Genomic DNA, 69,737 nt, shown 5'->3' with positions numbered 1-69,737 from the left:
AATCATGTTTAAAAGATAAAATGCCTGTGTTCGTTTGGTGCGTTCTCGTGAGGGGACAGGCTGACGGTCTGTAAGATCCAGCAACTGACCGAATGAGGATGGCTGCTGATTTAGCACTGACTTGACCACAGGACCTCACCCCAGTTAAGGGGAAAGCTGAAAAGCTGAGTATCACACTGAAGGGGAAGCTGTGGGATAGCAGGCTGAACGATACACATGTTCTTTTGGAGGGTCAGAAACCTCGTACAGCGCTATGTCTGGACTTGAAATACTAGGGTTGACGTAGTAGTGCAGGGGGATTTGCTGCATGCTTACACATCACACTTGATAATGGTTAGAAGGATATTCTCTGGGCCAAGGGAAGTCAAAACAGACTGTCCTCAACTAGATGTTAGAATCAGTAATATTAAAATGATCAAGGCTAGGCAGGGAGGTGTTTTTGCGTCTGTCTTTCTGATTCCAGAAAAAACAGGAGCAGATATGAGGTGAGGTCGGACTGAATGGAGAGGATTCGAATGGAGATATCAGGATGGGTTCCGGAAGAAGACAGACATAATAAGACATAATAATTTGTTATTATCGCAGTATAAAAACTGTACAGCCTGATAAGGGTCATCCTTGGTGTGAGGCAGACTGTTGTGTTCACACTGCCAAAGCAAATAAATTCTTTTTAAACAACAGATATTTCTCCTAATTTTTCCTAATTTCTGAAAAAATTTGAACACGATAGTTGCCATGTTCTTTTTAGAGAGAAGAGGCTTTTACTGACAACCGTTCTAAGCATGCCATACTTTTGAGTCTTTTTTTTTTTAATTTTACTGTCATGAACTTTAGTATCTAAAATGCTAACTAAGGCCTGTAGAGTTTGAGGTCTAACTCTGGTGTATTTTGACGTTTCTCTGAGCATTGCACAGCCTAACCTTGAATTTGCTGGGATATCCACTCGTGGGAAGTTTGTGACATTGTGGTAAGAAACCCCTGAATTCTCCAGACCAACAAACTGCCAAAACATTTGCCTTGATACATTCATTCACTCTTGATCATGATTAAATTGGTAATTAATCATGATCTGTTAATCGGATGCATAAAGTGCGCATGCGCCAACCAGCGTGCAGCCTGTTACAGTCGCTCCTGCTTTTCTCTTAGTTTAGCTCTTTTTTCTTACGTATTCTTTTTTTTTCTGACTTGTATTTTCCTCCGTTTTCTATCTCTTACTCAATCATGTGGATTGAGAGAGTTTTTGTTCTTCTGGTGGCCGTGGAACTGTTACTTTTATCATGGAACGGGACCGCGGCACATCTCCTACACGCACGGACTGTTTACTCCAGAGATCAGCTGATCGCCCTGATGCCGGCCGGCTCGCTGGCCAGGCCCGCAGAAGTGCCCGCAGAAGTACCAGCTGAAATTTGGAGGAAAACACATCGGGGATGCAGAGGTCAAGGACAGAAGAGAAGAAAAAAGATGACGGTGAGACAGCGGAGGCTCGAAGCGAGGAGGAGGTTTAAACCGTGTCTGCCGTCTATCGTGATGGGAAATGTGCGATCGTTGGCAAGTAAAATCGACGAGCTCTCAGCACTGGTACGGAGTCAGAGGGAATACCGAGAGTGTAGCCTGATGTGTTTCACCGAATCATGGCTGCACCAGGTCATTCCCGATGAGAATGCTTCCGTGGAAGGCTTCCACACTGTTCGGGCGGACAGGGACAGCATCGCTAGCGGTAAGCGTAAAGGAGGTGGGCTTGCTGTTTTAGTTAACAACCGGTGGTGTAACCCTGCCAACATAACAATCAAAGAAAGGATTTGTTGCCCGGACACTGAACTGTGTGCTGTTGGACTCAGGCCGTATTATTTACCCAGGGAATTCTCTCACGTCATCTTGGTGGCTGTCTATGTTCCCCCCTCTGCTAACCCCACAGCTGCATGTGACACTATCCACTCTGCCATAGCTCGGCTACAGACTCAGCACCCGAGTGCCTTTATTGTGATCTCGGGTGACTTCAACCATGTATCACTGGACAATACACTACCAACATTCAAACAATATGTGGACTGTCCCACCAGGGGAGAGAAAACTTTAGACTTACTGTATGCTAACGTCAAGGATGCATACAGCTCCTCCTCCCTCCCCCCACTTGGTAGGTCAGATCATAACCTGATTCACCTCACCCCCCGCTATGTGCCAATTGTGAGGAGGGAACCTGTGACCACCAGGACTGTTAGGAGGTGGTCAGAGGAGGCAATAGCAGAACTACAGGGCTGTTTCGAGGTGACCGACTGGGAAACACTCTGTGAGCCTCACGCCGAGGACATCAATGGGCTTACTGAGTGTATCACAGACTACATAACTTTCTGCACCGACTCCATTGTTCCAGCTCAGACTGTTCATTGTTACCCAAATAACAAGCCGTGGGTGACTAAGGACATCAAAGCCCTCCTCAACAACAAGAAGAGGGCTTTCAGAGGGGGCAACAAAGAGGAGGTGAGGAAGGTCCAGGTGTTACTAAAGGACAAGATCAGAGAGGCTAAGGACAATTACAGGAGGAAGCTGGAGTGGAAACTCCAGCAGAACAGCATGAGAGAGGTGTGGAGGGGCATGAAGACCATCACTGGATTCAGGCCAACCAACAGCAGGGGAGCTGAGGGAGGTGAGAATAGAGCCGACGAGTTGAATCTGTTTTTCAATAGATTCGACACCACAGTGTCTGCTCCCACCCCCACAACCTCACCTGCAGTCAGCCTGGAATCCAGAGCCACACCACTGTGCCAGCCTCTCTCTTCACATGTTGCCTCCTGTGAGATTCCTGACACCCCTCCCCCACCCATCACCTTCACTCAATACCAGGTTGAGATGCAAATGAGGAGACTTCACTCAGGCAAGTCTGCTGGACCAGACGGAGTGAGTCCCCTTGTCCTCAAGACCTGTGCCCCCCAGCTGTGTGGAGTCTTTCATAAACTGTTTATGCTGAGTCTGAGTCTGCAGAGGGTCCCGGTGATGTGGAAGACATCATGCCTCGTCCCTGTACCAAAGACGCCTCGTCCCAGTGGCCCCCAGGATTACAGGCCCGTGGCACTGACCTCCCACATCATGAAGACCCTGGAAAGGCTCATCCTGGACCAGCTGCGACCCATAGTAAGACCACATCTGGATCCCCTTCAGTTCGCTTATCAGCCTCGTCTCGGAACAGAGGACGCCATCATCTACCTGCTCAATCGTGTCTACACCCATCTGGACCAGCCGGCGAGCACTGTGAGGGTCATGTTTTTTGACTTTTCCAGTGCTTTCAACACCATCAGGCCGACCCTCCTGGGTGATAAGTTAGCAGCGATGCAGGTGGATGCTTCTCTGGTGTCCTGGATTGTTGATTACCTGACAGGAAGACCACAATATGTACGTCTCCCACAGTGTGTGTCTGACAAGGTGATTAGCAACACAGGGGCACCACAGGGGACTGTCCTCTCCCCCTTCCTCTTCACCCTCTACACCACAGACTTCAGCCACTGCACAGAGACCTGCCATCTTCAGAAGTTTTCTGATGACTCTGCGGTGGTTGGATGCATCAGCAGGGATGATGAGACAGAGTACCGGGCTGTGGTCGACTCCTTTGTCACGTGGTGTGAGCAGAATCATCTGCAGCTCAACGTGGCAAAGACCAAGGAACTGATCGTGGACTTCAGGAAGACCAGGAAACACTTGACCCCTGTTTCAATCCAGGGGGTCAGTGTTGACATTGTGGAGGACTATAAATACCTTGGAGTACACATTGACAATAAACTGGACTGGGCTAAAAACACCACAGCACTTTACAGGAAGGGCCAGAGTCGTCTCTATTTTTTGAGGCGACTGAGGTCCTTCAACATCTGCCAGAAAATGCTGAGGATTTTCTATGAGTCTGTTGTGGCCAGTGCGATCCTCTATGCTGTTGCATGCTGGGGGAGCAGGCTGAGGGTCGCAGATGCCAACAGACTCAATAAACTGATCCGTAAGGCCAGCAATGTTGTGGGGATGGAGCTGGACTCCCTCAAGGTGGTGTCGGAGAGGCGGATGCTGTCCAAGATAAAGACAATGTTGGATAACACCTCCCACCCACTCCATGACATGTTGGTCAGTCACAGGAGCTCGTTCAGTGAGAGACTGAGATTACCGAAAAGCACCACTGAACGACACAGGAAATCATTCCTGCCTGTGGCCATCTCCCTGTACAACGCATCCACTTAACACACTGTTTGCTGCAACAACTACACATGTTTCTTTTCCAAATATTTATTTATAAGTGACTTATGTATGTATGTATGTATATATATGTATATATTGTACTATTCTTAGTTAGTGTATTGTCTGTCTTGTCTTAATGTTGGTTTAAAATGGAGCACTGTAACAAAAAATAATTTCCCCCAGGGATCAATAAAGTATTCTGATTCTGATTCTGATTCTGATTGATTAGCAGCACCAAACTGCTACTTATCGTATTTTCCACGCCATAAGGCACATTTAAAATCCTTTAATTTTCTCAAAAATTGGCAGTGCACCTTATAATCCGGTGCACCTTATGTATGGATTCTGGTTGTGCTTACTGACCTTGAACCGATTTTATGTGGTACACGGCGCTCAAAAGTCTGTCAAAAATGTGTTTTAGTATGACTTTGGTAAGCTACCAAACCACACCGCTTGCTGGCTTGTCAGAGCATTACAACTACCGTAGTCAGTAGCCTCGCAGACTCGGAGTAATCTGGGCCTAAAACTCCGTCCGCTTCAGGTCCCAAAGTCAAACGAATACTGCGGCACACTAAAAGTTGGAAGGATTTAGACAGTTTTTATCTTTAATAAAATGATCAGCGTTGCTGCTTTACCAGATGTAACAATTAAGTTTAACATCCAGGTATCCATGAAAACAGAATTTATGAAATTTAACTTAGTTAGAAGTTAACAGGAAGTTAGCTCGCTAGTTTCCACTTAAACATGATATACCATGTTCTGACTGAGAGATTTCTGAAAAAATGTAAATTTACAGCACTGCTATCACTTCCAACTTGCGAAAGTATTCGGCCCCCTTGAACTTTCCCACATTTTGTCACATTACAGCCACAAACATGAATCAATTTTACTGGAATTCCACATGAAAGACCAATACAAAGTGGTGCACACTTGAGAAGTCGAACGAAAATCATACATGATACCAAACATTTTTTACATATAAATAACTGCAAAGTGGGGCGTGCGTAATTATTCAGCCCCCTTTGGTCTAAGTGCAGTCAGTTGCCCATAGACATTGCCTGATGAGTGCTAATGACTAAACAGAGTGCACCTGTGTGTAATCTAATGTCAGTACAAATACAGCTGCTCTGTGACGGCCTCAGAGGTTTTCTAAGAGAATATTGGGAGCAACAACACCATGAAGTCCAAAGAACACACCAGACCGGTTAGGGATAAAGTTATTGAGAAATTTAAAGCAGGCTTAGGCTACAAAAAGATTTCCCAAGCCTTGAACATCCCACGGAGCACTGTTCAAGCGATCATTCAGAAATGGAAGGAGTATGGCACAACTGTAAACCTACCAAGACAAGGCCAGGGGGGTGCTTCTCTTCAGCAGGGACAGGGAAGCTGGTCAGAGTTGATGGGAAGATGGATGGAGCCAAATACAGGGCAATCTTGGAAGAAAACCTCTTGGAGTCTGCAAAAGACTTGAGACTGGGGTGGAGGTTCACCTTCCAGCAGGACAATGACCTTAAACATAAAGCCAGGGCAAAAATGGAATTGGTTAAAACAAAACATATCCATGTGTTAGAATGTCCCAGTCAAAGTCCAGATCTAAATCCAATCGAGAATCTGTGGCAAGATCTGGAAACTGCTGTTCATAAAATTGATTCATGTTTGTGGCTGTAATGTGACAAAATGCGGAAAAGTTCAAGGGGACTGAATACTTTTGCAAGCCACTGTATATGAATATATGTCAAGCTCATTTCAGTTGGCTACACAACCCCTGGAGTTGAAGCGTGAAATACCTACCTGTCTCACTTAAGATGGTCCACCTTGGCTGTAGGTCCTCTCTGGAGCACTCACCTTATTTACCCACACACTTACTTGGAGAGTAAAAAACCACAATACTACAACATTTTTAGAAGCTTCTGCAAAGGAAACTCATCTGCTGTTGTGTTTGATCCATGAAAAACTGAAGTTTTCCATTGTTGAGGCTGTTTGTAACAAGACTGCCATTGATCTCGCTGGAAAGATGAAGTGCAGCTACCCAGCATTCAGTGAGAACAGATTGAACTTAGGCTACGTTAGTAAAAGTAGTAAGTAAGTAAGTAAAATTTATTTATATAGCACTTTTTTAAGACAAAACGCTGTTACAAAGTGCTTCACAAGAAAACATGTCAAACAAACAATATAGCAACATAAAGAAAGTATAAAAGCATATCAAACAAGCAATAGTACAATATAAATATAAAATAAAACAACATGTTACGCATTAACATTTCCCAAATGCCTGTCTAAACAGATGAGTTTTAAGCTGTTTTTTGAAAGAAGCCACCGTGTCGATGGTGCGTAGTGGGGGGGGTAAACCGTTCCACAGTATAGGAGCCAGGGTTTGAAATGCGTGATCCCCCTTTGTTTTCAGACGAGTCCGTGGGATAGATAGACGACCGCTATCAGTGGATCTAAGAGTTCGCTTTGGAGAATAGGGCTGGAGAAGCTCCGAGATATAGATGGGGGCCCCACCTTGTAGAGACATAAACGTAAAGGTGAGGATTTTAAACTTATATCTATACTCAACCGGAAGCCAATGCAGGGATTTTAGTATAGGAGTGATATGGGAAAATTTATTGCTATGGGTCAAAAGCCTTGCTGCAGCATTCTGAACCGCTTGGAGCCGATTTAGTGAGGCCTTAGAAACGCAGGAAAAGAGTGCATTACAATAATCCAGCCGGGAGGAGATAAAGGCGTGGACAAGCATCTCCAGTTCGGTTGTGGAGACAATAGTCCTGAGTTTGGCAATATTTCTTAAGTGAAAAAAGCAAGAGCGGGTCACGGATTTAACATGGACATCAAAGGACAAAGATTGGTCGAAAATTATCCCAAGATTCCGGGCAGTGGCTTTTATCGACGATGAAAAAGCACCCAGATGTTGACTAATCTGTGGCTTGATATTCTCCGGGGCTAGGATTAAGCACTCGGTCTTGTCTGCGTTCAACTGCAGAAAATTGTTTGTCATCCAAAGATTGATTTCCTTAAGACAGTCCATAAGAGTGGATAGCTTGTCTAATTCCCAAGATTTAAAAGAAATGTATAATTGGATGTCGTCCGCATATAAATGATAGGAAATATTTTTGAAACCGCTAATGATCCGGCCTAAGGGAAGAATATATAGTGAAAATAATAGGGGGCTTAGAACCGAACCTTGTGGAACTCCACATAGAAGCTTAGCCACGTCTGATTGGAAGTTTCCCACTGAAACTAAAAGCGTCCTATCTTCCAGAAATGAGGTGAACCACTTTAGAACAGATCCTGATATCCCTACCGTGCAGTTTAAGCGATCGATTAAGATCTGATGGTCAACGGTATCAAAAGCTGAGCTAAGGTCCAGAAGAACCAGGACTGAGCAATCACCCCTGTCTGCAGCCATCAAGAGGTCATTTGTGACTTTCAGCAGAGCTGTTTCTGTAGAGTGTAATTTTCTGAAACCCGATTGAAATTTATCAAGAATGTTATGCTTCTCCAGCGCTTTCTTTACTTGTAGCCAAACAACTTTTTCTAGGATTTTTGAGATAAAAGGAAGTTTTGAGATGGGCCTGTAGCTTGACTGAAGTGTTGGATCCAGGTTAGGCTTTTTCAGCAGAGGTTGAATAACCCCCTGTTTAAAGCACCTGGGGACAGAGCCAGATAGCAATGAATGGTTTATCAGCGTTGGAATACAATGTTGGAATACGTTCACACTGCAGGCAAAAGCGCATCAAATCCGATTTTTTTGACCCTATGCGACCCATATCCGATCATGCTATGACAGTGTGAACGGCACAAATCCGATATTTTCAAATCCGATCTGGGTCACTTTCGTATGTGGTACTGAATCCGATACATATCCGATGTTTCAGAAAGCGACTGCTGTGTGAATGGTCAAGTCGCATTAAATCCGTCTTTTACGTCACCGACACAAGACAGACGCCAATTATCAGCGCCGGAGAAGACATCGCGAACACTTCCTGGCCATCCGGTGAAACTGCTGGGAAGACAATGTTGGAGAAACGTGAACATTTTATTTGTACTGTATAATCTGCAGATTCTGACAGAAATCTGCAACTATCCTTTAAAGCACCGCTCCTCTAAAACAGCAATAAGGATCATTATTAGGTTATCTATATTATTATGTAAATAATAAAAATAACTTACAGCAAAAATTGGGAAACGTAAAGTCCGAAGTCTTTATATTAAGGGCCATCAGTCAAACAATACTGTTGGTCTGGGTCTAAACCCATATGGAAAAGAAATAGTAAAAACTTATATGTGATTACTCATGAAAGTGGCCACTTTCTCATTACTTTCATACATTGTTTTAGTAAGTATCCAAAACATACAAGTTTCATTATATAATTTTTCAAGGGATCTTATATCTGTTTTCACTCTTATATGCTTTTCATACAAGTTTCACACAAGACAGATACAAACTTTATAAGAGTTATATATATATATCTTTTCCATATGGGAACAGAGCGCGTTGTGTGTGACGTCTTCTTTTGCGCATGCAGGCCACTTTGCGCGTTCACACTGGAGCGCATTTGCTGTCGCATTTTATTTGTAGTGTGAACAAGCAGACAAAAAAATCGGAATTGAGCATTAAGACCTGCAGTGTGAACGTAGCCTTAGAGAAACATTTGTTGAAGTCATTTGCAGAGAAAGAGGACTTTGATGCTTTCATCACCTACATCAGAAATCCAAGGAAGCAAGTAGCAGCTTTTATCAAAGAGAGAGTAAACACATGTCCAGAGAATCAAAAAATGCAGCATTGGATATACTCAGGAAAAATGTGGATGACATCAACAAACTTGTCAGTCAAGCTTTATTTGATGCAACAAATCAAGTCACAACACAGAACAGAGACATTTACATGTGGGTTAAGGAGTTTTCCAGGTTCCTTAAAGATAAACTGACTCTTGGTGCCATCTCTTGTCAAAATTTTGGGGACATAAACAATTTTGACTTTCTTAAAGAAGAGATTGAGAAAGGTCTTGTATCCATCACAGAGGAGATGAATCAGCTTTCCCTGGATAAGATAAAGGAATTCAGACTGAGTGTTGCTGGGAAACCTGCCCGTTCTGTGCAGCTGTTTGTACCAACACTATGAAAGAGCATGTGATTAAGGACAAAATTGATCACAGCTGCCCCTTTCATCGATCTTCAGCAGTCAATGGTGCGTATTACAGCAACACTAAGGAAATCAGTGTTAATTTCTGCACAACAGAAGTTGCAAGTGATAGAAGCTTTTACCCAGATGTAGTTTCAGAAGAGCTTTTTCTTTATAAAGAGTACAAGAAAAGCTGGGCCGAGGTTTGCTAACTGGAGCATTACTCCTGATGAGTATACATCGAAGTACTGGATATGGTTTGTTTGCAAATTTAAGAAGAGGCTAGAAGAGCACTATGGTTTAAGTTTCACAGGATGTGGTGAGATTCCCCCTAAATGGACAGAATTCACTAAAGAAGAGGTAAGAAGTGATTAAACTGGTAAAAAGAAAACTGCTTCTTAGACATGAACACACAGGCGAGAATATTGGAACAATAATCATTTTAAGAATGCAGTGAGAAATATGTCAATGTTAATATTAAATCACTGTGTAATCAACAAAGTTTGTGATTAGGAAATTTTTCTCATGTGGGGAAAAGCAGAAGAATTTTTTTTTTATTATTATTTTTGAAGAAAAACACAAAGAGCACCAATGAAATTATTTTATGTAAGGATGGTTTAAAATTGTATTTAATCATATCTGAAAATTTTTAACTTTAGCTCATGCAGAATACATGAATAGTGTTCTTCATACCCTATTTTTTTGATATTGTATGGAAGTTATATTAGTTTGCTAACCGGCTTATGTAATTTGAAACCACACCAATATTTTCTTGAGTGTTTCAGTACTGAAAATCCTATATTGTCTATATCCTTGAAAGTTTTATTATTTGCATTTTAAATGGGTATGATTTTTTTTTTTTTAAATTAACACGAACAGAGAGATATTATATGCTTCTGATACATTAAAGCTATTTTTCTGCTGCTCCTGTCTCACAAGGGTTCACTGCACCAAATAGCTCCTCATGCTTGATTTTGGTTGAGGTTTAAGCCAGATGCCTTTCCTTGTGCAACCCTGAAAGGGTCTGTAGCTGTAACTGAACCAACAACACTTTTGCTTGTCAAACAAATGTGTAGATCACTACACAGTGGAAATATTTTCTCTCAATTTAACATAGCTGAACATTACACTCAAATTGAGATTATTTACCTGGTGGTACATCCATAATAAATGTGCACTGAGAAAAACTGAAGTGCCTCAGCATCTGCCAGACCCCACAGCCAGTGATCTATCTGTGCAGCATCTATCCATTTTCTTAGCTGCTGGTCTGATTCAAGGTTGTGTGTTGCACCATACATACAGAATATTAGAATATTTGTTGGAAAGCATACCATTAATGACATGTTTTGGCAAAACGTTTGGAGATTTTTCTTTGGTTATAACTGCAGTGTAATTATCAGACTGATAATAAACAGATTATGTTCTATTCCTCGAGTCACTGATCATCTGTGTCTTTTATCTATTATGTACAAAGCTATCACAGTTTACCTATAACTATAAATACATGATCTTAGTCACAGATGATAACTGTGGTGGAAGATTTATTTTCTGATGTCTTGATCACATATTTTAACCATCTCACTTTAGTAATTGTAGAATCACTATGCCACCAGTTGTTTGCATGTGGACCACAAATAGGCCTTCTGCTCTATCAAACATACACAATGGGGCCATTGTAAGTTCATGGGAGACATTAAGCAGATAGTGGGGCTCCTTCTGCTTATCAGGGATGTAGATCTCTAGGTGACGGCAGCAGAAAACAAGGTTGTAATTCTCTCTCTCTAAAGAGAAGGGTTTCAAGGATCAGCTGAGCTGAAGGTATAGACTCACCTGATGTGTTGAGGAATTTTCTTTGTCTCTGAGTTTGGTCAAAGCACATAAGACATGGTCAAAGGAGCTTGCAAAGAAAAGCGTCTGGACTTCTTTAAGTTGCTTGAAGACGTTTCACCTCTCATCCGAGAAGCTTCTTCAGTTCTAAGGTCAAATGGTGGAGAGTCCCAGATATAAACCTAGTGGGAGTATCCCCCCACAGAGGGACAAAAGGACCCCCTGATGATCCTCTAATTGCCTGAGCCAAGGTGTGAAACTGGGTGTGGGACCCAATCAGCCAGGGTTTCGGGTGTGTTCATTGTGAAACCTGGCCCCACCTTATCATGCGAATTCCTGAGATCAGATGGCCCAGGATGTGAGTGGGCGTTAAGGCGTCTGGGAAGGGATCTCAAAACTGGATTATAGATGGCAGAGAGTTGGTGTCGTAAACCCCCGCCTCTGTTCAAAGATGGTCGCTCACAGTGGACATAGATGGCTTCTTTCACTCCTCTTTCAAACCATCTGTCCTCTCTGTCCAAAATGTGAACATTGGCATCCTCGAAAGAGTGTCCTTTATCCTTAAGATGCAGATGGACTGCTGAGTCTTGTCCTGTGGAGGTGGCTCTTCTGTGTTGTGCCATGCGCTTGTGAAGTGGCTGTTTGGTCTCTCCAATGTAGAGGTCTGAGCATTCCTCGCTGCACTGTACAGCATACACCACGTTGTTAAGTTTGTGTTTTGGCGTTTTGTCTTTCGGGTGAACCAGTTTCTGTCTGAGCGTGTTGCTGGGTCTGAAATACACTGGGATGTCATGCTTGGAGAAAACTCTCCTGAGTTTTTCTGATACACCGGCTACATAGGGGATGACAATGTTGTTGTCATCCCCTATGTAGCCTATGTGCCATTTCTCCACAACAGTTGCCCATAGTGCACCTCATCACAGCCACGGAATCTGCCATACGGATTAATAAATTATCACAGACAGAAGCAGAGCAAATCAGGATGAAAGTCTCAGCCACGCTCTCCAGTGCCAAAGTCCCTCCATCCAACCTCACAATACAGGAAAAGAAGGCTGTCGCTTCCCTGAGCAAAGACCACAACATCACTGTTTTACCAGCTGATAAGGGAAGATGCACCGTGGTCCTAAACACTACAGATTACCATACAAAGATCACTACTCTCCTCAGTGACAACAATACCTACGAAGCCCTAAAGCGAGACCCCACAAGCAGCTACAAAAAGAAAGTTATAGCTTGCCTTCGCAACAACATTGTCATCCCCTATGTAGCCGGTGTATCAGAAAAACTCAGGAGAGTTTTCTCCAAGCATGACATCCCAGTGTATTTCAGACCCAGCAACACACTCAGACAGAAACTGGTTCACCCGAAAGACAAAACGCCAAAACACAAACTTAACAACGTGGTGTATGCTGTACAGTGCAGCGAGGAATGCTCAGACCTCTACATTGGAGAGACCAAACAGCCACTTCACAAGCGCATGGCACAACACAGAAGAGCCACCTCCACAGGACAAGACTCAGCAGTCCATCTGCATCTTAAGGATAAAGGACACTCTTTCGAGGATGCCAATGTTCACATTTTGGACAGAGAGGACAGATGGTTTGAAAGAGGAGTGAAAGAAGCCATCTATGTCCACTGTGAGCGACCATCTTTGAACAGAGGCGGGGGTTTACGACACCAACTCTCTGCCATCTATAATCCAGTTTTGAGATCCCTTCCCAGACGCCTTAACGCCCACTCACATCCTGGGCCATCTGATCTCAGGAATTTCGCATGATAAGGTGGGGCCAGGTTTCACAATGAACTCACCCGAAACCCTGGCTGATTGGGACCCACACCCAGTTTCACACCTTGGCTCAGGCGATTAGAGGATCATCAGGGGGTCCTTTTGTCCCTCTGTGGGGGGATACTCCCACTAGGTTTATATCTGGGACTCTCCACCATTTGACCTTAGAACTGAAGAAGCTTCTCGGATGAGAGGTGAAACGTCTTCAAGCAACTTAAAGAAGTCCAGACGCTTTTCTTTGCAAGCTCCTTTGACTACGATGACCTGGATGACTGAGAACCTTCACAAACACATAAGACATGAGCAACCGCGCCCATTTTCAGAGACTGCTTAGATGATTGACCAGAGTCTCTCCATATTGCAATATGTTATTAAACTCACTTCAAATCATGCTCACTGAGGTGTTCGCGGGTTTTATTTAAAATTTCCACAACATAATTCAGCAGGATTCCAATGCTAGATGGCTTTATTGATTTGACTGATATATGATATATTTCAGGGGTGGCCAACTCCAGGACTACTTTTTTGTTTGGAACTTAAAAGGCCCACCAGTTAACCTAACATGCATTTCAAAAGAAGTTGGAAACCTATGGAGGCACAAGTAACATACAAACTCCACATAGAAAAGTGTTAACTAGGAACCCTCGTGCCCCACATGCATTTTGTATCATTTGGAGCCATTTTTCTCTGCATGTTTTATCTACATGTTTACATGACTATAAATAATCAGTTACCGGATTTAGCAAAGAACTAATATATTTGCATTTTCTTCTATTGTTCCGTGTCATCATACTTTTACTCTTTCATGCCTCGACATATACTGTGTTTGTAAGAGGCTGCAAAACCTTAAAGATGACAAAACATGATTATTTGACTGTAAACATTTTATATCATTTTGCACAACAGGACATTTTAATTCACTTAAATGTATTAATTTCTCTTTATCTCTTAATTATTCTTCAGTCAATAACTGACTGTTATTGTAAGAATAACATTCAGGCAGTCAAACCTCATCTGTAACTAAAGTGTTAAACACAGCATTTGTTTACAGTTGTATCTCTTAGCAGATCTTGAAGGATTTCAGTTTAAAGTCTCCTGTGACTCTGATGTAGCTGATGGTACCCATACCAACACGATTTGGAAACTGGACTTCCTGTCCATCGGGAAGTTCCACCTCAAATGTGTCTTCAGCCAGCTTCAACACAATCTGAAACAGAAGAAAAATTAATTCATAAGTAAACATTTTTTCCAAGACACAATCACTTCCAACCCAACTTGCATCCCCCAGCTTAATATCTGCAAGAGTATTGGTGTGTTTTTTGTGTTTTATGTGGGTAAATCAAATATCCATTTGATCTAATCAAAACAAAAACCTTCTTGTGATATTTTTAATACTCAGACACTCAGTACATCATCAATTACTTTGATCACATTCCCTCACCTTCACATCAGCACCCCTCTGTAGGGGGTTGTGAATTTCCCGTTTTTCATCGCCCCAGCAACCAGCAATCTTTGAGTTGCACACCAGCACAGCACCATCAGTGTCATCATGGAACCGAGGATTGAAGTGCAGTGCCAGGTCATCTGCATCACAGCCAAGATCAATCTGGAATCTGTTGATCAGAGGTTGTACAAACTATGTTTTAATATCAATGGCTTGCAGAGCTTTGAACACATGATCACACAGTGGAGTACAAGATATAATATAATTTGTAAAAGTCCACTTTGTGCTAGATTAGATTTTGCTACTGCAGGATTGACAGCATATGTAGCTTTCATTCAATTTATATGGTTACTGTACTGAAAAAATAAATGTTATGAATTTTGTTAGCTTACCTCTCTGCATCACGCAGAATTACCCCTTTTATTTTCAGCTCATCTCCGGCTCTCAAATCCACATTCTTCAGTTCGAGTTCCTGAACACATGGTTAGAATATAATCTGAAGAAGTCTTGAGAATGAAATAACTTTGCATTTTCAGTTTTGCAAATAATTTATTAAAGGGTAAAATGTAGTTAATTTGCTGACATGTAGTGGCATACACAAACCTAAGCTTACCATACTCATACTGGTTGCTGGTGAACAGTCCTGGATGATGGAGTGTCAACAGAAGTACAGTCTACCGTGCCGGGAGAAAAAAAGTTAAATGGGGTAACTGTGAATTCTAGTTTATTTATGATGCAAGACATGAGTTTTAGTAAGATTCTCTTTTGACACTGACTCATTCAACATCATACTATATTCAGTACAAGCACCACTCTGTTTTTAATCACCTGCAACAGCAAATTAGTATATGAACAAATTAGTGTGATTTTTGTATTTTTCATTGGTATTAATTTTGCATATTAATGAGGGCCTTCAATATACTGCAGATGACTCTAGAACAAAATAATCTATACTAGTGTACCATACACATGCAATAAGTCTATTTTGCAACAATTGTGTTTGTATGCTTGACATTTAATTAGTGTTAATTATCTTTAAACAAGATCATTAGTGAAATGTACATCACTTTTTCCATCAAAACAAATCTGTAATAATATTATATCTGACATAATTTCATAAAGGTGCAGGTTGACACTCTAACCACAGGATGGCAGTAAAACGCGTAGTCTAAATTAGAAACAAGCGAATCATGGAAGGACTTTGATTAAATCTGCTAAAATACAATTACAGTGTTTTCATATGAGCTGATGAGAAGTTTAAAATAAATAATCTGTATCATTTACACTGAGGAATATAGAATTATAGACTGTAAGAAAAAACTAGAAAATGATTATCCAGTCCTTCCTTTTGTAATACGTTTTAACAACAACTTATTTTGTCATCCTGCCGGAAGTGACAAAATAAAGTAAATAGAAGCTGTCTTTAGATCGAAAAGTTGAGATAATTGCGAATAGAAAGGGCGATTCAACAAAAGATATTTTGATTTTATGCACACTAAAGAATATCTTTATGACGACTCTGTGCGACGCCTAAGAAAGGTAAATTGTTTATGGGCTGCTGACGTTTCAGGGGACAACATTAGCTAAATGCAGCTGCTATTAGCCTACAGGTTAGCAGCTAATAATCCAAGTTCCTTACTGACCTCGGTCACTGTAATGAAATCTAACAGTGACTGGTTTGTGTGTGCATGCAGATATATTAAGTGCAAGAGCTACATTAATTAAAACGTATTTAAATGGTTGTTGTTAGGATGTTAGCATGCACTGCGGGTTACCAGCTGTTTGCTCTGCTCCAGCGTTTCCTCACTGACTCTACAGCGATTAGATTTGCCGCATCAGGAAAGCAAAGCTGCCAATTTTGGTGATTTTCCGATAGTCCATCTGACTATAAACTACTTTTAAATTCACCGGTAGCTCAAACTCTTAAACGTGTTCTGATTCTCACTCTTTTAATGAGCGTTTCTTTGGTTTCTAATCACTAGATCCAGTTAAAACCTTTGATTTCTGTTTTATTGTACTCTCTCGCAGGTTTCACAGGGACAGGAGTGACGCTGTCCTGCAATGTTCACAGATATGGACTATGAATTGGAGGAGGACAAACTGTGAGTCATTAATGAGCTTTCTCTACCCATCCCGCCGAATCACATATGATTGCCATACATTATAAACATAAATCATTATTAAACATCTAAAACAGTAACTGATAGGGTAAATGCCTTGATATAAACTGTGATATAGTTCCCTCATTACAGAATGTCCCAGAATAAGCTGAACAAAATGCTTCAAAGCTCAATTAGTGTGTTTTTTGGGGGGTTTTTTTCCCCTCTGTCTTAACAGGGGGATACCAACAGTGCCTGGGACTGTGACTCTGAAGAAAGATGCTAATAATCTTATAGGCATCAGCATTGGTGGTGGGGCTCAGTACTGCCCTTGCCTCTACATTGTTCAGGTGCACACAGAATAATTTATTATGACTTTATTTATTAACATGTCATCGATCACCAGAAGTTTCCATCATGCTTTAAATGTTATAAGACTGTATCTGTCTCAGTTTGCTGCTGTTTAGCATACGGGTCATTAAATGCAGCTTATCGCCTCTTATTCAGGAAAAATAACTGTACTTTGTCACGGTACTTTTTAAATGCAGTTGCTGTTGCTTTGCAGGTGTTTGATAACACACCAGCAGCTTTGGATGGGACGCTGGCAGCAGGTGATGAAATCACAGGTGTGAACGGGAAAGCAGTCAAGGGCAAAACTAAGGTGGAGGTGGCCAAGATGATTCAAGCTGTGCAGGTACACCGACTCTGAAAGTGTTTATTAAAAACTCAGCATTACACTATTGACCATAACTGCTATTTATCATTACAGTGTGACAAAAATGCACACAGTTTAGAATAATAGTACAGTCATTTTTGCATCTGTAGCTACAAAAACTCTCACCATCTCCATACACACTAAAGAAAAAGATGCATTTGACTGATAGCTTTATTAGCCTTTTCAGATTTTTGGTAGTTGTTGTGATGTGATGATTATTTCCATGGATTATTTTGAATACAATAATAGTGTCATTGCTGTGAAAATCTTATGACAGCCTTGTTGAAATAATGATGTTAACATGAGCCCTATTATTAAACTCTTGTTTTTAATCTTTTAAACCTAAAGACAGCGACTCTTCATACTCACCCTCACCTCTGATGACCAGTGCCCCATAATGAAGAAAAAAAAAGAACCAAACCACAGCTTTACTTGCATGTTGAAACACTGTGTGTCATTTAAAAGAAATTTTGAAAATAGTTAAAAGATGACTCACTTTTTTATGTCCAGCACAGTCCAACAGTTAGTGATATATGAGCCCACCTTCCCACTGTAGACAGGACACTGTAGGAGTGACTTCACTGGTTTGCTAAGCTGTGCTGAAGAGGTCGGGACAATAGCCCGTAGCATGTGGCGTACCGTCACCGGTGAATAGTGGCGCTGTTGTTTTTGGCATCTTTTGTTCACAACCCAAAAAATTCCATGACTTCCTGCGTGGTGGGATAAAGATGGGGTTCAGTGTGGGATTAAAAGGATTAGGTGGTGTTGCTGCTGCCCGTCACTGAAAATACATTTCACACTTAGCACCATGAATGTTGCACATTATTAATTTTAACTTATCTACTAAGGTGAAATGTAACTTTCTTTGAAGCATGCATAGCAGTGCTTTGTACTGCATTCTTGCATAATCTCAACAAAAGCTAAAACAGTTCTATTTCTTATATTTAGCACTGCTACAATAGATGCTCTTCCTCTCACCATCCTATATTTATTTATTTATTTGGTTCATTTAACTGTTGATCCTATTTTCACAGGGAGAGGCAGTGATCCACTACAATAAGCTGCAGGCTGACCCAAAACAGGGGAAGTCTCTGGACATAGGTATTTATATTTATGTTACTTTCTTTTGAAGCGTGCACTGCAGTGCTGTGTACTGCATTCTTGCAGAATCTCAACAAATCGTTTTCACTGCTGCGTTAGTTTGTGTTAAACATTGATATTTTCTATGTTTCAGTGCTGAAAAAAGTCAAACATCGACTCGTAGAGAATTTGAGCTCAGGAACAGCGGATGCTCTTGGACTCAGTCGAGCTATTCTATGCAATGGTAAGACTGCTAAGATGGTAACTGCAGGTTTGTTCATATCTACTTAGATTTAACTTATTCTTCTTTACAGATGGACTTGTCAAAAGACTGGAAGAGCTGGAGAAAACGGCAGAGCTGTACAAAGGTAAAGAATGATAAGATTCTTTACCTAAACATGTTAATCATGTAATGTGAAAACTCCATAATCACAGATATGAGAGAGCTTTTAATCCACAGAGACGCTGTTGTTCTCTGTTTGCGTTGCAGGGCTTATGGAGCACACGAAAAGACTACTGAGGGCGTTTTTTGAGCTTTCTCAAACCCACAGAGGTCAGTCACTATATCCAAAATCACAAACGAGAAAAACAGTATTACACCAGTGGAATAATCCACTCTCACCCCCAAGCGAAAGTTTGCTGTTGTTTTTTTTTGTTTTGTTTTTTTTCCCCAATGAAGGCTAAAACCTGGTGGAGCTTTTAGTTGAAACGTGACCATAAAATGAAGAAAAATGTCATGTTTTCATACAATGTCTGCTTGCTGGTGGAGTTGTATTTATTACTTTTTGTTTTCTAACTTTAGCAGATCTTTGCTCGTAGCTATATCTGAGCGGTTTCTGGTTTTGTCCCTTTGCAGCATTTGGAGATGTGTTTTCTGTCATCGGGGTACGAGAGCCCCAGGCTGCTGCCAGCGAGGCTTTTGTGAAGTTTGCTGATGCTCACCGCAACATTGAGAAATACGGCATTCAGCTTCTAAAGACCATCAAACCTGTAAGCACAGATTTAATTTATGCTTTGAGTCATTCATTGTACTAAAAGTGCACACATCAGTTAAAAACATTCATTTTAAAGAAAGCTTTGGAAAATTCTGTCTGTGTATACTTTATATTGTGTTCCTTAAATCTGTCAGAGTGAAATTTATTATGTAAGATGTCAGTTTTCCAGTGGATGTTAGATTTTAAAGTGTCTCTCGTTGTGCAGATGCTCCATGATCTGAACACGTACCTTAATAAGGCCATACCAGACACCAAGCTCACCATCCGCAAGTACCTGGATGTGAAGTTTGAATATCTGGTGAGACCTGCGGTGCTGTCACTCTGTTTACTGAAGTTCACTGTCAGCCTGTAGGTTGAATAACAGGACGGGTTTTTGTGTCTTTCAGTCGTACTGCTTGAAGGTGAAGGAAATGGATGATGAAGAATACAGCAGCATCGTGAGTCACAATTTTTACTGATTTAATTATATCAGTATGATATTGACAGTTGATGTAAAAGTGACATTTTGATTGCAACATTTTCTTCCTGTTCAGTGTGTCAGATTATTCTTCTATGAGGAAAAATTTGACCCCAGGAAAAATGTAACCAAAACCTGCTACTTTTTGAACGTTCTAAAGCAGAAAGATGAAAACATTAGAAAAACTGACTGTAAGAAGATGGAACATCACATTTGTATCTGCAGACTAACTATAGATGCCCATCTTTAATTATCATGAGATCATTATGTTCCTCTCTCTAGTTATAGGGATGGTGCCTTGAAGTATGAAGCTGCTTGAGATGACTGCGTTTAATCATGTTCTGTTTTATACACAGGTGTTAGATTAGAGTCAGACTCGGTGATAACAGGTGTTCTTTTTAAAAGGTGTAGATATTTACCATCTCAGCATGACCGCCTCTATATCCTTCATGCTCACAGTCAAACTTTAGTTCACCACACTGATGCAGACTTAGCAAGTGCAAGTTTTTTTTTTCTCTCATTTTCCCATAAGCACTCTGGGGAAGAACTGGCTATAAGCTTTCCTTGGATTTCCGCAGCTGAAAACATGTTTGATATGAACCAGTAAATCCTATTTTCCTTCTCACAGGCCATGGGGGAGCCTCTGTACCGCGTCAGCACTGGTAACTATGAGTACCGTTTGGTGCTTCGGTGTCGGCAGGAAGCCCGCGCCCGCTTTGCCAAAATGAGGAAAGACGTCCTGGAGAAGATAGAGCTGCTGGATCAGAAACACGGTCTGTTCTTGCTGTTTTTCACCTTTAGCTATTCCCTCCTCTGTCCTCCGTGGCCTGTAAACAGATGCTGAGGATTTAGTAGCTTCAACATGTTGCTTTTGTTTTCTTTCTTCCCCGTCTCCAGTTCAGGACATCGTGTTCCAGCTGCAACGCTTCGTGTCGGGAATGTCACATTACTACAATGACTGCTACGCCGTCCTGAAGGAGGCAGATGTGTTCCCCATCGAGGTGGACCTCTCCCGCACAATGATCAACTACAGCAGCCAGCCGTTCTCCTACACAGACGAAGACGAGGAGGAAGAGGGAGGCGGAGAGGGAGGAGGAAGCAGTGCTGGCAGACAAGCAGAAAACGGAGCGGAGAAGCTGATCGATGACGAATGAGAAAGCCCGCATGCGTTTGTGTTTACCATCAGTTACATTTAATGTCTACACACTCAGCAGGCAGTGATCCTTGCAGCAGAAAGCAGCTGCAGGAGCGGTTAACACTGTTCACACAGAGAGGAATACTGATTAGAAATGCTGCTATGATACTGTATGTGGGCGTTTTTACAGTTGTTTCTGTGGATTGTTAAAAATTCTATAGCTTTACAGTTACTTTATGATATTATTTACATTTGCAAATTTTCACTTAAAGAAAATCATTTATGGTGTCTCATAAGGTCATCACTGAAGGAGTGTGAGAGACACAATCAATTGAATGAAGCTTTATTTTGTTGTGAGTGATGTGTTTGGGTTTTAATGTTTCAGACTGGGATCTGTAAGCATATGAGGTGTGCCTTTGCTCTCTGTACAGTGAAGTGTACTGGGTCTGAGCTGTTTCAGTGTGGATAATATTTATTTTCTTTGCTGCAGAACCTGCTGCATCTTTGACGTTTATTTGTTTACCTGCTTGAAATGATATCACACTCTAAATGTTTGTCACTGCAGAGAGAAATTCTCAGTGCAACAAACCACTGGATAGTTTTACAAAATGTCAGGGTGTTTGTTACATTCAGCCTTTTTCCTCCATCTTTGCACATTTTAAGTTGTCTGACCGAGGTTCTTTTTTTTTCTTTGTCTAAGGTGTCTGTTTTATCTTCTCGGGCAGCATGCTTCAGGTGGAGTGTTCACATTCCCCTCACTACATTTGCATTCCAGCTGTGCCCTCACAGTATGATGAAGAAACTAAATGGATGCACAGCTTCACCGTGTTGTAAAAAGGAATTTAAGAAAAAACACTAGAACTGTGTAGAAAAAAAGGTGTAAAAGCTCTTTTACTTACTGTTTTATTTATTGTGTTTATCAAATTATATCTGAAAATTTATTAAGGAAAAGTTAATCTGATAGTTTATTAAACTGTTCCAAAACCTATCACTAGGGGGCAGTGTCGCATCAGCTCTTAAATGTTTCTTTTTGTTTCTCTGAATGCAAAGAAAGGGACCCATTGTTTATGTTTCTTAATTTTCTTGGTTGGTTGCTTCGTACTACGTCATAATGACTTTTCGGAACTTGACTAAATATATGATCATTTTAATGAATATGCTGTCAGTTTATTTTCTATTTTAACTTTCTTTTACCTCGATAGGGTCTGTGCCACATGAATTGCGCAGATGCACTGTCCGTGACATTGTAATATATCAAATAAAGTAAATCCAAATATAAAGGAGGGTTGTGTGTTAATTATAAGAATGTAATCTCGAAGCCTCCATGAATATGGGGCTTTTGCTTTCAGTTGTAAAACGGAACGGAAACATGCCAGCTGCGCAGAAAGAATTCTCTTCGCTGTAGACGCGTCATGTAACTCTGAACTAAACCTTCGAAAAGCCCACACACGGCTCCGGACTCAGGCTCTGGTACCTACGATATGAAATCGTCGCAGGGTGATTGTTATAATCTCTAAAGAGTTTCCTGTGAGAGTCACAAAGCCATACAGCCCCAGTGGCCTAATGGATAAGGCACTGGCCTCCTAAGCCAGGGATTGTGGGTTCGAGTCCCATCTGGGGTGGAAGGTTATTTTCTTTCTTTTCTTGTCTCAAAACTGAAAACCATGTACTCTTGTTTACCAACTATCTTAGTTGTTCCAGCAGCTTGTCTCGAAGTGTTTTCACGTACTGTTCCCCTTTTCCGCTCCTGGCCGCAGCCAATCAGGAAACTGAGCTCGCGTCACCTTTGGACTTTCCTTGCATAGAAAAGACAGATTTCCTCTTTACCCGTGCCACTTCTGTTCGAACCATTTCTATGTCCCGCAGCAGTTTTAGTTTTCAGCTCCATTCTCGCAGACATGTCTCCACTAAATTGGTTACATGCCTGTCTTTTATTCATCGTGGCTGCGACCTTCGCCTCTGCTGACAGTAAGTAGGACAAGTAGCTACATGAGAAGTCACTGGTGATTGTTTAAGGATCTGAAGAATCAGAATCAGAATGTCTTTATTGTCATTGTCGCAGGTACATCCAAAATAAAAGTGGTATCCGATCAGTGCATCATCCATAGAAATATAAAAATCTAAATTAAACAATAACATTTAATTAAATCACTAAATAAAATAAATAAAGTGCTAATAAGAATAGTATGAGCAAACATTCCCACACACATGCTTCAGTCAGTGCATAGATCATTTCAAGAATGGCGTGATGGACATTTTTTAGTAGCAGCATTCAGACATGTTATTGCGGTTGGGTAAAAGCTGTGTTCGACTCTATTTGTCCTTAAACTAATTGCTCTGAACTGTTGCCCTCGGGCACACAGTACAAACAGGGAGTGTCCAGGGTGTGAGGTGATACAGTGATCCTTTGGTCGGTATTAAACTTTTATTTTTGTTTGCACCCATTAATTCATCAGAACAATATAGAAGGAAAAAATCCATAAGTAAAGGAGCTGGGATCTGTGCCTCCCTTTTTGTTTATATTTTCATTGTGTTGATGTGTTCTCAGAGCTGACAGCAGCCACTGTGTACTGGGACCCCGATCACAAGCTTGTCAAGTTAAAGGAGGGGGTGATGGAGGTCGAGGGGGATGCTTACGGGTTCCTGAATGACACCCTATCCAGTACAGGCTGGAGTGTCCTTGAGATCCGAGCAGGGTATGGAGAGACTCCTGAAACGGATGAGATCACTTTCTTCCTGGCTGGCTACCTCGAAGGCTTCCTGACTGCCCAGTAAGTGCTGTCAGTTCTTATTATAATCTTATTTCTTTCACTCAAATTCTGAGTCTGGGCATTTTGTATTCATTCTTATACTTGTACTCATTCTTCCTTTTCTTCCCGAGGCAGATGATGGACCACTACACCAACATGTACCCGCAGCTGATCACCGACCCAAAGATGCTCGACCCAGTTCAGAAATTTATGGAGTGGGTCTGTTCCCTTTTCCTTTCAGAGTTACAACCCGAGCAGCAGAAATGTCACATCTACTTCACAATCTGTCATCTTCAATATCCTCTTCTGAAAAAAGTTCAACCAAACATTTAAGCACTCTCAGCGTTGGCATTCAGCCACTCTTGACCACAACAGAGGTGTGGTCAAGAGGCGGGGGAGAAATATAGGAGTGGTGGAGAACGAACTTAACCTGCGTGTCTATTGTCTTGCGTAGTTTGGGAGATGATGATGGGTCGGGTGGGCTGCTGCGGGTTCTGTGGGCCCTGGTCCGGATGGGCCTGGGCCCCCTGGCCTTGGTGGATTCCAGAGAGCGGGGATGGCTCCGTGGGCTCGGTCCACTCTGGTACAGCTGGCTGCTGGCAGAGCCCACGGACATGTCACTGCAGCCCCCTCTGGCTTCTGCTCCTGGATGTCCTTCATGCCCTGGGGGACGGGGGTATAGCTCCCCACACCCTCTAGCAGATCGTTTAATGGAGAAACCTTTTGAATACAAGTGTGCCCATCCACACAGGTCGCGGACAGGTGTACACACGGGTGTTCACAAACACAAACTACACCTTTCTTGGCAAAAGCACAGTCTTGCGTGCTCCACAATAACATTCAACATTGAGTATTTACGGTTACTTACACTTAGCCAGATTATTGCGACGGTGTCGTACTTATTATATTGCTCTCTTTTTTACTTTCTTTTTTTCTCTTTTTTTTTCCTTCTCTCAACAGGTGATCCAGATGATTTTTTTAAGTGCCCTTTCTCACTGTCCCTCTTCACCTCTGTTTTTCGTTCCCTCCCTCGCTCACTCCCTCTCTTTCTTTCTCCCTTTCCTATCCCCCAGTCATGTTTGTCCCATCTGTAAAACTGAAAATAAAATAATGAATAATAATAACGAAGGTCATTAAAATGGACTAATACAGCAAGCCTGTGATGACCCACTTGGCAAAGTAAATCTGTTGGGGATCTTTCTTGGCCTTCAGACAGTAATTCTGACGGCTAAAGAACCAAATGGGATGGGCGGAAAAAAAAGACCATGTTGCAGAGTTAAGAACATTTTTGATCAGGTTTTTCTACTGATGCAGTATTACGGTGGGGTTTTGTAAAGTAGCATTTATCCATTTAGTTAAATTTCAGTCTAAATATGATTCTTGTACGTTTAGGGAGCAGGACTCATGGGTCAGACAGCAGGTGAACAAGAGCTCCGATCCTCTGTGGAAACACGCCGGCTTCATCATGGCTCAGCTGGACGGATTGCAGGCAGGAGTGGCAGCGTGGGCCGAGAAGCAAGGGAAGAAGGTAGGATAGCCGTTTGGCTGGATTTTTGTCCCACAAAAACGCAACAAAACACAAGAATGTTTAAAAAAAAATGCTATCAAATAAATCTGCACTCTGAAATGCAGAAGCATCAACCAATAATTTTATATCAGGTTTCACAGGCTTAAGTCATGTTAAATATAAAAAGTAGAAGTAATAGTACTTAAGAAGATTTTCATGAATATGCTATAGAGCCAATAGTGATATTAATGGCAGTAAAAGTAATACTACATACCAGCAGTTATGAATTCAAATAATTTATTTGTTTAAAGAATCCACTTTGATTTGCTGTAAGATGTGAATTATTTTTAATATTTTCTTTTCTCATAATTAATTATTTTGTAGCTTTTATTCCGTGTTTTGTTTTGTTTTTGATAAATGGCCGTCTCACTTCAGGAGCAGCAGCACTGTTTGTTTGCATTTGATGACCAGCTGTTTATCTGTTGTCCTTCCCAAAGCCGCTGACGCTGTTTGACGTCCAGTTCCTGAACGCGGTGGGAGACCTGCTGGATCTGATCCCAGCCCTGGTCCCCAGCTCCTATCCTTCACTCAGAGACTTCAAACTTCCAGGGATGGGTCACTGCTCTGCACTCATCAAGGTCAGAGGTCAAAACACAAGTTAATCACAGACTGTATATAAAAGATGGATATAGAGACCAAAAGTGAAGCTAGCGATGCCTAAAATCAACTCACTCTTTCTTCTGGTTGCAAAAGGAAGTCTGACTTTGAAGAAGCATCTGCTCTATGAACAGTGTTGGGGAGTAAAGGAATACATGTACCGGCGTTACGTATTTAAAATACAAAATATGAGTAACTGTATTCCGTTACAGTTACTGTTTAAAAAGGTGGTATTCAGAATACAGTTACTTTGTTGAAATAAAGGGATTACACGGCGGTCTTTTCCCATTTCATATGTTAGGCTATGCCCTTTCTATTTTTGGTAATTCCACGCTGGTGGAAATAAATAAAACACACATTAAGAGGCTCTAATGCCTGTGTCTCCATCTCGCGGCCCATGTCACCTCTATTTGCATAATGACGTGATGAAATATTTTTAAAATTATTGTTCAACAAATTATTTAATATGAAGGCAAAAGGTAGAGTGTTACAGGTATAGTCCTAAAGAATGCCTTTCTCTGTCTCTCGTTAGCAAAGTTGACCCAGACAACAAAGTAAAGCTAGTTTTTGGCTACGAGCCCGACACGGAGCCCAGCGCATTAGCCAGACGTCCCTTTACTACGGTTTGGAGCCGCGGACCTGTTTTATATATGCGCAGAATAGTTTTCTATATAAGATCGCTGCAAAAATTTGCAGCCTTACCTAATGTCCACCCTACTGTTACTCATTTTATATTAAGATTTAAAAATCTAGTTGGTAATGGTATGGCGAGTATAGTCTTCAGTAATAGTAATAAATCGCACAGCAATCGTACATTCATGTAATTGTACAAAAGCTTGATAATATATTAAGTAATCCAAAGTATTCAGAATACGTTACTCTCATTGAGTAACGTAATGGAATATGTTACGAAATACATTTTGGGGCATGTATTCTGTAATCTTTAGTGGTTTCAAGTCTTGGTGAATAAACCAAAATGTTCCATTTCTGCAACATAAAACGAGCAGTTGATAAGTTCACTTTATGAAGATGTGGTGTCTCCTCTTGCTCGTCAAGTTTGAGGGGGAAAAAATATGGCAACCGATAAAATGCCAAACCCGAGGATCTAAAACACAAGTCTGCGCACAGCTTACAGTGGCCATCTTTTATATACAGTCTACGATCCTGATCAGGCTCTTATTCTTATTAGATATTAAAAAAAATACACATAACACAAAAAGCAGCTGATGTATATGAGTAGTTCCTCAAATTTACTTCACAGCAAATTAGTAATGCTTCACTGACATCAGCTGTAACCTGATTTTCATAAGTGTGCAAAATAAGAAGAACAAGAAACTACCAGTGAAGAGCAAATTTCCTGTGTAATCGAATGTGCTGGTGCATTAGTGCAGTAACGCATTATTCATCTTTATTTCATATTTAAAGAAACTAAGTTTAATTTTCAGTGACATAATTAAATCAGGGGACAGTTTTGTACACAGAGGTGCATATTCTAAAACCTGTAACTTCAAAGTGTTTTTTGCACAGCAGCTTTAACAAATGTATGTTTGTGCTAAATAACAGGCCAAATTTAAAAGTCCTATAACGTCACCTGTTCTGACTTCTTGTTCTGTCTGTTTGGTGGCTTTTGTTGAAAGGAAACTATCGAATTTAAGTTAATTATCTAACTAAACCAATGTTATTATGTTGGTTAAGCTACATAACTGTTGGACATGACGCACGATTGTCTCATTACTGATTTCTGTCATCATCTTTAGATGCTGCCGGGGTACGAGAACCTCCTGTTCGCTCATTCCAGCTGGTACACGTACGCTGCTTCGATGCGGATTTACAAACACTGGGACTTTCACATCAGCGAGCCCCATACAGCCACTGGAAAACTATCCTTTAGCAGCTACCCTGGTATGTAAGAAAGCAAGAGCATCAGTGAAAAATTTTTACAATCTTTTAAAACGTGTCCTATCCAAGACAGGCAGCATTACAATCAGTAACTGCACAGACTAGTACAACACAGATGAAAATACACAGCAAAAACACACTAAAACTATAAGAATGTAAAACTGATGGACTAAAATACAAACACAACCAACATTTATGAACTGCTGAAACAAACATAAATAAAAGTAAAAGTCACTGAGTTTATTGAATAGTACTGTGCTGTTAATATTCATGCAGTACATTTGTAGTAGCTGCCTCCAGGTCAGTTAAAGACGTCTTAAATGAATTTGGTGAGATCAGCTTCTTAAGTTTTAGAGTTTTGCTGATGATTCCACTTCGTAATTCAGTCAGTGTCAGCCATCTCCAGAAGGCCAACCATTCATTCTGCTGTCTCTGTATAACAATTTTGGTTATCTCGCCCTCTTCACACATGGCACACATGCAAAAAGAACATCATTATGGAAGAAGATCATCCATAAAGCTCATGTTTGTAATGTGGCTTGTTTGTGGCTTCAGGGTTCCTGGTGTCGCTGGATGACTTCTACCTCTTGGGAAGTGGTCTGATGATGACGCAGACGACCAACGTTGTCTTCAACTCCTCCCTTTTTGACACAATCACCCCAAATAGCCTACTGGCCTGGCAGAGGGTCAGGCTGGCTCACAGTTTGGCAAAAACCGGAGAAGAATGGGCCAAAACCTTTTCCATGTATAACTCTGGTGAGCATGTCTGCCTTATGTACATGGATCTTTATACACGAAGCACAGAAACTGTGCTGTGTTTTGATAGAAAAAGCTAAATCATGCTCAGGCCTCTTTATTAAACTTTTTTCTCTTCCATAAATCCACCTGTAACTCTTGCAGGAACCTACAACAATCAGTACATGGTGTTGGACAGAAGCAAAGTGAAGCTGGGTCACAGTCTTGACGACGGTGCGCTGACTGTGGTGGAGCAGATTCCCAGCTTGGTGGAGTACTCGGACCAGACACAGACTCTGCGCAGAGGCAGCTAATCATTTTCTACATTCAATTGTATTTTGTATCGTATTTCATTTTTAGACTTTTCTGTGATTTCGTCACCACATCCATTTCTTACAGGTTATTGGCCGTCCTACAACATTCCTTTCCATCGGAAGATCTACACAATGAGTGGTTACGTAGAAATGTGGGAGCAGTACGGAGAGGACTTCTCCTATGACCTCTGTCCCAGAGCCAAGATCTTTCGCCGTGACCAGTGTGGCGTTAAGGACCTGGAGTCCTTGAAGCGCATCATGAGATTCAATGGTGTGTGGCTCCATCTCAGCTTCTTAGTTTTAGCTCATTCTGCTGACTCTTTGTATGTTGCTGTTTCATAAGCTAGATTTTTGGCTGCAGTACACTTCATTAGTTACATCTTGTTAGAGGCACACATTCAACAAGGTGCTGGATTCAAATCACATCTAGTGGATAAAATGACACTGGAGGCCCCTTCAGTACTTTTTTTTTTTGTTTGTGTAAACTGTCACTTTCAAAAAGGCAGTTTGAGATAATCTGAGCTTTGCGACATGGTGCGTTATCCTGCTGGAAGAAGCCCTTACAAGATTAGTAGACCATGGTCAGTTTGAACTTTATTAGGTTGTCAAGTTACTGGTATTTTATTGTCTGATTAGATTTTTGCATTAACAAGTAGTTGAACAAGTCTAATTACGTGGCCTTTTTTTATTTAGCTATTCTGAAGCTCAATTCTCAAGCTTTAGCTTCAGAAAGCATGATATTTTTGGTTTGCTTGTTTTCAGACTATAAGAAGGATCCGTACTCAAAGGGTGACCCCTGCAAGTCCATCTGTTGCCGTAAAGACCTGCGAGGAGAGGATCCTTTACCAGGAGGCTGCTATGACACTAAGGTATTCCCAGAGCGCCACAATAGCCTTTTCATCAGTAGCAGTCATACAGGTTTCATGAATTCAGATGCTTTTAAGCTCTACCCAGCTTTCTTCTTGTTGGCGTCTTTTTCCCTGTGCAGGTGACAGATTTCCACTTGGCTGGGGATTTCCGTGCGGAGGCGGTGAACGGGCCGACAACACAGGACGGACTCCCACCGTTCTCTTGGGACAAATTCAGCAGCATCAGTCACCAGGGCCTGCCACAGTATTACAACTTCACTTTTGTCAAGATGCAGCCCATTCTTTTCAAACCATGAGCATCAGTGTGTGACTGTGTGCGCACGATAGGGATTCTTTCAGGGTAATGAAGGTCCACAACCATCGGTTTTATCTGTCCTTTCCATTACCATCCTGCAGATGATTTTTTTTTCTACATGTTTACTATTGCATCCATGAGCAGATCTGCTTTTTTCTCCGCTGTCACTTTTTTATAGGATTTCATTCAACGCTGGTAAACACAGATTTCTGATCTATTTCTAAACACGTTTTTTTTCCCAGGGTGTCCTGTGTGCAGCCATTGGTGCCTTTGATGCTCACAGTAGCTTTATGATATAATAAAATACCAAATCACAAAATCAGCAGATGTGCCACCTTAAAGTAAAATCTTTATTTTTGATGCTTGAATGTCTTCATATATACAAACACTATTGCTGCAGGAGTAGAGGAAACGATCAGTGCAATGCCTCAGGACTCAGGAGCTGATCATCTCTTATGATCTGATTTTTGTTTGCTGCCTTTTGATTGTGCTGTGTGAAATTAAAAACCTCTTCTTGTATTTTTGTGTTTCTTTGCATGTCTACGTTATGCCTTTATTCCATTTTTGTTTTATACTTAAACTCTCACAGTCTGGACTTTCAGCTACTCTGGTTTAGTGGATTATTCATGTGCGTTTGAAGCTTTCATAAATATTTAATGGAAAAGTAAGAAAGCAAGACAATTTGAAAACATGTCTTCATCTGTAGTTGTCATCCGAAAAAAGTGATTTTTGGTATTTGCCTGAAAACGCCTGGCTCTAATCGCCAAACAAGCGAAAATAACGCCATACCGCTTCATAACACTTCTCCCACGTTTTACTTCAAATGGACCAAAATAGTCCACTCCAACAAAGCTTAACGGGGATTTCTCAAGGGTTACTCTGCTTTCATGCAACTCAGCCAGCTGCAGCTGGCCTGCAGTTCCATGAAACCTTCCACAGGCCACACACCTCGACATAAGGCACCAGGAACCCAGTATTTTTGATGCAGCTTTGAGAGTATGTGGTTCTTTTCACCATGAACCACCTCTTTATGAATATGCTTCAGAATTAGATTAGAAATATGAAGATCTTTGACCTTAAAATCTTATAAATACATTTTTTTTAAAGAAATGTGAAGATCTTTAGCGATTATGACAGGATGCTTGGAATCTTCTGACATGACAGCTCTACTCAGATGTCCGACAGCCCGCAGCACATCATCCTCCAGAACAGGATTCACCTTATGTATGTGGCTGCTTCGTTTCAAAGTCTCTCCTCTTTGGAGGCAGGAATATCCTTTAGGGATATCTTTTCCTCTGACAGAACTTGATTATTTGCATCTCAGCATCCTCAACCTCTCCCAATGAAAGAAAGCCGTGGCAGAACTCAACCCTATGATGAGCACCTTCAGACTGAGTTGTATCAGATGGAGACTGGAAGTCTGTCTTGTTCTTCCTGCGGTGCAATAGCAAGGTCTTGAACCTCAAAATCCAACCCATCACCCTGATGAGACAAGTCCAGAATGAAGCACAATGGATTAAAAGGGTCAGAGGATGATCATCATCATGTGCTTGTGAGACGTCCATGGCAGCAGACACCTTAACTTCAGGATCGTCATGTTAAAGTTATTGCAAGTTCTGGGTTCACAGGCCAATTGTTCTCTGGCTGTGTAACAAAATGCAGGACCAGATATCCATTCAGTGTAGAAAGGTCTCTGCCTTCATGCCTCTGGAGGCAAAGTCTGCAGGGTTATGCGTTGTGTTTACATTCCTCCACTGGGAGGCACTAGAAGCCTTGAGGATCTCTGACACTTGGTTCACCACAAAAACACGGAACCTGGAAGTCTCATTATTGATATATTTCAACACTGCGGTGCTGTCTGTGCAAAATACTGAGTTTAGGAGAGGTAGTCTCAACTCCCTCCTCCACATTTTATCCTCGCAAACTGCTACCACTGCTGGCATCATTTCCATGCGTAGGATTGTGACTGGTTTTAAAGGCACACTGGACTTTCCCATTATGAAGGAACTGTGTATCTGTGAGTGACTGGTGTGCAGCAGCAGGTAAGTAACAGCGCCACACCCCTTTCCACTCGCATCTGCAAAGTGATGCAACTGAGCAGTGGCCGTCTCTCCAAAATCAGGTTTTACATTTACAATGCATCTTAAATGCAACTTAAATGCATCTGACTGTAGGCACCACCACAGTCCCAATGCTCCCTCAACAGGTCACGATCCAGGTCTATGACCTTAACTTTCTTTGCTCTTTCCTCCTCAGGTATAACTGCCAGAATGCTGCAGCTATTACTCACTTTGTTAAGTTGAAGCCACCCCTGGCACAGATGTCTCTGAGATCTGAGTAAAGATTGATGGCTTTGTCTTCAGAGCCTATTGAAGCAAGGCAGTTGTCCACATAAAAACTATACAGAATGGTGTCTATCACCTGCTGGCTGAAGTATGCTTTGTTGTCCTCTGCGCATTTCCGCAGGGCATAGTCGGCACAGCTTGGAGAGGATGTTGCCCCAAACAAATGAACACCCATCCTGTACTCTTGCATGCTCTAAAGTCATCACTAGGCCACCAGAGAAATATCAATAGGTCAGAATCTTCCTCTGGCACATGCACCTGGTGAAACATAACCTGGATGTCAGACATCAAAACAATAGGCTCTATTCTGAACCTCGTCAGTACTCCAACCAAAGCATTTGTTAAGTCAGGGCCACTCAGGAGCTGCGCATTAAGAGAGACACCCTGGAATGATGCTGCACAGCCGAAGGCGACCCGCATCTTCTCCTTGGTAGGATGGTAAACCCCATGGTGAGGGATATACCAAATCACCCATCACCAACTCCAGGAGTTTTGAGTCTTCCTTTGACAGCCCATCTGCTCATCATGGCTGCTCTCAGGGAAGTCCATCTTGAACTGCTGTTTCCATAGCTTATCCAGTGTGACAGCAGAAACTCTTTTGGGAGTAACTGTTGCCAAACATCCTGGCCTTCCACAGCATTGTCGATTAAGTGGCCCATGCACTGTCCAACCAAGCACAGTCTAACGGTGAAAGGTCCATCACCGACACTCCGGATGACCTCCAAAGGTTCCAGAGCTCTGGGCATATTCATGCCAATCAAAAGCTCCACACTGGACTTCATTTCTGGCAAATGAACATGCTTCAAATGTGCAAATCATCCAGGACCTGTTGATGTGGGACGTTACCAATATCTACAGGCATTTTGTGCTGAGTGAAGAGGTCAGGTATATCACAGTATATGTCACTGTCCAATCCAGCAACTTCAAGTTCAGGTACAATGAAACTGTCCACCACTTTCTCCTGTCCCATAGTGCGCAGGAGAATCGTTGTCTTCCTCCCAGCAATATTCAGCTTGTCCATAAGACCCACTGTACAAAAGGATGCTGAACTCCCTTGGTTCAAAAAGGCAGATGTTTCAACTATTCTTTGACCTCTCTTTGATTTTACTTTAACTGGCATGATGGCAAGCTTACAATCTCATTCACCGGCCCCGTATGACCACTAATCTGGATTGTTATCTGCCTTGTTATCAGGTTTGGCTTCATTCTTCTCCTTGTGGTGGATATGGAGAATACTGGCATGTCTGAAACCACAAATTTTACATAAAAGACATTTTCTGCATTCTTTGCTGATGTGCCCAGTATACAAACAGCCAAAACAGATGCCATTCCTTTTAAGAAACGAAATCTTCTCATTATGAGGTATCTTATTAAGCAGAGCACATGACCCCAGTGTGTGTCCGCCTTTGCAGAACAAACAAGCCTTCACAGTACTGTGGCGATCTTGAGCTCCTGTTTGATTCTGTCTCTTAGCATCAGAGTTGTACCAAAGCTACTCCTTTTAGCTCTTGGATGTGGAGAACGTTTCCCTCCATTGCTGCCCTTGGCTGTTAGATGTGTTGCTGGAACATCACATAGATTTCCAAAGACGGGATCTGTAGCAATTTTAACTTGACACTCAAGGAAGGAAACAACGTCAACGAATTCAGCTCTGCGATGTTGCCTCTCCTGGATGTCACATGCTACCGTTCACCATTTGTCTTTTAACTTATATGGCAGTCTTCTAATCAAAGCAAGCATTTTGGCAGGTGTATTTAATTCAGAGAGATCATTAATCTCTTCCATTGCATTGCAGCATCCACGTAGGAACAAACAGTATGCCTGAAGAGCCTTTCCATCTTCTGATCTAATCAGTGCCCATGAGTGAACTTTGATCAAATAAGAAGATGCAATCACATGTCCATTCCCAAAGTGCTTATAAAGTATCGCCAGTCGTTGCTTCTATGATCTGTTCAAACGAGCACATAAAAGCCTGAAAATGTAAAGGATCGCCATCAAAGGTTTGAACCTCCCTTTTGGGCAGTGAAAAGAGACTTTGCTGATTGACCAACATACATTTTAATTTATTTTGTTTTTCCATAATGGACAACGGATTTTCATTGGCTACTGGATGAGCAGCTTGTTGATTAGACAAAGATGGGATTGGTCTAAAAGTGTCAGAAGGCCCCATAAGAGCGGGTGCAGGCCTTTTCCTTTTCATATTCTGTTGCACTGTTTTTACTTGAAGCTCTGCATTCCCAGTGATTGCATTACCTTTTGTAAGCGTCTGTGGAACAAAAGTCTGTGCTTCCACAATAAGGATTTCAAGCCTGTTTCCTTTCGTTTTAAAATATGATTCTATTCCATTAGATTTCTACAAAGCAACGATCCGCATTGTGGAACCAGTTCTCAGCACATTCACTTTTGCAACAGTTGCAGCTATATCTGCTTCAAGCTGAAGTTGTTCTTTCTTTCTCCACAACTGCTCCTCCTGTTCTTAAAGAGAGTGTTTTTCTTTAAGTATATGTTGCTGTGCGAGCAAAGCAGCCGTTTCAGCTTCTGCCCTGAGATGTGCAGATGAAGGAGATGATACTCTTGAGCTCGACCTACTGCCTTGATTTGACACAACACGTCATCCTGAACATCATTCTGGGGATTAAGACATAATTGAGGTTCTTTTCCCAATGTGCTCTTGCACCTCCACTTCTCCTCCCAGGGAAGTTTCCAGGCCATCATCTGACTATGCTTTGTCAGATGATGGCCTGCCTGAATGTTTTTCAGTTTCAGCAAGCTATATCTTGACATCCTCCATAAACTCTTTATTGTATTTAGCAATGCTTGAGAACCATATATTTTGTTTATCTTTCTCGTTAACTGAGATTAAAGAAAACAGAGACTCATGCAATGCACTGGCATCCTTAAACAAGTGTGTTAACTCATCAAACTGTGATTTAACTTGTGAATAACTTTTATCATCTTTCATTAGCTCTTTAAGAGACATAATCACACTTTTCATTTTGTTTACATGCCTTTTCCGATCTGCTTGGGTGGTTTCAATTTTATATGCAAAAGCTTTCTCAGTGAGAACAATTAATCTTTTATCCTTTTCAGGTTTTCCAACAACAGATGCAGCTTGCGTACCACTCATTTTAAGCATTCAACATACCACTGTCGCCTTCTCTTTCTCTGTCAGACAAGTCGTTTTTGTGGGTGTAGTGGCGGCGGTGGATGGGCTCGCGTCGGCGTTAGAGTCGCCGAGCAGCTGAATAGGGGAATGATGTTGACGCGCTCGCTGTTAAAACGTCAAAATTCCAATTTAAAACTCATTTATTTGTTATCAAAAATCATTAAAATCCATGGAAAAACAGTGATCAGACATTCCAGACTTGAGCGGTCAGCAAAAGTTGTCTTCCCCCGTCACCCGCTCATTCAGAAAGATTCCCTCGGGTGGAGAACAGGTAACATAGTAATCACTACTACTATTACCGACACCACGTGACCCAAAGTTACGCCTATCCACAACACCAGGGATTGTGGGTTCGAGTCCCATCTGGGGTGGAAAGTTATTTTCTTTCTTTTCTTGTCCCCAAACTAAAAATCTCTTGTTTACCAACTATCTTAGTTGTTCCAGCAGCTTGTCTCGAAGTGTTTTCACGTGTGCGTACTGTTCCCTTTTTTCCGCTCCTGGCCGCAGCCAATCAGGAAACTCTGAGCTCGCGTGACTTGGACTTTCCCTGCGTAGAAAACGCAGATTTCCTCTTTACTTCTGCCACTTCTGCTCGAACCATTTCTATGTCCCGCAGCAGTTTTAGTTTTTAGCTCCATTCTCGCAGACATGTCTTCGCTAAATTGGTTACATGTCTGTCTTCTGTTCAGCGTGGCTGCGACCTTCGGCTCTGCTGACAGTAAGTAGGACGAGTCCATGAGAAGTCACGGGTGATTGTTTAAGGATCTGTTGGTTTCATTCTTTCAGGAATGAAGTGGTGGTTTATTTCCAGCGTCCGTGCTGCTTGTATGAATGTGCCGTACAGATGATTTTTGTACGCGTTGAGTTTTAAGTTGTTTTGGAGACTGAGTGAAGTGTTTCGTGCAGTGTGATCCCTAACCTGACATTTAACTTTCATTTTTGTTTGCATCCATTAATTCATCACAGCAAATATAGAAAAAAATCCCTAAGTAGAGGAGCTGGGATCTGTGCCTCCCTTTTTGTTTATATTTTCATTATGTTGATGTGTTCTCAGAGCTGACAGCAGCCACTGTGTACTGGGACCCTGATCACAAGCTTGTCAAGTTAAAGGAGGGGGTGATGGAGGTCGAGGGGGATGCTTACGGGTTCCTGAATAACACCCTATCCAGTACAGGCTGGAGCGTCCTGGAGATCCGAGCAGGGTATGGAAAAACTCCTGAAACGGATGAGATCACTTTCTTCCTGGCTGGCTACCTCGAAGGTTTCCTGACCGCCCAGTAAGTGCTGTCAGTTCTCATTATAACCTTATTTATTTTACTCTATAGGCTATGGCATTTTGTATTCACTCTTATACTTGTACTCATTCTTCCTCCTCCCGAGGCAGATGATGGACCACTACACCAACATGTACCCGCAGCTGATCACCGAACCAAAGATGCTCGACCCAGTTCAGAAATTTATGGAGTGAGTCTGTTCCCTTTTCCTTTCAGAGTTAAAACCCGAGCAGCAGAAATGTCACATCTACTTCACAATCTGTCATCTTTCATATCCTCTTCTGAAAAAAGTTCAACCAAACATTTAAGCACTCTCAGCGTTGGCATTCAGCCACTCTTGACCACAACAGAGCTTACAGAAGTTCACCCCTGACATTCATAATGTTGCAGAATAAAGAACAGTTTTGATCATGTTTTTCTGCTGATGCAGTATTACGGTGGGAGTTCTGTACAGTAGCAGTTATCTGTTTACTTAAATGTCAGTCTAATATGATTCTTGTATATTCAGGAAGCAGGACTCATGGGTCAGACAGCAGGTGAAAGGGAACAAGAGCTCCGATCCTCTGTGGAAACACGCCGGCTTCATCATGGCTCAGCTGGACGGATTGCAGGCAGGAGTGGCAGCGTGGGCCAAGAAGCAAGGGAAGAAGGTAGGATAACCATGTGACCAAAAACAAGAACAGTGAAAAATTACTAACAAATAAATCTGCACTCTGAGATGCAGAAGCATCAACCAACAGTTTCATATCAGGTTTCACAGCCTTAAACCATGTTAAATATAAAAAGTAGAAGTAATAGTACTTAAGAAGATTTTTATAAATATGCTATAGAGCCAATAGTGTTACATTAATGGCACTAGCAGTAATACTACATACCAGCAGTTATGAATGCAAATAATTATTTTATTTAATGGATCGACTTTTGTTTGCTGTAAGATGTGAGAGGACTTTTTATGTTTTCTTTTCTCATAATTAATTATTTTGTAGCTTTTATTCTGTATGTTTTTTGGGGTTTTTGATAAATGGCCGTCTCACATCAGGAGCAGCAGCACTGTTTGTTTGCATTTGATGACCAGCTGTTTATCTGTTGTCCTTCCCAAAGCCGCTGACGCTGTTTGACGTCCAGTTCCTGAACTCTGTGGGAGACCTGCTGGATCTGATCCCAGCCCTGGTCCCCAGCTCCTATCCTTCACTCAGAGACTTCAAACTTCCAGGGATGGGTCACTGCTCTGCACTCATCAAGGTCAGAGGTCAAAACACAAGTTAATCACAGACTGTATATAAAAGATGGATATAGAGACCAAAAGTGAAGCTAGCGATGCCTAAAATCAACTCACTCTTTCTTCTGGTTGCAAAAGGTAGTCTGACTTTGAAGAAGCATCTGATCTATGAACTCCGTAAACATCTTACTTTTCAGTTCCTCCTCTCAGCCGCTGGTTTCAAGTCTTGGTGAATACATCAAAATGTTCCGTTTCTGCAACATAAAACGAGCAGTTGATAAGTTCACTTTATGAAGATGTGGTGTCTCCTCTTTCTCATCAAGTTTGAGGGGGAAAAAAATATGGCAACCGATAAAATGCCAAACCCGAGGATCTAAAATACAAGTTTGCGCACAGCTTACAGTGGCCATCTTTTATATACAGTCTACGATCCTGATCAGGCTCTTATTCTTATTAGATATTTAAAAAAATACACATAACACAAAAAGCAGCTGATGTATATGAGTAGTTCCTCAAATTTACTTCACAGCAAATTAGTAATGCTTCACTGACATCAGCTGTAACCTGATTTTCATAGGTGTGCAAAATAAGAAGAACAAGAAACTACCAGTGAAGAGCAAATTTCCTGTGTAATCGAATGTGCTGGTGCATTAGTGCAGTAACGCATTATTCATCTTTATTTCATATTTAAAGAAACTAAGTTTAATTTTCAGTGACATAATTAAATCAGGGGACAGTTTTGTACACAGAGGTGCATATTCTAAAACCTGTAACTTCAAAGTGTTTTTTGCACAGCAGCTTTAACAAATGTATGTTTGTGCTAAATAACAGGCCAAATTCAAAAGTCCTATAACGTCACCTGTTCTGACTTCTTGTTCTGTCTGTTTGGTGGCTTTTGTTGAAAGGATATTCTTGAATTTAAGTTAATTATCTAACTAAACCAATGTTATTATGTTGGTTAAGCTACATAACTGTTGGACATGACGCACGATTGTCTCATTACTGATTTCTGTCATCATCTTTAGATGCTGCCGGGGTACGAGAACCTCCTGTTCGCTCATTCCAGCTGGTACACGTACGCTGCTACGATGCGGATTTACAAACACTGGGACTTTCACATCAGCGAGCCCCATACAGCCACTGGAAAACTATCCTTTAGCAGCTACCCTGGTATGTAAGAAAGCAAGAGCATCAGTGAAAATTTACCTCATTTATTTTGATTGAACCTTCATTTAACCAGGATAACATTACTTTAAGGTTACACAACTCTTTTAAAACGTGTCCTATCCAAGACAGGCAGCATTACAATCAGTAACTGCACAGACTAGTACAACACAGATGAAAATACACAGCAAAAACACACTAAAACTATAAGAATGTAAAACTGATGGAGTAAAATACAAACACAACCAACATTTATGCTGAAACAAACATAAATAAAAGTAAAAGTCACTGAGTTTATTGAATAGTACTGTGCTGTTAATATTCATGCAGTACATTTGTAGTAGCTGCCTCCAGGTCAGTTAAAGACGTCTTAAATGAATTTGGTGAGATCAGCTTCTTAAGTTTTAGAGTTTTGCTGATGATTCCACTTCGTAATTCAGTCAGTGTCAGCCATCTCCAGAAGGCCAACCATTCATTCTGCTGTCTCTGTATAACAATTTTGGTTATCTCGCCCTCTTCACACATGGCACACATGCAAAAAGAACATCATTATGGAAGAAGATCATCCATAAAGCTCATGTTTGTAATGTGGCTTGTTTGTGGCTTCAGGGTTCCTGGTGTCGCTGGATGACTTCTACCTCTTGGGAAGTGGTCTGATGATGACGCAGACGACCAACAATGTCTTCAACTCCTCCCTTTTTGACACAATCACCCCAAATAGCCTACTGGCCTGGCAGAGGGTCAGGCTGGCTCACAGTTTGGCAAAAACCGGAGAAGAATGGGCCAAAACCTTTTCCATGTATAACTCTGGTGAGCATGTCTGCCTTATGTACATGGATCTTTATACACGAAGCACAGAAACTGTGCTGTGTTTTGATAGAAAAAGCTAAATCATGCTCAGGCCTCTTTATTAAACTTTTTTCTCTTCCATAAATCCACCTGTAACTCTTGCAGGAACCTACAACAATCAGTACATGGTGTTGGACAGAAGCAAAGTGAAGCTGGGTCACAGTCTTGACGACGGTGCGCTGACTGTGGTGGAGCAGATCCCCAGCTTGGTGGAGTACTCGGACCAGACACAGACTCTGCGCAGAGGCAGCTAATCATTTTCTACATTCAATTGTATTTTGTATCATATTTCATTTTTAGACTTTTCTGTGATTTCGTCACCACATCCATTTCTTACAGGTTATTGGCCGTCCTACAACATTCCTTTCCATCGGAAGATCTACACAATGAGTGGTTACGTAGAAATGTGGGAGCAGTACGGAGAGGACTTCTCCTATGACCTCTGTCCCAGAGCCAAGATCTTTCGCCGTGACCAGTGTGGCGTTAAGGACCTGGAGTCCTTGAAGCGCATCATGAGATTCAATGGTGTGTGGCTCCATCTCAGCTTCTTAGTTTTAACTCATTCTGCTGACTCTTTGTATGTTGCTGTTTCATAAGCTAGATTTTTGGCTGCAGTACACTTCATTAGTTACATCTTGTTAGAGGCACACATTCAACAAGCTGCTGGATTCAAATCACATCTAGCAGTTTGAGATGATCTGAGCTTTGCGATGTGGTCCGTTGTCCTGCTGGAAGCAGCCATTAGAAGATTGGTAGAACATGTTCATAACAGTCATAACAATACTGAAGTGGATTTGGGGATTTAAATGATGCTCAGTTTGAACTTTAGCAGGTTGTCTTCACCATGTCTATGTGCATAAATCCACTGTGTTACTGCTGTTTTACTGTCTGATTAGATATTTGCACTAACAAGTAGTTGAACAACTGTACCTAATTAAGTGGCCTTTTCCTAGCTATTCTGATAGCTATAGCTTGAGCTGATATAGTTTTATACATTTCTTTTAGGTACCTCTTCTGTTCAGACTTGTTGCACGTCTGTTTAAACCAAAGATGCACAGGTAGAGCATTTCTTCCCAACCAGGTCCACGAGTGTCCCAGGGTTTCTTCTGCAGTAGCCAGTGTGATAGCTGAACTGTGACACAGAATTAGGCTTAGTTGGATCTCTGTTTAATTTTTGAAATCTTTTCATTTCTTTTTCCAGTAGCCACCCATTTACATTCACAAGCATGATATTTTTGGTTTGCTTGTTTTCAGACTACAAGAAGGATCCGTACTCAAAGGGTGACCCCTGCAAGTCCATCTGTTGCCGTAACGACCTGCAAAGCGAGAGGCCTTCACCAGGAGGCTGCTATGACACTAAGGTATTCCCAGAGCGCCACAATAGCCTTTTCATCAGTAGCAGTCATGCAGGTTTCATGAATTCAGATGCTTTTAAGCTCTACCCAGCTTTCTTCTTGTTGGCGTCTTTTTCCCTGTGCAGGTGACAGATTTCCACTTGGCTGGGGATTTTCGTGCGGAGGCGGTGAACGGGCCGACAACACAGGACGGACTCCCGCCGTTCTTTTGGGACAAATTCGGCAGCATTAGCCACCAGGGTCTGCCACAGTATTACAACTTCACCTTTATCAAGATGCAGCCCATTCTTTTCGATCCATGAGCATCAGTGTGTGACTGTGTGCGCGCGACAGATTCTTTCAGGGTAATGGAGGTCCACGCCCATCTGTACAACCCAGTGAGTTTCTGGGAGGCGGGTTTTATCTGTCCTTTCAATGTCCATCCAGCAGATGATTTTTTTTTTTCTGCATGTTTGCTATTGCATCCATGAGTAGATCTCCTTTCTTCTCAGCAGTCACTTTTTTTTTTTCTTTAAATTTTTATATATATATATATATATATATATATATATATATATATATATATATATATATATATATATATATATATATATATATATATATATATATATATATATATATGGTGCCTTTGATGCTCACAGTAGCTTTATGATATAATAAAATACCAAATCACAAAATCAGCAGATGTGCCACCTTAAAGTAAAATCTTTATTTTTGATGCTTGAATGTCTTCATATATACAAACACTATTGCTGCAGGAGTAGAGGAAACAATCAGTGCAATGCCTCAGGACTCAGGAGCTGATCATCTCTTATGATCTGATTTTTGTTTGCTGCTTTTTTTATTGTGCTGTGCAAAATTAAAAACCTCTTTTTGTATTTTTGTGTTTCTTTCTTTGCATGTCTACGATATGCCTTTATTCCATTTTTGTTTTACACTTAAATTCTCACAGTCTGGACTTTCAGCTACTCGGGTTTAGATTTTTTTCTGGTGCAGGGTCATTTGATGTGTGAGATTTTAAAACATATGTTTGAGTGATTAAGTTTAAACTTTACTCAGATTTCAGTTAGTTTTCTTCACAATCTAAACTCAGTTCTATTAAATCTACATCAAATTAAGTGAGCTCAAGTTTAGGCTTTAAATCAGATCCCCACAAAAAGAGATCAAACCAGGACATTAGGATTGGAATCTCATCGAGCTCTGCGGTGAACTTCTCTAAATGAATGTGGCTCTAAGCCTCCATCAGTCACTTATCACCAGATTTAGCATTAGAGTTCTTAAGCCTTTGATCTTTTGTCACCAAAGTCAAATCTAGTGATCAAGTGGATTGTTCATGTGAGTTCGAGGCTTTCATAAATATTTAATGGAAAAGTAACAAAGCAAGACAATTCGAAAACTTGTCTTCTTCTGTAGCTGTCTCCGAAAAAAGTGATTTTTGGTATTGGCCCGTAAACCTATGTCAATTTAATGAAGCAGAAAAATGTTTATAATTTTATACATACTTGTAATTGGCTGTAAAGTCTTATTTTACATCATACATATGACAGCTGGGATAGGCTCCAGCGGCCCCCGCGACCCTGAAAAGGATAAGCAGAAGCGAATGGATGGATGGTCTTATTTTACATTGTTGGAATTGCAGCTACTAGTACACAGATTGGAAAACTGATCAGTTACATTCGTTGGTCACCAAGACCGACTAGCAATCAAAATGCATTTCACTTTGATCTGCCAACAAAATAAAGAGATTTACACGTCCTTACCTGTCCTGTGGGACAGAAACGTTTAATGTTTAAATGTATCCAGATTACAGTTTCAGAGCTCTGATGCGCACTCTTCAAATTAGAAAATCCCAGATTTTCTGCAGCATTAATCTCTTGTCTTGTGTGCAAAGATATTGTATTTAACTGTTATTTTTGTTTTACATTCTTTATACATTTAATCGTCATCATTTGTGAGTAAGTTGCTCTCATAGAAGCCGCCTTTTTTTCTGCGGAAGAAGAGTCACATGATCCGAGAAATGCTCCTTTTTTTGTTTGTTTGTTTATTTATGCGAACACAGATCCGGGGTGTACCGGAAGCAGAAAACCCGACTTATCAGAGAAAGTTGATAACCATCGTCGCGACAATCGTTATCTCCAGCTGAGGTTTGGGGGTTAACCAGCTAACGCAAAGAAAGCCTGGTTGTACTGAACTCCCATCGTAGTTTTCCCCTCAGAGAGGGTGAGCTGCTGTTTTCATCATTGCTATCGTAGCAAGCGCAATTTGAATTTGAAAGTTGTGGGTCCACCTTTAGATGGTGCCTGTTTTTGTGTGTTTTTGTTTTTTCCTGATCACAGTGGGGTCACAGAAAGCATCTTTACCTGAGCTCACTGTGGTTTCTTTGCTTTAACTGTCTGTCCAGTGTGCTGAACCGCATCACTGGGTGCTGAAATTTACCCGGTGATGCGCTTTGAGCATTTTAGCGGTTTGTTTTGTTCTTTTCTTGTTTTTTTTCTTATAGTGCATTATTTCTTACATGTCACTGCATCTCAGTATAAAACAGAGGTCTTATTCAGTGATATGTGTCTTTGCTCAAGGCTTGAGGACCAGCAGCATATAAGGTCAAATATCTGCATAATTCTTGGCCCCTCTGTGCAAAGGGTTCTGAAATCTGACCCCATGCACTGTGCATTCATTGCAAACAATATTTCCAGTGGTTGGGGGGAAAAAAGACTGATAAAGCCGTCATGTTGAGATGTCTGCAGTGAAGAGTCTGTTTAATATAAACCTGCAAGCTTGAAAGTCAGGAACTCTTTGTTTTTGAAATAGAAATGTGGTCTCTCTCTCTCTCTGTCACGCTGTCCCCAGGAGACACATGTAGTGATTCACTCTTTCCTATTAAACGGAGGAACTGAAACGTCTGTTGGGCCTTCTGCATTCATTTCACAAATCCTCCCGTCATAGCCCTCCTCTGTGGCTCGCTGCTCTGTGTTTTTGTGTGTTTGTGTGTGTGCAACAAACACAGCATTAGACAAAGGCAACAGTCCACTTTACTTTTCGTTACTCACGTAGCACCAGGAATGGATAAGAAGTCTTGTCCTGAGGGAAAAAAGTTTGACAACTTAGTCCACACGTGTGTGCCCAGCAAGTCACTAATGAGATCTCACCCTGATCCACCAAAAGGTGAGTTTCACTGAATTCTAATCATTTTTTTCTGCCTCTTGGGCACAAGTTTGTTCTCTCAGTGTTCTGCCTCTGTCTTGGAGTATGTCTCAGTTGTGGATTCAGCATGTCTTTACAACTTTATCATGTAGACTTTTATTTTACCTGACTACCTAATACATCAACGTTATCATCTTCTTTTTTCTTGTACAGCCGCTTATAAAATGAGTGAGCGAGTCAGACTTGAGTTCATCCTTTTTCTTTCTGAAACTTTTCTTACATGTCAGAATGCAAACTGTTTAACTGTTGAGGTAGTCAGCGTGTGGCTGTCCTCCCCCCTCACAGAGCCGCCCCTGACTGTCGTGAACCAGCTCAAAGCCATAAACACCACTGTCAAGCCCACCTCGATGGTGGTGCTGAGTCCGACTCTGTGGATTTCTGTGGTCGTGGTCGTGGTGGGGTCCATCTTGGCTTTGACTCTTTGGTTTATCATATACAAGCGACAGACCAGACGCAGCAGCACCTCCGGTAAGGACAACAAGCTTTTGATGGTTTGTGTCACTTAGAGTGTTACGGTTTATAAGTTTGCCTAACAAGTGAAAGATCCCTGGTTCGATCACAGGAGGAGACACAAATCCCTTTGGGGTAGTGTCAGGAAGGGCATTCGCTGTAAAAATCTACCAAAATCATACACGCAGACCTCCCCGCTGTGACCACCGCTTGTGAAAAAGGAGGAAGCTGAAAGCGGCTTTTATAGTTGTTTAAATTCCGCTCATTAGACTAAATAGCAAAATATACATCAGATGCTTTTAATACATCTAGTGATCTAGAGAAGTTATAAGAGGTCTTTTCCTAAGATACATATTTTACAAGACAACATGGTTTTTGAAGCTGTGGAGAGAAGTCGGTTTACTTAAAAAGAGGAGATCTGACACGCAGAGCTGACAGTCGGGTGGAGGAAACAGGGCTGCAGAAGGGCAGGTGATGAACTGTGACGTTCAGCACAGTAGAAACTCCACAGTTTCTGTTCTCTTCTTCTCACTTGTCCCAAGGGTCAGTCCCGCTCCCTTACCATCTATTCTGGTTTCAGCACACATCCGCTGGTTGGGCAAGAAAACGTAGGCACCCCCCGCACAACATTGAAAACACATAAACAGACTCTTCCGTGCCAGAGGTTGTACAGGGCTGTGAAAAAGTATTTGGCCCCTTCCTTATTTTTTGTGTGTTTTTGCTTGGTTATATTTATATGTTTCAGGTCAACTAACAAATTTTAACATTATTAAATACGAAATGATGTTTTGAAATGATTATTTCCCTTCTTAAGGGGAAAAAGTTATCCAAACCATATGTGAAAAAAGTAATTGTTTGCTCAAAAAATTAAATAGAACCGGTATGACAAAGTGAAGTAGGCTGAAAGATCTCAAACCAGCACAGCATGCCACCATCTAAAAAAACTCTGAGAGACAAAGTCATTGATATCTATTTGATTACACATTCTATTAAATTTTATTTATCCAGCGCCAAATCACAACAAAAGTGGCCTCAAGGCGCTTTATATTGTAAAGTAGACCCTACAATAATAGACGGAGAGAAAACCCCAACAATCATATGACCCCCTATGAGCAAGCACTTTGGTGACAGTAGGAAGGAAAAACTCCCGTTTAACAGGAAGAAACCTCCAGCAGAACCAGACTCAGGGAGGGGCGACAATCTGCCATGACCAATTGGGGAGAGAGAAGGAAGACAGAATAAAAGACATGCTGTGGAAGAGAGCCACGGATTAATAACAAGTATGATTCAATGCAGAGAGGTCTATCAACACAACAAAGCAATTTTGAAAACTTTGGAACTCCACTGAACCACGGTGAGAGCCATTATCCACAAATAGAGAAAACGTGGAGCAGTGGTGAACTTTCCCAGGATTGGCTGGCCCACCAAAATTACTCCAAGAGCGCATCCATCACTCATCCAGGAGGTCACAAAATAACCCAGAACAGCATCTAAAGAACTGCAGGCCTCACTTTCCTTAGTTAGGGGAAGTTCATGGTTCAACAATAAGAAAGATACTGGGCAAAAAATGGCATCCATGGAAGAGTTCCAAGATGAAAACCACTGCTGACCAAAAAGAACAAAAGGACTCGTCTCATATTTGCCAAAAAACCTCTGGGAAAATATTCTGTGGACTGATGAGACAAAAATTTTTTTTTTTTTTTAAGATTTGTGTCCTGTTATGTCTGGCATTAACGAACACAGGAGTTCATAAAGACAACATCATAACAACAGTTAATTATGGTGTTGGTAGTGTGACAGTCTGGGGCTGTTGCTGCTTCAGGACATGGATAACTTGCTGTAATCAATGGAACCATAGAATCTGCTGTCTAGCAGTAAATCCTGAAGGACAATGTCCGACCATCAGCTCATGGCCTGAAGCTCAAGTGCACTTGGGTTATGCAGCAGGACAATGATCTGAAACACACCAGCAAGTCCCCTCTGAATGACTCCAGAAATCTAAAATAAATGTTTTAGAGTGGCCTAGTCAAAGTCTGAGCTTAAATCCAATTGAGATCTTTTGGCATTCATGCCTGAAAACCCTCCAGTGTGTCTGAATTAAAACAAGTCTGCAAAGAAGAGTGGGCCAAAATTCCTCCACAGTGATGGGGAAGACTCATTGGCAGTTATCACAAACGCTTCATTGCAGTTGTTGCTGCCAAAGGTGGCACAGCCTGTTATTAGGTTTCTGGGAAATGACTTTTTCATACAGGGCCATGCATGTTTGGATAGATTTTTTCCCTTGATAAATGAATCCATTATAATAACAGCATTTTGTATTTACTCAGGTTTTCTTCGTCAAATACTAAAATGCGTTTGATAATCCCAAATACGCAGCTGTGACAAACATGCAAAAAAACTAAGAAATCAGAAAGGGGTGCAATTACTTTCTCACAGCACTGCATAGCCCGAGGCTGAACATTTGAATGCTACAGATTTACTTTGTGAAAACACAAAACCTGTGAAACTAAAACTGACAGTCTGACAGCCAACAGCAGCTGCTTTTAAAGGCCTCTGTGTCTGATGATGGCCTGAATCAGACACACGAGTTTTTGTGTTTCATAAATACACCAACATGACTGTGGCCATTTTTTTCAATCTCCTGGAATGCAGCTCTTATTCAGCCTTAACTAACTTTAAAAAAAGAGGAAAAACAAAGAAAGGGCTGAGGAGAAGCTCAAGTCACTTGGGCATCCTTTGCGTCAGTGAATAATCTGTCGACTCACACCTCTTACCACAGGAAATATGGAATGTAAAAACATTACTGCTTAGCTGCGTTTTGTTGCAGTGCAGTAGTTCAAACATTTTAGTTGCACGCCTACATTTTTCCCAATCTTTACTTTGATAACAGCTCGTGCTGAGCTTTTTTTTTTTTTAAGTCACAGTAAAGTTTTCTCTAAGAGATGAAAAATTTGGAATTTAGCAAATAGGATGTAAATTAAAAATCATATCTGCAAATTAATATTTAATTTAAATTGTCAGGAGGTTCACTGAACAATCAACTAAAAAAAATAGAATTTTGTGGCAATTTTTTTAATGGTACAGCCTTTAAAGGGGCAATATATTCATCCCAGGCCCGCAGTTCTGCCTGTGAGAAGTCCCGCCCACTTTCTGTGCAAACCTTCTGTTTTTGAGGGGCAACCAGTCAGAAGTCCTCTTTTTCATACAGAGGATTTATATACTCATCAATCTCATGACCTCGTTAACTGTTTTGATAGACATTCGTTTAATTATTTTAAAGCATGTTATGAACCTTTAATTTAAAGAAAAACACGATTACCTTTAATATATAAAAAGCACCTTATTGATCAATTGAGGAAATAAGGGGGGGGGTATAATGTTGTGAATGGCTGAGGAGTCTTTCAGCGTGAACGTTCAGTGACAGTTTTTCTGTTGTTTGTGTCACAGAGGATGGCATGCCAAGACAGGAACTTCTTCAGAAAGCGCAGCCACCTGCCAAACTGCACCCTCTGCCCTCAGAAAGAAACGGTCAAGCTGAGATATTTCAGAGAGCGGCAGAGGCCCCATCACCCTGCTCTCACGTGCACTCTGGGAGCCAAACAGGCTCAGAGTGGGAGAATGGCTTCACAGCTTGCAGGGACCTCATGATGCGTGGTGGAGCAGAGGTGGGCGGAGACTCGCCTGCATGCAGCACAATGGCGGAGCACAGAATCCCACTTCCTGCCACAGAGCTGGGTGGCACTGCTTTAGTTACAACTAAAACCATGTAAGGCTGCGGGTGTGTGGTCGTACTCTTTAAGCAGGCTGTGGGGAAACACATTTGTTTGCTCACTAACATTGTGGCCACACCTCTCCCTTTTGTGGGCAAAAAGCAAGTTCATTAAACCTTAGAGTGAAGACTTGGCTTCAGGTTGGGGTACAGCTTTCATGAGTACTGAGAGGGGTCTCCATGAAATGTGAGGTCGAAGTAATATTCTCTAAAGAGATGAAAACACACCTGTGTTCTTAAAAACGTATATCCACTGCATTTATACTGCACGTTGTACTCAGTATACTGAGATTTCTGTGTTTCTACCATGTTTTTATGGGTTTTTTAAAAATAAGATTACGATTTTCTACAGCTGTTTTTATTCCTCTGCACTGCTTGTGTGAAAAAAATAGTGTACCAGGTGACTGTATAGTTTGTTGTTTTTGCCGTTGTACAGGAAAAGTACAGGAACTGCTTTAAATCTTGTGTCGTATTTCAAACATGTTTTAATAAAACAAACTAAAAATCAACACAAATATTTCTGATGCTGTGAAAACGGAAAGGTAGCATCATTACAGTGCAAAATAGTCTTGATGAGTACTGTTTGGATAGAGTTCCACTGTCTTTGAAGCAGAAAAATATTTACACGATAAATATATATTTTCTTTATCACGTGTTGCTCAATCAGTGAGCTTCCTGCAGGCAACATTGAGACATAAACAGAAGGATGGCTCAAAGTAAAGAAGAGTGCACTGGGTATCCTCGTCCACGTTATCTGGATCGCTTATGGAGAAACATTTGTATATAAATATGCCGCTCTTTGTGCCACAACAGTAACTACTTAACATCTTTAAAAGATCAGCAAGGCGAGTTGATCTCAAGGCGTTAGGCTGTTGGGGATGAAGAGACGTGCTGCTGCGGCGTTGTCTCTCCAACCGATGAATGAACAAAGCTGTCCAAAGAAACCCAGCAGTCCTGAATCTAACTTGACAAACTTGTACAAAGTCTACGTCTTGTGCTGAAAGCTCTTCTATGATCACAGGTAGGTGCTCGGGTTCTCAGTGACAGCTAGGTGGAAGTACTCTGGCAGGCTGTCGCTCTGCGCGCTGCTGTTGGTCTCCCTCCGGCGGATTTTGGTGGACAGGGTCTTCCTCTTTTTGAAGCTGTCCCCTCCACGCTTCTCCAGACTTAACACGATCATCTCTGCCAGATCCTTCTGAAGCGACTGGAAGTTCTCCCTGAGACAGTAACATTGTTTTAGATTATTGTGTAATGATGTAAAACTAAAATTAGGTATCACGCAGATTCTGAAAAAAAATGTGGAACGGTAAAATATAAATTGAAAACCAAATGCTAGCCTACAATATATTTTATCTAATATTCAATCTGTCTAAAAGAAAACTACATTACAAGGGGGAAACTGCTCTTTATGAACTCAGTGTGCATAACATCGGACAAGCTTTGAACCATCCCTTAGATCCATAGGTTTTTTGGATTGTGCCACAATTATGTAATTTTGTCAGATCAAATATTTTAAATGTGACTGAAGTGCAGACTTGCAGCTTTAAAACAAGGGGTTTAACAAAAACTATTGTATTACAAAGGCTCAAAAGTCATTGGACAGCTGACTGACAAGCTAGCTATTTCACTACCTACAAGCAGACGAATGATGAAAAATGTTTTCAACAATTTGGAGCCTTCTTTGTGATATTTTTTCTTTCATAATATGAAAAATACTTTCAGTGAGTGCCAGGTCTGAACTTCAGGCTGACCAGTTTGACTCTTTTACTGTAACATGTCCACAGGGTAGTCTGGTATTGTCTCGCTAAAACAAGCAAGGCTGGAAAAGCAGTTATCTGAGTGGCAGCATGTATTACGCCAACATCCGCATAATTCATCCTCATGTAGTAACTTTTTAAAAAATTTACAGTTAATTAGTCTATCAATTAACAAATGAAGCACTTTAAAGTAGGTGGTAATCTAATAATATAAAGAACATACATTATTTATTAAATCATAATACTGTTTACGTATTGTGTTCAGGGTATACCAGAGTTCTTCAACAGTTTGTGTAAAAATTCTTTATTGACAGGACTTTACTCACGCGCTCGGTGGCGTCGGCAGGTTGTAACTTCCCCCGGTCACGCCTGTTAACCAGTATGTCATCATTTTTCCTTTACCCTGTGGGTGAAGTGCAGACAAACACAAACACTCACACACACTCGTGACCTCAGTTTGTGTGGTATGGCATTTAAAGTAAATAAGTAAGTTAAAAAGCCCAACACCACCCAGCTCACCTTCAGATACGTCTCTCCTCGTTTTTCATACTCAAACTTGCAGTCCGTCCTCTGCAGGATGTTGATGGTAGACTGGCTGACATGAATTCTCAGAGCTGGAAAGATGATGTGAAAAGCAGCCATCGGACTCTGTGCTTGCATCTGCCCTCCCTTTGTGCCAATTCAAGCTAAGCGCCTAAGCTGCCAGTGTTGTGAGTGTGTAAAATGTGTGTGGTTGTCTTACGCAGGCCTGTGGACTCCATCCGTGAAGCCGTGTTAACCGTATCTCCAAACAGACAGTAGCGAGGCATCTTCTTCCCCACCACTCCTGCTGCACATGGTCCTGGACACAATTACATAACAAGATTCAATTTATGCTTCCTTTAAAAAAAATGTATTTAGTTTTTTATTAGCATATAATTAACATTAACCTACACGTATATTATTTGGCCACTAGATGTCAGCAGCTCCATGACAGACAAAGGAAAACCGAGTTTGAGGGCTACACACAGAGAGGTCTAAACTTAATGGTTTATAGAATTTTTAGGAGAACATAAACAAACGTGAAATTATGCTGGACTTCTGGGATGTGCAAACTGATATTTCCACTAATGCACCCCCATACATCAGAGATAGACAATTATGAACTGAGTGCTTGCTGCTGAACAGCTGGACGATACCTATACCTCTTTAATCTGGAGGATGTGGCACATCCATGTTTGCAAAAAAAAAGAAAAAAAAAAGAAAGAATGTTTGGATTCATCTGACTACAAAATACTTTTTCACTTTGTCTCAGTCCATTTTAAATGAGTTTTGGCTTAGCATAGACAGAAGTGTTCCTGCATCATGTTGACGTTTGGCTTCCTTTTTACATGATAGAGTTTGTATTTGTAGATGGCACGGTCGGCTGTGCTCACAGACAATATTTTTGGAAGTGTTGCTGAGCCCATGCAGTGACAGAATCATGTCTGTGTTTAGTGCAGCGCTGCCTGAGAGTCCGAAGATCACAAGTATCTTTGTATTGATTTTCAGTCTTGGCCCTTGCACGGCGAGATTACTGCAGATATCTCAATCTGTGATCATATTATCTAGTGTAGAGATGATCAGTTTGTCGAAGTCTTCACAATTTCACTTTGAGGACCATTATTATAAAATTGTTCCATAATTTTGAGACATAAAATCTTTGCAGATCTGTGAACCTCTGCCAATCTTTACTGGTAAGAAATTCTATATTTTCTCCTCTTTTTTCCAGCTTTTTGTTGCTGCTGTTAACAAGCAGTTGCCAGGAGTTTTCATAAAATGTTACATTTATTCAATTTAAACATTTGATGTATTTTTTATTCTCTGTTGTGAACATCATTTGTGGCTTTATGAAGTTTGTAGATCATTGAACTCTGTCTTTATTTAGATTTTACACAGCATCCCAACTTTTGCAAAATTCGGATGAGACCATAGTAAAATCATTGTGAATCTCTGGTACCTGAATGTACACCAATACGGATCCATAGAGGAATCCCAGGCAGGTGCTCCAGCTCAAACGTCCCCACAAATGATAGGATGTCCAGGGCCATGTGGGCAATGTCCAATGCATGCCTGTTGCCGTTACGTTTGGGCAAACCGGATGCAACCATGTAAGCATCTCCTATTGTTTCAACCTACGAGACAATGGAAATGTAACTTATCTATAAAATCTTTGTCTTTATTCAAAAAGAAAATATTTATGTCTAACCCTAAGCACTTTCTTAGAAATGATAGATTAATGCTTAAAGAAATTGTGACCTCCTTGATAGTAGAGGCCTGGATTTCTGTTATCCTGCTAAGCTACCTTGTAGACATCATGGTGATCAAGAATGCTGTCAAAGTTCTTGTAGATTTCGTTGAGCATATCGACCACCTCCATGGGGGTGCTGTAGTAGCAGAGGGTGGTGAATCCCACAATATCACTGAAATAGATGGTGACCTCCTCAAACAGCTCTGGCTCCACACTCCCCGTTTCCTTCAGGGAACGCACCACTGGGCTATGGAGACGCAGAGTGAGTGGAAAATGTGATTACTGTCAGATATATTAATGTTACATGACTACAACATGTAAACATCCAAATACAGCATGATGGGGGTTTTCAGCCTCTACACGCAGTAAATGCTGGAGTGTAAATTCTGCGCTCAGTCATGACCAGAGATGGGTAATCTGATTACTTAAACAAGCACCGAGTGCGCAATGACATAATGGGAAATTGACAGAGAAACTCGCGGATTCTTCCACTGACCGCTGCGGCACACCTGCACCAGGGCAAACCACCCCACTCCTGCTTTACAGGTGAAAATAGAGCAACAGGACCGCTAGTCTTTGATTTTATTTATTTTCAGCTGTGTTTTACTTGCATCTATTTGAAAGACTGAGTGTAAACACAAAAAATATTTTATTTTATGTGCTGGAATGTGCAGAAAATAGGTTTAAATGTTAAACAAATTTCTTCCAGTCAGAGAATGTTGCATATAATTTAATTTTTGCTTGATGCATAAAGTTAAAAGATTAAAACTAATAAAACAAGTTTTAAAAAGAGACTTTTCCATTTGATGACATTTTGTATGATGGATTATGTAGAAAAAGTAGAATTGGGCTGAAAGATCTATCGCTTTATCACCTATTCAGGTTGTAAATCGTGTTTTTAAAAAGTAACTAAGTAATTAATTACTTTTGAAAATAAGTAATCAGTAAAGTCACGGGATTACTTTTTTGGGGAAGTAATCAGTAATTAGTTACTGATTACTTTTTTCAAGTAACTTGACCAACACTGGTCATGACTATGCAGTTATAAGGCTGCATAGTCAGATAGAATGCCCAGAAGAGACGGCGGTCATTACTTCAACAGTAAATACACAAGTGTACAATCAAATTCATGATTAGATTTGTGATGGCAAAGTCACTTTGAGGATGATAATCCATCTTGTTACAGCGCAACGAATGCTAAATCTTTTCTTGCTGAAAGGCAATCAAAGGAAAAGGTCTGTATCTCTATCCAAATAAAAATTAATGAACAACAAAAAATGGACAACAACAAGCCTCCTCCCTACAAAGCTGACCTAGCAACTTATTTCTGACCTCAAAAAGTTGGAAGCAGTTTGATGGACAATATGATTTTTCAATAGTAAACCCCAGGCCTGATATAATTCTGACCATTATAAAAGCTGGATGCTGTGCAACAAAGTATTAAGTGTTTTTAATACTTCTTAATATTTTTTCTTCTACAAAAACAAATAAAAGAATGAAGTGTGGTGATTCTATAGATTTTGCCAGGTATTGTATTACAAAATACTCCAATTACCAATCACTGATTATGATTGAAAATTTGTTATAATTATATTATGTTTATATGTTATGATACATGTGTTATATTTGATAACATTATTAATATCAGTATTCATAAATAGTGTAAATCTGCATAACCTATGTCCCTAAACAGGTGGATATTTAGAGGGGTTTGTTTTTTTAAACAAAACCACTGCCTGCTGCTGCTAAACCTGCTTATTTTTACTAGAGATGGCACGATACCACTTTTTTATGTCCGATACTGATACCGATATCACAAATTTGGATATCTGCCGATACCGATATGAATCCGATATAGTGTTTTTTAATCAACAAAACTGTTTTTTTTAAATATCTTGCTGCATTTTGTATAAGTTCATACTCAAGTTTAAAACAACAACTACACTAAAGCTATTCTGTTATACCTATATGCAAAAAAAAAAATTTCATAGTTCAGCAATACTGATCAATCTAATAAACTTAAACCTACACCATCCTCCCTATTCTGGTATTTTAAAGAGTACTTAGCGTAAATATTAAGCAACCTAACTAATAGGGTTCCAACTCCCAGCAACAACAAAAATAAATAAATAAAAAATAGGGAACCACCCCTCACGCTCCACCTCATGATGCTTAATCAACGTAATCAACCTTAATTTGATGCAGTGTGAAAAAAAAATGCACAGAAATCAATTATTTTTCAAGAAATATTAAATAGATTCAACATCTTTCTTCAACAAAATTGCAGACTGCACAGATGGTACCTTCCCAAAGGAAAAAGTACTATAGCTTACTAGGGTATATATATTAGACTTAATAGTCACTATATACAGTAATTGACTTCTATTCATTTTACATCAGATTAAAACTTTCGGTGTCAGATAATTATTTATTAAAAGCTAGACATTTTAAATGAGAATAAGAAAGAAAAGTATGTCTTTGTGCCCCCTTTTCCCTGTTAATGCCCTATCGGCCCCCCTGGCTAAACTTTGCTAGATCCGCCCCTGCACAGTTACCAGCGTCAGCTACGTAGAAAAAGATCCTCGAGTAGAAAGTAATAATAAATAAATTCTAACAACAGCTGATCAAGCTTAAACGTGCTGCTGTTGTTCAGCCGCTGGTTTCCTCTTTCTGGTGCAAAGTGGGCCAAAAACAAACCAGAGAGACGGACTCGCGACAGAAAAGCCGATCAGCTGATCATTAAGCAGTTTCATGATTGAAGTAGCAGCAAGAAGAGGCAGTCGCTCCATATATCGTTTGGTAAGCTTAACGCAGGAATGCTTTACAAACATTCAGAGATGGACTTACACACTTGCTTTACTTCTCTCGGGGATAACTTTGTCGGCGATGAAATGCCGGGTTGCTAGCGAAGCTCCACATGCTATCCAGACCACCGACAGGTCCCGCATGCCACAGCCGCTCTATCACGTGATGCATACTGCTCCAACGTGCTAACGTTCTGAGGTGAGTTACGGCGTGTTGCAAGTTTTGAGTTGCTTTCGTGATATTTAATGGATCGGATTACATTTTTTATTTTTCTCAGATATCCGATCCAGTAATTTAGGTCAGTATCGGACCGATACCGATACGTACGGAGCCCCCCAGGGGACATGGGAGAAAAAAAAATTAGGGAGGAAAAAAAAAATTAGGGAGAAAAAAAAAAATTAGGGAGAAAAAAAAAATTAAGACGGACTTTTGCGAGATCTCGCAAAAGTATTGCGAGATCTCGCAAAAGTATTGCGAGCGCTCGCAAAAGTATTGCGAGCGCTCGCAAAAGTATTGCGAGATCTCGCAATAAGTATTGCGAGCGCTCGCAAAAGTATTGCGAGATCTCGCAATAAGTATTGCGAGCGCTCGCAAAAGTATTGCGAGATCTCGCAAAAGTATTGCGAGATCTCGCAAAACTCCAACAATGGCGGCAGCTACTTAGTTGTAATATTACTCTTTCTGGGTCACAAAATACACTTTTAAGATATTTTGAGGCGTGAATGTAGTTGTGTAAACGTCAGATACCTGCTCGGTTTACAAGACATCACATATTTGCAAAAGAGCTCCGACGTTTTTGGAGATCTGACACCCACTAGCTCGAAGCTAACGGGAGGTCGAGACCTACTACAGCCGGGAGGAACACCGCTTTCCCGGCACATCGTGCCTCGACCTCCCGGTCGGCTTCGAGCTGGCGGCCACTAGCTCGAAGCTAACGGGAAGTCGAGACCTACTACAGCCGGGAGGAACACCGCTTTCCCGGCACATCGTGCCTCGACCTCCCGGTCGGCTTCGAGCTGGCGGCCTCCGAAGAATGCGGCTAAAACTTTTGCAAGATCTCGCAATACTTTTGCGAGCGCTCGCAAAAGTCCGTCTTAATTTTTTTTTTCCTCCCTAATTTTTTTTTTTTCCTCCCTAATTTTTTTTTTTTTTCTCCGTAATTTTTTTTTTCTCCCATGTCCCCTGGGGGGCTCCGTAGATACGTAATATCGGATTGGTCCATCTCTAATTTTTACATATGTGGTGTGCAACACTATAATCAGCACAACATATACAGAAACACTGTAATGAGGAGGAGAATGCAGACTTGAAAGTTCCTGGTGTCAGATGCCTCTGAGTCAGCTGAGTGTAAAAACCCACCCAGGAAGAAGCATAAAGTTGAGGCGATCCGCTCTGTCCCTCTCAGCTTTGTACAAAGCCGTTCTCTCCTCCACGAGCTTCTCCAAAGTCCTGGAGTACATCTGCAGACGACGGATCAGGTTGTCCATGTACGTCTCTGTGGCTTGGTTATGGAGGTTACTGCATCAGATCAAAAATGTTTTATATCACCATATCAGCTGTTACTGCTACTTACTGCTCTTCATTTAAGAGAATATGACAGAAAGACGTATTTTGAGGAAAACCTCCTCACTTGGGTCTTTGAGGTGAGGTGTTTGGCAGTTAGTTCGGAATGTGTCAAGTTATAAAAATGAATCGAAGCCACACCGAAGAAACACACAATGGGAATCTACCTGAAAATATTTCCAAGCGTTAACTCGATTCTTTTAAAATCTGGCCTCAGTTCTGGGTCTTCCTCCCAGCAATTCTTTATCAGTGTGTACAGCTGTATAGACACAGAGATACACACAAAACACGCATAAAAAAACACAAAGAAAAAAAAGAAGAGGAAAGTGTTTTCTATATACTTCATTTAGTTGAATGGATCCATATAACTTTATAAACTCTATAAGAATCAGGGTGTGTTGCTGTAACAGCTCCTTTGCGTTTGAAAGGCTTTTTTTTTTTACCTCAATCTCTCTGTCTGACACACCCTCAAAGTTCAGGTCAGGTCTGAAGACATTGTGCCCGATAGGATGCTGCAATCTGTAGATCTTCTCTGTGGGTTTGCACAGCGGTCAGTTAAACAAGATAAGTATGGGACACACGTTACTCTGTGACCTCTGTGTTTCACAGTGTGCAGAATTTTGCATCTTGTATGTGTAAAATGGTCTTTAAATCAACAAAAACCGACTGACAAAGACAGAAATACATTTTTTCAGTTCTGCTGTTTATGGCTGTATAATGGTGGCCTACCTCTAACATCAGTGCAGTACTCTGTGTAGAAAGGGGCTTGTCTCATAACAATCTCATGGGCAATGATGGCATAGCTGTAGACATCGCCTTTTGGAGACACCCCAAATTTACGAAGATGCTCCGGGGCGGTCCACAAATCTGATTGGACAGAAAACCAGCAACATCAGTTTATCATCAGTTACTTTCACCAATCAGAATCACACCTTTCAATGTCAGACACATTTTTCAAATATATTAATTCTATGTTTAAATCTGCAGCTACCCTAACCCTGAACATAAGTTCAGCATTTACAAAGTCAGCCCCCTTCATCTGACTTCCCCTTGTAGCCAGTGCTCATCTTAGCCTGGCTTATTAGAATGTTCGTCAGACATATCTTCCTCCGCTGTCTTGCAGTACTTTGAACAAAAAATAAGAAGACTTATCTGAAATTACACGTAACCCAGTGAGCTGCTGCTGGAGCAAAGAAAAAGGTTAGCTAGTCTTTGACAGCCAAGCCACAGGCGGTGCAATATTTCCTCAGCCTGACAGAAACAGATAGTGACTCTCTATTGGAGATCCTTACTGTGTGTCTCTATGGGAGCTTTGTACAGGGATCTCCAGCTGCCCCTGAAGCCTATTACAGGTACAGTAGACAAAGCAACACCTCTGACTATTCATAGTTGATGTGTTTGAAAAGATAATAATAGTGATCCTTCAGCAATGATGGAAAGTCAGGCAAAGAGATTAACTGTTTACCTGCAGAATGAGTCCTGATTACATCTAACAGGCCAAACAATCCTGACTTTATCCAGCAGCCTCTACAGAAGTTACTGAGACCTCACCCCAGTTTCCTGAGCCAGCCTGGCTGCATCTTCTGCTTCCCTGCAGACCTCAGACCCGCCACTGCTGTTACAAGGTCCTGGGTCATGGAGTAGAAGCTCCTCGGCAGTGTTACTGTTACAACCCTTACAAATGAGAGCAATCTCTTTTGTTTTTTAAAACAATTGTCCAAGTGTGGAGAATCCACTGGTGAAAAAAAGTCTATGTCTGGCTGGTCAAGGAGAACTTTAAAATAGCATCTATGCTACTCTGTGAAGTAACATGGACGCCATTTAAAACCAAGGTGATTGCTGTTTATGATAGAGATGCTGCTGCTATGTGTCGCAGCCAAATAGCAAAATTCTGCTATGTGGCTCCGAAAGTCGATCAGACCCTGCCCCCTCCAAAACAGGATGGAGTCTTACCCAAAGAAATTTTGCATTTTTTTTTTTTGTGTCTACAGCTACTGTAGAGGTTCTACAGCAATACAATAGTGTCACGTTGTTCTTCAGTTAAAAATTCTGTGTTCTGATTTCATTAGTAGCCTATTTAACTCCTGAGAGTACTTTAAAATAACTCTCTGAATTAAAAGCTGTTTTTTTTCCCTAGTTTATACCTTTTATAATTGTTGTGTGTTTTGTGCCAGTTTGCTGCCAGAAAACTAATTTGTTTTTCCTTCCCAGTCTTTTTTCCTCACACTGACTTCAGAAGTCAGAGAAAAACTAACAAGAAAAGCTTGTCATGATTTAGTCATGCATTGCAGTCGCCGTAAGGTAATGTCGGAGGCCAAACCAGTCATATCGTTGCTTTAGTTAAGCTAATATTTATATTTGATTAACATAAATCCTGGACAGTTTATGAGGGGAGGATTATTATTCAAGGAAGTCAGAATACCAGGAGCAAACCCATGCAATCAGAGGGAGAAGAGGCAAACCCTGCACAGAATGGCCACAGCCAACGGGGAGGTTGGCTGATGCTGTGATGTGACGGTGCTAACCACCACATCACTGTGCTCACCTGACCACAGACATGTCATCCCAAGCTCAACCAACAGGTAAAGCAAGAGCAAGGCAACAATGACCATTAGAGAGCCGTCAGTCTAACCCATGCTGGCAACCCTCATTAGAGAAGGATGATACAACCCAAGCATATAAAACACAATTAACCCAGTTAAACTCTCTAAGTCAAGAAATGATATGATTAAATTAAAATCAAGAAATACACTCCAAAAGCTTCAAACACTCAAAACTCTCACACAAACACTCAGAACAGAGCAGGATTCTAACTCAGCAGGAGCTTTTAGGAGAAAACGATGATCTCAGAGCTTAGATCAATACTCAGCCACACTGATAACATTTTTTTAAAGCTTACCTTTTCCTGTATTTAGCATGGTGTTGCAGCCAAAGTCAGTGATCTTGACCACCATACGGTTGTCGACAACACAGTTGGAGGACTTGAGGCGGCCGTGGACTGCAATATTGCTTGAGTGGAGATATGACATGCCCTATCGAATATATACAGCAGAGCAGTGGTTATTATTTGCTATTTCAACAATTTTTTATCATGTGTTCTGGTTGTTTTTTCTCTTAAGAAAATCCTGAAATTATATGTTGTTGAAACAAAATATGTGCTGGAGGTGCTTTAAATGTGGTATTTAAAAACAAACCAGTTACCCAAAAGAAAACAGGCAAAATAAAAATAAAAGAAAGCATTTAATAAATCACATACTCAGAAAGGCAACTTAAAGAAACAATACCTTTGCTATGTCATACATGACTGATATTTTAAACTCCATATCCATGAATGTTTCATCTGGGTAAGAGATCCTGTCACTGAGAATGTACTGGGGGGAAAAACATGAGCAAATTCAGGTTTTAGCATTTTTGGAAACTGAAACAAGTCTGTGTGTGAGAGAGTCTGAATCATATGCATTCATACACACTGTAAGTGTTCTTTAAACACTGAGTGTCCATAACTTATCAACAAGTGAACATCAAAGTCACTGTGAACTATGTGAGCACTGAAAAGTCAAATCAGCATAGAGTCAAAAATTGTGTTTTTCTGCATGCAGTGTGACAAAAAGCAGACACAAAGCTCAAATCATCTCAAATTAGTTCTTTGAACTTTGTAATCAAACGGCCTCCACATCACCAAATCTCAATCCAGTCGAGCACCGTTGGGAACAGCAGGTATAACTAATGAAGTGGCTGGTGAGTGCATTTCTGTGCTCATGGGTGTTTGTTTTTTTTATTGTTATACAGATTAGAAAACAATCTAAACGATAAGATAAACTGATTTACAAACAGAAATCCCAGCAGCAGGACCTGATATGAAGGTAGAAACAGTGTGTGAACGTTGCTCTGCTCTTACCCTGAGGGAGCCCCTCTGACACAGCTCAAACACACCGTACACACCATATTCAAACTTCACTGTGCCATAAAATTTGGTCAGATTGTAGTAGTCAATGCGCAGCAGCTGGAACATGAAGACAGTCGCAGGGAGAGTTAATTATTTTTTATGTACTTTTATTAACCTCTAAGATAAAACGCAGAGTTATCTTACAGTGTTGAGCTCAATCCTCTGGTCCTCGGTGAAGTCTCCCTCTGTGGTTTTCAGCTCTTTCATGATTACAGGCTGGAGAACACAGAGAAAAGGACCGACATGATCATTTCCCTTTGAATCTTTTTAAAATCAGATATCAATTTTTTGGATTGCTGATACCTTCTTGTCGTAGCGGCCTCGCTGCCTGAAGTATATACTGTCCTTCCTCTTATCTTCATCAATCTGTTTCATAAACACACACATACATTCTTATCTTGAACTGCCATAGATCTGAAAGCTTTTTACATACATTTTAGGACAGGTTTTATTTTCAATAAGATAGCTGCAGATGTATGGCCCTGTTCTAACACAAGAATCACTGAGCAAACAGGTCCAAAACAGAGCAGGCATCCATGACTTAACATTCACCTTCCTTCTAGGTGTATCATGTTCAACATGGGCTGCAAAGCAGCTTGCAGAGGCATTAAGATCATCTGTTATCACCTGGGATTGTGTGACTCTTGGACATCAGTTTCACTTTTTATTGAACTTTAACAATTTAGCACATACTCTGACATTTTCATGTAGTCATTATCTTATTTATCTTGTTTAATGCGTATCAAAAAAAAAAAGCCTTACTGTGTCATAGAGCTGCATTTTTTCAGCAGTCAGGGAATAAAATCTGGAGTTAAAGTTTGCTGATGAGAGCATTTACCTTCAGAGACACTTCCTTCTCATCCAGAGGGCCAATCAGGTGAGGTTCGATGTGAGACCATTTCTTCTGTAGACAGCGTTCTTTCCTGTTCTGCCTGTCAGTAAAAAAATATTTTTAAAAAGCATGCAGTAAATGATCGTATATGTTTACTGCATAATAAGATGTTGTTGCGCCAGGTTGAAAAACACAAGGCAGTATTTGCCACAGAGCTGTTACCCTGTCCTCCTTTACCTAAATAAGGCAAATACTGCCTCATTTTTTCAGCTCAGCTCTAGTGATGCACTTGTGCTAAAATGTGACATGCAGCTCTTCTACCACAACTGGGAAATGAATCTGCAGTTTACCTGTAGAAGATAAGAGCGACTCCCGTCACCACCACAACGCTGAGACTCAGAACAATCACAATGATTTCCTGCATGTCAAACTCTGAAAGCAGACATGCATGAATAGAGTAGAAGATTCAGAGCTTTGCCTTGAATAAAGCATTAAATCATTCTGTAAATTATTCTGCAAAAAGTTCATGTGTGTTTTACCATCCGGCATCTTTGGCTCGTCAGGAGGCAGCTTGTTTCCTGCCCACGGCAGAGTGGGGTTTTGGGTGTAATTGATGGTTTTATTTAGTGATGTATCAAACAATAGCAGAGTTTTATACTACAGAGGAAGAGAGAGAGGAAAAATGTAAGGAAAAAAAAACAGCTATTCACTTTTAATGCAGCAGTGTTAACTGATTAATAAACAAAGGTTTCACCTTGGCAGTGTTAGCTGATGTGTAAATGATTGAGAAGTTAACATCTCTGTCCCCATATTCATCAAGCACATAGTGTCCTCCCATACCTGCTTGCACACACAATCATATAAACAAGACAATAAAACATTTTTGCATTATGCTTTTCCAAAAAGTTTCATTTAAAAAAAATGCTTTGACTCAATGTTACCTAAAAATTTGACATGAAAAACTGCAAATAATTATTTCATTATCAATAAATTCTGTTTATATCCTTTATTAACTGTTAGGTAATTGCAGCTATACAACATGAGAAATCTGCATTTCTGAAAGTCAAAGTTGATCTTTTGAAGCTTTGTTTTTTCTTTTTTACACAATAACTACAAAACATAGAGATTCTATATACTCCAATCAAAATTATTGCCAGCTGAACGGATTAACAGATAAATCACACACAAATTACAAAAAGCACTACTCGAAAAATTAAAGTAATGATTAGGGTGGCAAGAACTGCTGCTCCTGGAGTGGCCACTGGAGGTTGTCTCCTAAAGTGACTCAATCCTTATAGACTCCCATGTTTAAAAGCCCAAAAACTACTCATCCATTTGTATTTTGTTAAAACGTAAAGTTCAGGATGTGGCTGCTTTGACTGCTGACGACGGTAACACTTTCATAAGTGGAAACTTGATTTATTGTATACATGCATAAAATAATACACATGAAACTTAAATTGTTCTATGAATGTTCAAAGAGGGATTCTTCCTGGCCCTACCTTTCACAATAAAACATGTGACTGCTGTAAATAAAATTGATTGGTAGAGGCAGGATACACATAACTCATAACGCATAGAGACAGACAACCATTCACACCTATGGGCAGTTTAGAGTTACCAATTAACCTAACCCCTCACATGACTACATGTCTTTGGACTGTGGGCGGAAGCCGGAGTGCCCGTAGAGAACCCACGCAAACAGAAAGACCCCGCCCTGATGGTTGAAATGAACTCAGGACCTTCTTGCTGTGAGGGAACAGTGCTCACCACCGTGCCACTGTCCTGCCCTGATAGATTCCTAACGTTATATATAACAAACAACAGTTATGTGAATTAAACAATTGAAAAGCTGTTTATTTGTGACTGCAGTAATGACAGAAAGCATGTGTATTTTCATACAAGCGTAGAACAAATCAAACCTCCATGTAGAAATCAAGAGGTGACAATCACTTCTGGCTACAAAAAAAGAAGCCATTTTCCAAAACCCCTGACATGCAGGCTTCATAAAACTGAGCCCAGAAGCAGGTGACCTTATGGTGACTCATCCATCTTTTATATACAGTCTGTGGCATCCCATTATTGCTGTAGTCGGTACAGAAAAATAAATCACAATGGAATCGTTTTCATACCTGTACCTTTTAACCATAAAGAAAAATCCAGAAGACCGACTGACCCTTTTAATTGGGTACAAGTAAGAGGGCAGGATAAGAGTTAGCCAGAAAACAATAAAAGTTACCATAAAACAAAAGATCAAGGGCTGTAAATACTCACTTTGATCTCATACTCTGTATCTTGGAGGACAATCTCCACATTACAGTGAGCTGAACTGCAGTAAATATTAACTTGAAGAAAAAACAAGCAATGAAAATCTCTTTATCCTTTCAAAGTCATCTGAAGTCATCTTCAGGTATGATTAGTTTTGTTGTATGATAGCATCCAAAACCTCAACACAGAGCAGCAGAATTTAAAAAAGAGACGGCGGTTGTGTTTTAATGTGAAAGCCATCTTTGTTCCTCAGCTGCAGTCAAACGTTGATCTAAGCAACATCAATCTTGTGGGCATAAAATAAAAGAATGTTTAACTCATCCTTCTTATTTCAGCTACTTGAATAGGCATGGTGTCCTCCCGGATACTGCTTATCACAGTCCTCCGGCATTCTGCCTCCAGCTGTGTTATCTCTGGTCATACGCACCATAAAATGAGATGTTTCCAAATGGGTTGTCACCCAGAGAGCCATTGTCGGTCCCGTTGTATTTTTGCATGCTGAGCATCCTCTCTCTGAGTGCTTTACCAAACAGCAGAGTCCCATCATGATATCCAGCCACATAATCATTTATCTGCACGAAAGAATGGACGATAAAAGACCGAGCAGTTACTTCATGTGGTCTTCTTTCTAAACTTGAGGTGCGACTCACCGTTTCATTGAATGAAGAGCCAGAGGTGTAGTTTCTCTGCGGCAGAGTGACCACTAAGACACTTTCCATACCCGCAGAAGATGTGGTGTTTAAATAATAATCAGGGCTGAATGAAGGAAAATAGTTTCTTAGTATTAAGATTTCTTAATTCCCACTTAATAAAAACATTGTGGTAGCAGTGCATATGTGAAACAATAAATTCATGTCCAGGCTTACTTGTACACATCTATGAGAATAAACAGGAAGTCTTTGGGAATCTGGCCCACCAGCTCCTTTACTGAAATCATCTCATCAGTGTTCCCACATAAGATTAAAACTGAAAGAAATAAATCAGTTTTACAGTAAGCAAGAAGGAAAATTCTTCAGCTGTCTTTGTGCACTTCTTCAGTCAGACTACTGGTTGTTCAGCTCTTTCAGTCTTGACTACTGCTTAAATAATCAACTTACAATGAAATCCCCAGAGGACCAAGGCATTTTCTGCTTTATTAAAAAAACTATAAATTCTCAAAAACAGACAAAAATATATATATTCACTGTTGCTGTGTCTTTTCGGAGACTGGAACAATTTTTTCAGGCCCTCCTCTCCATGAATTGGCTCTGTGTTTGTGCCCAGCATAAACTTGTTAGTTTGTGCCGTCAGTGCGTTGATATACCTGTGGCAAAGCAATGAAACAAATCAAAAAGCTGGTTTATGCTGGAGTACAAATGAAACAACAGATCTTATCCATAATCACTTGAGTTTGGCTCACCAGAAGCAGTCCTCAGATGCATTGTTGGTTTTCTTATAGACGTAGAATCGGCTCCACGGCTCCTTGAATGGCAGAGTTTCATTCATAAAGTGAAGGAAAAAGTCACAGATCTTTCGTGCTGGAGGCAGAATTCGGGTTAGTTTAGGCTTGTAGTCACAAGAGAGGCCAAAACTTCCAGCAGAGATGATGGGAATGGTTAAACGCAGACCAATGTTTTCACTGGAGAAAAACAAACGGGCAAAAATTAAAAACTCATGAATTAAAAAATCTCCTGAAAGTAAAAGAAAAAGATCCATACTTACTCTACTAACTGATAGGTGGCATATGTGCAGGAAGGCCCCAGCATGACACATCCAACTTCACCATTAGCCTGAAGAAAGTTACAACTGCATTAAGGAAAATGAACTTCAGAGCAGTTACTTCACAGTCTAGTACTTGCATTTAGTCTTTTTGCTTCAATTCCTCCTAGCTCTGTAATTTTGCAATATTTCCCCAAATCCATTTCATTAGTCCCCAGTAAAATTGGACAAATCTGTTGCTCTTGACTGTGCTGGAGGAAGCAGTATCAGCTGTTTGGCCTAATGTCAGCTGCACTGACTGAGTTCACTATGTGGCATGCTTTGTCTACATTGCACTGTGCTTCTATTTAGCCTGGTGTTTGTGGTGATACTTGTATCTTGACATTCCACTAATTTATAAGTATCATAACTTCTATATCACCAAACCCTCTGGTAAACTTCCTCTTTAGCTCAGCTGCCTCTGTGACCGATGCACACAGTTACCTTCCAATCTAAACCAAACAAAGCTCATAGTTTAATCTCTTGCAAGTGATGGCAGTATCATCTTCACATAATCAATGAGTCTGTGGCATCAAGCACAAGTCATCAAGTCATCCTGCCCCCAACACCACTCAGAAAAATATTTCAGTATTTCTCTGATCTCTTTCACTTCTGCCCCCTTCCTCTCAAATCTCTGCTCGTCTGACACTGGACACTTGTCAGATAATATCTCCAAGCTGCAGACCTTATATACTGACTGTTGTTTACCTGAGGTCTATACTGTATGACTTTTTGGTACATAAAATGGGCAAAAGTATTGGGTCATTCTGTCTGCCTTTACAATCACTGATGAAAGAGTGGGTTGTTCTAAAGAGCTCGCTGAATTCAGACGTGCCACTGTAATAGGATGCCATCATTGCAAGAAGTCAGTTCATAAATTTCTTCCCTCCTAGATCCTCTATGATCAGATGTAAGTGTTTTTATTGCAAAGTGGAAGCATTTAGGGAGCAAAAGAGTTCCCAATCCCTTCTGGCATTAACATCAGCATAAAAACTGTCCACCGGGAGCTTCATGGCACCTTCTCTAGATGTAACATGTAGATGTCCCATTACTTTTGTTCATATATGAGGAAAGGTTATTTTACAAATCAAATATAACGAATTACTATTATTATTATTTGAATTATGACGAATAACAGTGGTGACATTTATGGAAAAAGTCTACAGAGAGCTGAGGTCATCACTGATTTCTTTGTTTTCTACTGATGATGTTTTAGAAATAATATTTTCATGCATCCCCAAGAAATGAAAATGTCCATTCACGATGTTAAGTTCATGTTTACAACTAGAACTGTCCTGCTGTGTGTAATGATGCCAGTTACAAGCCAATTTAAGCATAACAACCTCAAACCATCAGTAGTTGCAGAACTGCAAAAACCCCTCAGACCTATTTACAAGATCTAAAACAAAGGCTTTAAAAAAACTCAGGGGCTTTAGGAACAAGAAAATCACATCAGAAAGTGTTATGTCTGATTGTGCCCACTATGTTTAAGCAAGTAACCACACTTACGTTTAGTTTCTTGAGTATTGTCAACCCCTCGCACGTGCTGCTCCCGCAGCCCTGCCGCTTGTACAAGTTGGTGTTGAACCCATTGAAGTTAGCAGTCAAAGTGAAGTCTAAACCTTGAGTCATGGAAAACAAATTGATAAGAGTTATGAATGTCGGAAAACAATGAGATTAGATTAGTCTGACACTGGCAAAAATAGGTCTAATGGTTGAATTTGCATCAGAAGCAGGAAGAACAGTAACATTATTTTTTTAAAGGGTCCCTTAATAACAGATACAGCAGATATGTTTAAATAACATATCTAAACATAACATATTTAAATCTCTAAATTAGTTTCATTTGTATCATATCTGTCAATATGTTTTTCCCCTACAGAATAAAATGCTAAAAATTACTTAAAATAGCATCATAACAAATGCTTTTTGTCCACCAGAGCAGCTCTGGCTCCGCTGTTAACAGCACAGCCAAGGTTGTGTGTGACGGAGTACAGGATCAGAGTCGAATGGTGTTACGGGTAGCTATTAAACATTCCTGAGAACCGTGAGTCATCTTTTGTCCTTCTGTTGGCATTGACTGCAGAAATCTTGCATCAGTCCTTTTAGTAATAAAACGAGCAACCTTGAACAATTTAACAACAGCGAAAGTGACATATGATTTGGTACATAAACCACAAGTTAATGATGTATTTAACTTTTTCGTGGTAAACACGCACAAGCAGTAAAACACTGGTCAAACATCAGTGAGACAGATTCCTGGAAGAATGATTCAAATACACAGAACACTTTTAAAAGCTACTTTAATGGTTTCCTTGCGGGACCCGACTATTTTAGCCTCGCCTTGTACACACAGTAAAAGGACCTAGAAAGAGGTATCTTTTATATCTATCTGCAGGCAGCTTGAGAAAAATGTATTTATATGTTATATCTTTTTAACCTATGATAAATACAATTTCATGTGAAAATAAGATAATAGTCATACATAAATGTCATACTTTTAGACTAGGCAAACAAAAACCAAGCAGTCCAGTTTTTTAATTTTTAATTTTTAAGCTAAGTGTGAAAGTTGACAGTAAAGTATGTTTTGTGTAGGTTAATGCATTCGCAGAGAGACTTTTAAGATACTGCTGTATATATTGATACCCTTCTTGTTGTTCTTCGAGCCTGATGTGTTTTGTTTTGTGTGTTTTTTCTGTTGGGTATCTATCTGTCCATACCATACTTATCGTTCTCCTGCTTGTCAGCTAGAATAGCTTGTTCCACGGCCGCCTTCACAAGTGGCATGCTCCATTCATAAGTGTTGTCCTCCAGCAGTACAATATTCATGTAGTAAGAACGGTTTGAATTCAAACAGTCATCAATCATGTCACTGGCGACCATGGCGAGCGTAAGTACGCCCAGGTAAAGTAAACTGGACATCCTGATCACTGAGACTTTCATTTTTGCCTCTGAATTTTTGGCTCTAGTATAGATGTCAAAAATAGAGACCTCTGCTCAGGTAAACAGGATGCTGGAAGCACGACATATCTTCCCCACTGATGACAAAAGTTCAAAAACAGAAGTCAGCACATCTCTGCAGTAACCAAAAAGAAGTCGCTCTCCTGATCCGATGCCAAGAATCCAGGTAAGAGAAGTTTTGTGTAAGATCCGGCCCCCAAAACTTTCAGTAAATTCAGAATATCGAGATTGAAGACCAAAAAGAAAAGAAATAACAGCTGTTATGTTCCTCTTGGTAAAGACCGAGTTCTTTAATCGTCCACCTTAGTACAGGCTGGTCTCCTTTTGTTAATGAACAACTGCAGTGAGGCAGAGGGAGGGCAGGGCAGGAAAAACTCACACGCTCTACCTGGAATGACACCTTACTTTAAAAAGTGACCAGGATTATAATTTACCCTGTTTATAAACACCAAGTTTAGACCTGCCTCCCTATTACCATCTAAAAAAAAAGTTTATTTCCTTGTTTTTAGCGATGATCCCATCAAGTGTGAGAACAAATGTCAGATTTTTAACAACAGCACATTAAATCTGGCTCCTGGAAACAGAACACAACAGTACACAGTGGCACCACTTAAACACCTGTTTTGCCTTTTTTCTAACCGCTTTGTTTCCTGCACTGTAGACGTCTTTACGCAGAGGCGGGGGAGAAGCTTTAATGCTGAGGGGGTCAAAGCTCACATGGAGGCCATAAAAGCGAAGGCTTGTGTGGAGCTGATAAATATTGCCGACCATAAAAGCCAGGTCGATTAAGCCTGTAAAATAAAACCTGTGCCACTGCATTTTCCGAAGAAAAAAACATTTAAATCCTCAGAGGTGCTGTTCAATGTTTTAAGTAATTTTTGAAATCCTCAGCTAAGTACCTTCTAA

At 40.8% G+C, this 69,737-nt stretch overlaps 6 protein-coding genes and 1 non-coding gene across 8 annotated transcripts; 5 read left to right on the top strand and 2 right to left on the bottom strand.

The window, feature by feature from the left end:
* Positions 1-13,833: 13,833 nt before the first annotated feature.
* Positions 13,834-16,224, bottom strand: LOC113021165 (galectin-2-like). The gene is made up of 5 exons (XM_026165650.1): positions 16,170-16,224; positions 15,008-15,068; positions 14,787-14,866; positions 14,392-14,563; positions 13,834-14,157 (listed from the first exon to the last, which is right to left on the bottom strand). The coding sequence occupies exons 2-5, from the start codon at positions 15,014-15,016 to the stop codon at positions 14,011-14,013; spliced, it is 408 nt and encodes a 135-aa protein (XP_026021435.1). The 5' UTR covers positions 15,017-15,068; positions 16,170-16,224; the 3' UTR covers positions 13,834-14,010.
* pick1 (protein interacting with prkca 1) lies at positions 15,759-22,155 on the top strand. Of its 2 annotated transcripts, none has more exons than XM_026165623.1 (13): positions 15,759-15,933; positions 16,423-16,496; positions 16,732-16,843; positions 17,059-17,187; positions 18,243-18,309; positions 18,443-18,532; positions 18,603-18,656; positions 18,779-18,841; positions 19,145-19,278; positions 19,489-19,581; positions 19,670-19,720; positions 20,369-20,513; positions 20,638-22,155. In XM_026165623.1, the coding sequence occupies exons 2-13, from the start codon at positions 16,456-16,458 to the stop codon at positions 20,892-20,894; spliced, it is 1,236 nt and encodes a 411-aa protein (XP_026021408.1). In that variant the 5' UTR covers positions 15,759-15,933; positions 16,423-16,455; the 3' UTR covers positions 20,895-22,155. The 2 variants fall into 2 exon arrangements, with proteins under 2 accessions (XP_026021408.1, XP_026021409.1); XM_026165624.1 differs by lacking the exon at positions 15,759-15,933 and adding an exon at positions 16,238-16,304.
* Positions 22,156-22,424: 269 nt separating this feature from the next.
* On the top strand, positions 22,425-22,497 carry trnar-ccu (transfer RNA arginine (anticodon CCU)). The gene has a single exon. It is a non-coding gene; the product is annotated as a tRNA-Arg (tRNA).
* A 231-nt stretch (positions 22,498-22,728) lies between these two features.
* Positions 22,729-30,337, top strand: LOC113021169 (phospholipase B-like 1). Its single transcript, XM_026165654.1, has 11 exons — positions 22,729-22,843; positions 23,424-23,646; positions 23,757-23,840; positions 25,018-25,153; positions 25,630-25,770; positions 27,547-27,691; positions 28,244-28,444; positions 28,589-28,729; positions 28,823-29,008; positions 29,500-29,606; positions 29,726-30,337. Exons 1-11 carry the CDS (start codon positions 22,774-22,776, stop codon positions 29,900-29,902), a joined length of 1,611 nt encoding a protein of 536 aa, XP_026021439.1. The 5' UTR covers positions 22,729-22,773; the 3' UTR covers positions 29,903-30,337.
* A 5,423-nt stretch (positions 30,338-35,760) lies between these two features.
* On the top strand, positions 35,761-41,811 carry LOC113021140 (phospholipase B-like 1). The gene is made up of 11 exons (XM_026165620.1): positions 35,761-36,130; positions 36,467-36,689; positions 36,793-36,876; positions 37,195-37,336; positions 37,788-37,928; positions 38,931-39,075; positions 39,679-39,879; positions 40,024-40,164; positions 40,258-40,443; positions 41,173-41,279; positions 41,399-41,811. Exons 1-11 carry the CDS (start codon positions 36,061-36,063, stop codon positions 41,573-41,575), a joined length of 1,617 nt encoding a protein of 538 aa, XP_026021405.1. The 5' UTR covers positions 35,761-36,060; the 3' UTR covers positions 41,576-41,811.
* A 2,396-nt stretch (positions 41,812-44,207) lies between these two features.
* LOC113021159 (uncharacterized) lies at positions 44,208-49,179 on the top strand. The gene is made up of 3 exons (XM_026165643.1): positions 44,208-44,435; positions 44,760-44,942; positions 48,372-49,179. Exons 1-3 carry the CDS (start codon positions 44,333-44,335, stop codon positions 48,692-48,694), a joined length of 609 nt encoding a protein of 202 aa, XP_026021428.1. The 5' UTR covers positions 44,208-44,332; the 3' UTR covers positions 48,695-49,179.
* Positions 49,180-49,267: 88 nt separating this feature from the next.
* On the bottom strand, positions 49,268-68,858 carry gucy2ca (guanylate cyclase 2Ca). The gene is made up of 27 exons (XM_026165652.1): positions 68,591-68,858; positions 67,380-67,492; positions 65,835-65,902; positions 65,533-65,751; positions 65,318-65,436; positions 65,000-65,099; positions 64,784-64,889; positions 64,561-64,705; positions 62,620-62,705; positions 62,405-62,522; positions 62,216-62,297; positions 61,872-61,965; positions 61,337-61,399; positions 61,178-61,249; positions 60,986-61,090; positions 60,372-60,458; positions 59,987-60,119; positions 57,817-57,954; positions 57,531-57,619; positions 57,255-57,346; positions 56,884-57,042; positions 52,774-52,966; positions 52,429-52,603; positions 51,193-51,291; positions 50,970-51,064; positions 50,777-50,853; positions 49,268-49,910 (listed from the first exon to the last, which is right to left on the bottom strand). Exons 1-27 carry the CDS (start codon positions 68,811-68,813, stop codon positions 49,709-49,711), a joined length of 3,252 nt encoding a protein of 1,083 aa, XP_026021437.1. The 5' UTR covers positions 68,814-68,858; the 3' UTR covers positions 49,268-49,708.
* Positions 68,859-69,737: the final 879 nt, after the last annotated feature.

This window comes from Astatotilapia calliptera, chromosome 4 (genome assembly GCF_900246225.1).
Source record: "Astatotilapia calliptera chromosome 4, fAstCal1.2, whole genome shotgun sequence".
Lineage (NCBI taxonomy): Eukaryota > Metazoa > Chordata > Actinopteri > Cichliformes > Cichlidae > Astatotilapia > Astatotilapia calliptera.
This window is presented reverse-complemented; position numbering and strand designations above follow the sequence as displayed.

Bases quoted from the DNA above. Each gene is read 5' to 3' on its own strand.
- LOC113021165 (XM_026165650.1), bottom strand. The intron at 14,564-14,786 runs GTAAGCTAACAA...TCTGATCAACAG, and splicing joins ATTCTGCGTGATGCAGAGAG to ATTCCAGATTGATCTTGGCT. The intron at 14,158-14,391 runs GTGAGGGAATGT...CTTCTGTTTCAG, and splicing joins AGAGGGGTGCTGATGTGAAG to ATTGTGTTGAAGCTGGCTGA.
- pick1 (XM_026165623.1), top strand. From the start codon at position 16,456: ATGTTCACAGATATGGACTATGAATTGGAGGAGGACAAACT. The intron at 16,497-16,731 runs GTGAGTCATTAA...CTGTCTTAACAG, and splicing joins GAATTGGAGGAGGACAAACT to GGGGATACCAACAGTGCCTG. The intron at 17,188-18,242 runs GTACACCGACTC...CTATTTTCACAG, and splicing joins AGATGATTCAAGCTGTGCAG to GGAGAGGCAGTGATCCACTA.
- LOC113021169 (XM_026165654.1), top strand. From the start codon at position 22,774: ATGTCTCCACTAAATTGGTTACATGCCTGTCTTTTATTCATCGTGGCT. The intron at 25,154-25,629 runs GTAGGATAGCCG...TCCTTCCCAAAG, and splicing joins CCGAGAAGCAAGGGAAGAAG to CCGCTGACGCTGTTTGACGT. The intron at 27,692-28,243 runs GTATGTAAGAAA...TTGTGGCTTCAG, and splicing joins ATCCTTTAGCAGCTACCCTG to GGTTCCTGGTGTCGCTGGAT.
- LOC113021140 (XM_026165620.1), top strand. From the start codon at position 36,061: ATGTCTTCGCTAAATTGGTTACATGTCTGTCTTCTGTTCAGCGTGGCT. The intron at 36,877-37,194 runs GTGAGTCTGTTC...TTGTATATTCAG, and splicing joins CCAGTTCAGAAATTTATGGA to GAAGCAGGACTCATGGGTCA. The intron at 37,337-37,787 runs GTAGGATAACCA...TCCTTCCCAAAG, and splicing joins CCAAGAAGCAAGGGAAGAAG to CCGCTGACGCTGTTTGACGT.
- LOC113021159 (XM_026165643.1), top strand. From the start codon at position 44,333: ATGGATAAGAAGTCTTGTCCTGAGGGAAAAAAGTTTGACAACTTAGTC. The intron at 44,436-44,759 runs GTGAGTTTCACT...CCCCCCTCACAG, and splicing joins TCACCCTGATCCACCAAAAG to AGCCGCCCCTGACTGTCGTG. The intron at 44,943-48,371 runs GTAAGGACAACA...TTTGTGTCACAG, and splicing joins CAGACGCAGCAGCACCTCCG to AGGATGGCATGCCAAGACAG.
- gucy2ca (XM_026165652.1), bottom strand. From the start codon at position 68,813: ATGAAAGTCTCAGTGATCAGGATGTCCAGTTTACTTTACCTGGGCGTA. The intron at 65,903-67,379 runs GTAAGTGTGGTT...AACTTTCTTCAG, and splicing joins CAATACTCAAGAAACTAAAC to GCTAATGGTGAAGTTGGATG. The intron at 65,100-65,317 runs GTGAATATATAT...TATTTCTTTCAG, and splicing joins TCCGAAAAGACACAGCAACA to TTTTAATCTTATGTGGGAAC.